Raw genomic sequence first — 72,089 nt, 5'->3', positions numbered from 1 at the left:
ACTTGTTTTTAGTATATCCGGCATGACGGTCCTCGTCACGCATTGGGGCGCGCCCCCGTGATCTGTAGATCGATCTTGACTGTCCTGCTTTGTTTTCCAATACGTCTCGCAGGTCTTGTGTGTAGCCCTAGGCCTTAGTGTTTTTGTTTGATTGTAGACGGGGTGCGGCTGGTGTTCGGTCTGATATGCCGCTTTGTCTCGACCACGAGGTGGCCTATCAGCCGCATCGTGCGCTAGTAGTGTGGGCTTTAATGCCTCCTCCTCGAGTTGAGGTAGCCACCTGTGCTTTGGGTAACTTTTGGTTGGGCGCTTGAGTCCATATTCCTCAGCTGCCAGGACCTCAGTCCATCTATTAGTTAGCAGATCTTGATCATCTTGCAGCCGCTGTTGCTTCTTCTTCAGGCTTTTTGCAGTGGCTATAAGCCAGCGCTTGAAGCGCTCCTGCTCGACAGGATCCTCAGGCACGATGAATTCTTCGTCGCCAAGGCTCACTTCGTCTTCGGAGAGGGGCATGTAATTGTCATCTTCTGATTCTCCATCTATCGCCTGTTCCTTAGGGCTAGCTTGCCCATCCTCCCGCTCGGTCTGCTTGAAGCCTGGCTGTGCGGGATTGTTTTCATCTTCGGCACCATCCGAATTGCTATCATCTCTTGTACCGGTATCGCTATTTTTGCTATGGCGGGGCTTTGAGCGGAGCATATGACGCCGGTGCTTAGATTGCTTCTCAAGGGGATTATCCTCCGTTCCCTCATCGCCATTGCCTTCTTTTGGCATGTCCACCATATATATATATATCATATGATGAGGTGGCAGTCCAGCGCCTTGTGGGCGGTGGTTCCTGTTCTTCTCCCGCATCGTCATCCATACCGTCGATGTCTTCGGAGTCGAAGTCAAGAATGTCGGTTAAGTCATCGACAGTGGCTATTAAGTGGGTGGTGGGTGGGGAACGAATTTCTTTGTTGTCCGCTTCCCACTCAAGCCGGACATAGTTCAACCAAGAGTCTCCTGATAAGGAGAGGGATTTCAGTGAATTTAGCATGTCGCCCAAGGGTGAGTGCTGAAAGATATCAGCGGAGGTAAACTCCATGATCGGTGCCCAATCGGATTCGATAGGCATGGACATGCGTGGTTCGGACCCTATGGCCGGAGACGAGTCCGAGAGTCCGATGACACAGGCCTCATTGGAGGCGAAATCTATGTTCGGCACTATCACTGATATGTGTGCGGCCTCCGTGGCGGGGTCCATCCACCCGTCCTCGGATGGCACGATCTGCTCCGGATTAAGAGCCGGGGCAACCACAGGTGCGATCTCCCGAACACCGTCCGATGGCAGATCTAGGTCATGCTCGTTGTGACAGTTCGGCGCACCTAACACGGGCTCGAATCCGTCGAAGATCAAGTCTCCCAGATGTCGGTAGTGTAGTTCAAGCTTCCAAACCTGACCTGATGGCCAGGGGCGTAGCTATCGATCTGCTCAGATGGCCAAGCGAGTTGGCCCGCAGTACAAGTCGCCGAATACGAAGATCTGTCCGGGGAGGAAAGCCTCACCTGGATCGCATCGTTGCGGATGATTGAAGGAGCCATCAAGCCTTACCGTGACGGCACAGTGGAACTCTCAATGAAAGCACCAATGTTGGTGTCAAAACCGGCGGATCTTGGGTAGGGGGTCCCGAACTGTGCGTCTAAGGCTAATGGTAACAGGGGGCGGGGGACACAATGTTTACCCAGGTTCGGGCCCTCTCGATGGAGGTAATACCCTACTTCCTGCTTGATTGATCTTGATGATATGAGTATTACAAGAGTTGATCTACCACGAGATTGTAGAGGCTAAACCCTAGAGGCTAGCCTATTATTATGATTGTTGTTGTCCTACGGACTAAACCCTCCGGTTTATATAGACACCGGAGGGGGTTAGGGTTACACAGAGTCGGTTACAGAGAAGGAGATCTACATATCCTAATTGCCAAGCTTGCCTTTCATGCAAAGGAGAGTCCCACCCGGACACGGGACGAAGTCTTCAATCTTGTATCTTCATAGTCCAACAGTCCGGCCAAAGTATATAGTCCGACTGTCCGAGGACCCCCTAATCCAGGACTCCATCACCCCTCTCTTCCTCACACAATGGTCTCTCAAATCTCTCTCATTTGCTTGAGATTTGTCTGGTTGATCTGGAGCACTTTCATCACCCAAGGTACCTCACTCCCCCTCATTTTTGTTGGATGGAATCATGTATTTTGGTTGCATTGCTCATGTTGTTTCAAACCCTAGTTCATGATTTTGTTGTGGTGAAATCAATGTATATGATGTATTTAGGGTGCTTTGACTATGTATTGTGTGTCTAGCATTGTTGGGGGTAGCTACATCTAGTGCTAGGTTTGTAGGGGAACGCAGCAGAAGACAAAAAAATTCCAACCTACGCACCAGCCCAGGACCACTATGGAGACTGCATACATGGTTTGATCTTTTTCGTTACCGACTCATAGCGCAGCGGGAAGTAGAGTCGATGACGGTCGGCGGTGCAGATCCCCGTAGCTAGGATTTACAACCTCCCAACCGCGAGGATGTACTCCCTCATCTTCCCCACGGACAGCCCTCCTGGAAGCGGTCGGACAGTCCCTCGGACGGTGTCGCGGACAGCCCTTCGGGAGGGACTCTCAAAGCTCGGACGGTCACTCGGACAGCCCTTCGGGAGGACTCATAGAACTCGGACTGTCACTTGGACAGCCCTTCGGGAGGCTCACTCGGACAGCCCTTCGGGAGGACTCACAGAACTCGGACCGTCACTTGGACAGCCCTTCGGGAGGCACTCTCAAAACAGCCCCTCGGGCACAAAGATTGAAACTACGACCTCTCTACGGGGTTGCACACATACGGTGTCATCCATCCGGCAGGGCTTTGCCGTCCAGAACTAGTTCCTGCAGGAACCCAGACAGCCTTTCGGCTCTACGAAACTATTTCACTGGGAGGGAGAGAAGAAGCCAGATCATTGCAATGGCATGTGTATGTGAGAATGGAATCAGAGTGGAGAGCACCACTCCACCTCTATTTATAGGGAAAGCCCATGGGGACAAATACCCAAAAAAAAACATCACATGGATCCTTCATAAGGGTAAAATGGGAAGGCAAGTGGAGCTCCATGGAGCTCCACATGTGTGGCTAGCCACCCTTCATGGGCCCCCCCAAAAGCGGTTCCTTAGTCCCCAAGTTCTTCTAGAAGCCTTTTGGGAAAAGCCCCAAAAGGTGGCTTTCCATAAATATCCCAAAAAACACTTTCACTATTCACGATGACATTTTTCAGCGTTCGTTTGAACTGAAAATATTTATGTGGGCTTAGAACATTTCTAGTACCCACCAAAATGGCTTTCAATGTGTTCTGAAACAATTCCGGTTTAGTGATTTTCATCTGCGAAAAGCATCTGAAGTGGTTCCGGCAGCTCCGAAGCATATCCGGTTATTATCCCGGAAAAATCCAGAAAGCTTCTAGAATGATTCTGGCACCCTCCAAGAATTATCAGGCATGTGCCGAAACCAATTTTACTTAATGGTATCCCCTGAAACAAGTTTTTAGTTTCACCGAAACTCATCCGATGACCTCTCTCTGCAGAACCTTTTTCGCTGTCCGAAACTTTTCCGGTGTCCGAAACTTTTTCGGTGATTTTCTCTCAAACTCCTTGTCTAGTATTCAACAGATAGATGACCCTTAAGCGTGTGACCCTATAGGTTCGGTGAAGTATAGACATGACCGGAACCCTTTCCGATCAATGATCAACATCGGAGCTGTGGACACCCATATTGACCCCTATACCCACACGAATGAATATTCAAGTGAACCTCTAGTTGTCGTGTGCTATTCATGTTGCTTCACGATATGTTACAAATACCCGAGGTGAGACATGTTGGCATTCCCGTGGATCAACAACTTGTCCTCTATGCTAGTTACCTCGTTACCCGTATTGTTCTCTTTTCTCGTTACCGTGTTCCGGCATCCCCGTGATCAAATCACAAAGTGTCTGGCTAGACGATGATGGATACCGTAACATCGAGAGGGCCCAGAGATATCTCTCCATCGTCGTAGGAGAAAATCCCAATCTTGAGCTATTAAGTTACTTGACATACTTTTCCATGAACCCATAAGCCACCGTAATAGCCACCCATTTACGGATGACATTTAACAAACCCCAAAGTTCATGAAGCAAGCATGAAGAAACTCGATACTTTCATGGTCTAAGGAATCATGCAAACGTTAACCATCTTTGTGTTATTTACCATTAACTTCTGACGAATGAATCTCATAACATAACATCAATTCGGGTCGATTCAACACAAATGTTCCTCTAACATTGTGCCCTCAAAATTGCTGGCATAGACATGCCCATGATCAGGAAAACAGAACCATCATGCAACACTTGAGCTAGTCTTAGAGGCCAGACTAGGAATACATTTTATCGTTATTATTCCACATGTGCATATGAGTCTTCCTCCGGGCCTCGTTTTATTTGCAGACTCGAGAACCATAGCAGTTATAGCATGGAACATAAACCTAATTATGAACAGGGAGATAATCAATAACATTTATTATTGCCTCAAGGGCATATCTCCTACAGACTCCCACATGCACTAGAGTCAATAATCTAGTTTAATGCTAATGCACTTCACACCTGTGGTATACTGGTGCAGAAAATTCTTCGCTTGTGGTATAGCCTGATGTCCAAACGGATCTGACAACTTGAGCTCTCTGTGTATCTTTGCATATCCTCACGTTTTCACACTTTCACAAAATTCATATTTTGTGTGGACTTGGATTTTATGTATGTGAATCACAGGTCGAACCTGGATTCCTCAGATTGAGTTATGGAGAAACTACCTGCAGTAGTGTCTGAGGGAGTCCTAGATTAGGGGGTATCCGGACAGCCGGACTATATACATCGTCCGGACTATCGAAGCGTGAAGATACAAGACTCAAGACTTCGGCCCGTGTCCGGATGGGACTCTCCTTTGCGTGGAAGACAAGCTTGGCGATCCAGATATTGTGTTTCCTTCCTTGTAACCGACTCCATGTAAACCCTAGCCCTCTCCGGTGTCTATATAAACCGGAGAGGATGGTCCTTAGAAGACCGATCACAATTACAATCATACCATCATAGGCTAGCTCTTAGGGTTTAGCCTCTACGATCTCGTGGTAGATCTACTCTTTTACTACTCATATCTTCAATATTAATCAAGCAGGAAGTAGGGTTTTACCTCCATCGAGAGGGCCGGAACCTGGGTAAACATTGTGTCCCTTGCTTCCTGTTACCATCAGCCTAAGACGCACAGATCGGGACCCCTACCCGAGATCCGCCGGTTTTGACACCGACATTGGTGCTTTCATTGAGAGTTCCTCTGTGTCGTCGCTTCAAGGCTTGATGGCGTCCTCAATCGTCAACAACACGGTCCAGGGTGAGACTTTTCTCCTGGGACAAATCTTTGTGTTCGACGGCTTCGCACTGCGGGCCAATTCGCTTGGCCATCTGAAGCACATTGATAGCTACGCCCCTGGCCACCAGATCAGGTTTGGAAACTTGAACTACACGACGGATATTCGCGGAGACTTGATCTTCGATGGATTCGGCCCTGTGCCGTGAGCGCCGGACAGTCACGACAGGCACGGCCTAGACCTGCTATCGGACAATGCTCGGAAGTCATCCCTGCAATAGCCCTGGATCTAAATCCGGAACAAGTTGCGTTGCCCAAGGACGAAGGGGTAGACCCTGCCCCACAGGCCGCATACCCATCGGTGTTGGAGCCAAACACAGGTCTCACCTCTATGGAGACCTGTAACCCCGGACCCCCGGACTCGTATCCGGTCGTTGGTTCCGGTCCACGCACCCTCGAGCCAGCCGAGCCAGGTTGGGCTCCGGTGATGGAGTTTACCGCTGCGGACGTCTTTCAACACTCGCCCTTTGGTGATATGCTGAACTCATTAAAGTCTGTCTCTCTATCAGGAGACTCTGGGCCGAACTATGTCCGGCTTGAGTGGGAAGCAGGCGACGAAGGAATTCGCTGCCCACCCACCACCCACTTGATTGCCATGATCGATGATTTAACCGACGTGCTGGACTTCGACTTCGAAGACATCAATGGCATGGACGACGATGACTGGAGACGTACAGGAGCCACCGCTCACAGGGCGGTGGACAACCACCTCTTCATACGATATATACATGGTGGACACTCCAAAAGAAACAAATGGCGATGAGGCAATGGAGGATAACCCCTCCAAGAAGAAAGCAAAGCATGGGCGTAGCCCGCGCCGCTCCAAGCCCCGCCAAGATAATACCGGCACTAGAGACGAAAACGAACCAGACGGTGCCGATGATGAATACAACCCTGAACAGCCCGCCTTTGAGCAGGCCAAACAGGAAGACGGGCACGACAACCCAGATGAACAGGCGACTGACGGGTATCCGGAGGAGTACAACTACATGCCCCCCTCTGAAGATGAGATTAGCCTCGGCTACGACGAGTTCGGCGTGCCCGAGGACCCCGTGGAGCAGGAGCGCTTCAAGCGCCGGCTTATTGCCACTGCGAGAAGCCTGAAGAAGAAGCAGTTGCAGGTCCAAGCTGATCAAGACCTGCTCACAGATAGATGGACAGAAGTCCTGGCAGCCGAGGAATATGGACTTGAACGCCACATGGCTGACCGGCCGCCTCGAGGCCGGGATAAAACGGCATATCAGGCCGAATACCAACCCGCACCCCCGCGCCAGTTTACTACGGCCTAGGGCAATACTCAGGACCTGCGTGATAAACTTGATAACGCTGCAGGACAACCAAGATCGATCTACGGATCACGAGGGCGCGCCGCAACACATGACGATGACCATCATACCGGATACACTAGCAAATCCGGCCGGCCGAATATATCCAGTCAGACGCAGCCGGACTGCATCGAGACATAGCCCGACACAGAGGCGCCGCACACCCCCTCTGCTTCACCAACGAAGTAATGGATCATGAATTCCCAGAAGGGTTCAAACTAGTAAACATCAAATCATACGATGGCACAACAGACCCCGCAGTATGGACCGAAGATTTCCTTCTCCACATTCACATGGCCCGCGGAGACGGTCTACATGCCGTCAAGTATCTTCCCCTTACTCTCAAAGGATCCGCTAGGCATTGGCTTAACAGCCTGCCCGCAAATTCCATTGGCAGTTGGGAAAACCTGGAAGACGCATTCCTTGACAACTTCCAAGGCACTTATGTGCGACCTCCGGACGCCGATGACTTGAGCCACATTACTCAACAGCCCGAAGAATCAGCCAGGAAATTCTGGACTCGGTTCCTAACTAACAAGAACCAAATAGTCGACTGTCCAGACGCTGAAGCCCTGGCGGCCTTCAAGCGTAATATCTGTGACGAGTGGCTCGCCATACACCTCGACCAGGAGAAACCCAAGTCTATGGCAGCTCTCACGACACTAATGCCCCACTTTTGCGCGGGTGAGGACAGTTGGCTGGCTTGCAGCAGCACTACGCCACATTCTGGCACGTCCAATGTCCGTGACAATAACGGCAAGCTACGGCGAAACAAACACAAGCAACGGAACAACGGCGACAGCATCGAAGACACGGCGGTCAATGCCGGATTCAGCGGATCCAAATCCGGTCAGCGGAAGAAGCCATTCAAGAGAAATAATCAGGGACCGTCTAGTCTAGACCGTATACTGGAGCGCTCGTGCCAAATTCATGGCACCCCAGACAAGCCAGCCAACCACACCAATAGAGACTGCTGGGTATTTAAACAAGCCGGCAAGATAAATGCCAAAAACAAGGACAAGGGGCTACATAGCAACGATGACGAGGAGCCCCGGCGTCCGAACATGGGGGGACAGAAGAAATCCCCCCCCCCCAGGTGAAAATGGTCAACATGATCTACGCCACCCACATCCCCAAGCGGGAACAGAAGCGAGCACTACGGGACATCTATGCGATGGAGCCAGTCGTCCCCAAATTCAACCCATGGTCAGCTTGTCCGATCACCTTTGATCGTAGGGATCATCCTACTAGCATCCGTCATGGCGGCTCGGCCGCATTGGTCTTAGACCCAATCATCGACGGATTCCACCTCACGCGAGTCCTTATGGACGGCGGCAGCAGCCTGAACCTGCTTTACCAGGACACAGTGTGAAAAATGGGCATTGATCCTTCAAGGATTAAGCCCACCAAAACCACCTTTAAAGGTGTAATTCCTGGAGTAGAGGCCCATTGTACGGGCTCTATAACATTGGAAGTGGTCTTCGGATCTACGGATAACTTCCGAAGCGAAGAGCTAATCTTCGATATCATCCCCTTCCGCAGTGGTTATCACGCACTGATCGGACGAACCACATTCGCTAGATTCAATGCGGTACCACACTATGCATACCTCAAGCTCAAGATGCCAGGCCCACGCGGGGTCATAACAGTCAACGGAAATAGGGACCGCTCTCTCTGTATAGAAGAGCACACTGTAGCCCTTGCAACAGAAGTACAATGCGGCCTCCTCCAGCAAACCACCAAAACAGCGACGACAACCTCAAGCTCCGTCAAGCGAGGGCGGAACACCCCGCAACAGGGTTAGCAGACACGCCAAAAGCATGACTAGCAGTACGGCCTCCGCTCAAATCCCATCAAAGCAGCATTCGTGCCACGCGTACACAATTACGCACTCAAAATACCATGGGCACAGGCGGAGGCGTACCAGTGGCTCAGTCAGCAGTACGGAATTGCTTCGTAACCTTTCCATTTACCTTTAAGGACATTGCTTTAGCGCAGCTTCTCCAGAAGAGCCGGATTGTCGGACTTACATAAGAGACAGAACCAAGGAGGCAACAGGCTTTGCACACAGAAGGAAATACCCAGGTGGTATCTATTTGCGATCGTTATACCTGCTTCATATATCTATACGTAGCCTGCCTCTGGATATGATATGTCAAATTATCCGCTTAATGCATTCATTGTAAACATACGCCTAAACGTATTATTCATCAATGGGAGATCATATACAGCGTCAGCTTATTATTTTTCTTTGAGCATTTTTTACAAATGTCTATTTACTATTGCATCGGTACACTTTGGTACGTGGAGTTTGCCAGTGGCTTCTTATGGCGCCCCATAATACGGCATGACAAGTCCGAACACTTTCAACAGTGCGACACCCCGAACTTATAGCATTATATGCATCAGCTCCGAATCATGTTTTGGGTCTATAGTTGGGATAGCCCGGCTCCCTTGTTTTGGTGCCTTACGTTCCGTTATATCGGCTAAGGTAGCGCAAGGAGAACTACTGCGATTGTGCCCCGGTTCTGCCGGACGAGCACCTCAGTAGAGAAAGCCGAAAACTGACCGACATGATGTGGCGAGAGCTGATCGCTGTTCGAGAGGTCTTAAAATCCTTAAAGATTTTTCCGCTTTAGGCAATAAATCGGATTCGTCCGATCTAGGCGTGTGTAGCGCCCCAATCCGGCCTTCCGGATTCTAGGGGCTTCGCCGAAATTTAAAATTGTAGACTTCTATGGCTAAGTGAAGGTTATAAAGCCGCATAGTACGATTGCCTTGTTCACTATGCTGGACACCTCCTTAAGGGACCAAACATTTGGATAAAGAGTGTCCGGGTTATCCACGAACACCCCAGTACTAGTTACATGGGGGCGGAAGCCGACGACTGGCCTACTTCCAGAATTTGATAAACAGCCGCAGAGAAGGTAATATTTTAAATAACAAAAGCGCTACTTAGCGCAAGTAACTTTGTCTTTAAATTACAAACATGACAGAAGTGAATTCATTCAAAAATTATGTCCTTGGTACATTCTTCGGCCACGAGACGAGCACCCTTCAAAACGCCATCATAATACTTCTTGGGAACGCGATGCGGCTTGCCCTCTGGCGGCCCGTCCTTCACCAGCTTCTCCGCATCCAGCTTGCCCCAATGCACCTTTGCACGGGCAAGAGCCCGGCGGGCACCCTCAATGCAAACGGATCGCTTGATGACTTCCAGGCGCGGACAGGCATTCACCATCCGCTTGATCAGGCCGAAGTAGCTGGTGGGCAGGGACTCACCAGGCCACATCCGGACTATGAAATCCTTCATAGCCACTTCGGCCGCCCTGTGGAGTTCGACCAACTGCTTCAGTTGGTCACTCAGAGACGTTGGATGTTCAGCCCCAGCATACTGGGACCAGAACAACTTCTCCATTCAGCTCCCCTCCTGAGCACGGTAGAACTCCGCGGCGTCTGATACGCTGCGTGGCAGATCTGCGAATGCCCCTGGAGAGCTCCGTATTCGTGTAAGTAAAATAAACGCCTCCTCCACATGTTTGCTTTGCATAAAGAATTTCTTACCTGTCGCTATCTTTTTGGCCTCCTGGATTTCCCGCAGTGCCCTCTCGGCTTCGGCCTTGGCGTCTTTTATACTTGTATGGGCCTTCACAAGCTCGGCCTCTTTTGCTTTAAGCTCATGCTTCACGGACTCGAACTTTTTGCCGAGCCCCTGGAGCTCTTCTTGTACTTCGCCCACTCGGGCCTCTTGCTTTCTGCGCTCCTCGCGTTCCAATGCCGCCTTGTGTTCGGCCTCGGACAGCGCTTTCTTAAGAGACGCCACTTCAGTAGTGGCCTCTGTAACCAAATCACGATGCCTCGTCGTTAGAATAATCAATTTTATTTGCACTTTACTATAGGAGAGAGGGGAATTATTCACCTTTGCTCTCCTCGAGCTGCCTCCTCGTGAGGCCGAGCTCTCCCTGTGCCCGCTCCAAGTCCTACTTCAGGCCGGCGATTTTGGCCGTACGGACAGCAGCGGCCAGCAGCACAACCTGTTTATTCACATTCAAACTTACTGTTAGACTCCTGCGGAATGTAATTGACCCTCCGATTGGTTTTTCCTTCCGAACACCAAACAGAGTATCAGGAGCTACTACCTATCGGGTGGTAATTTCACACATTTTTATTTACCTCAAAACCTGTCAGGAGGCTGGTGCAGGCTTCGATTAGTCAGCTCTTGGCGGACGAAACCTTCTGAATCACCGCACTCATAAGAGTACGGTGTTCTTCATCTAGGGAAGCGCCGCGAAGCACTTCCAGCAGACGATCCGGTGCCTCGGGTGCAACGGAAGTCCTCGATACAGATGACCCTCCCTCTCTAACGAGGGGCTGATCGCCTGAGTCTGGAACCACTGAAGGCTCCGGAATAGTGTTTGGCTGAGAGCCTGACCTTGAACCCCGAGAGTCCAACATCTGGAATGCCGCCTTGAGGCGCCTCCAGGGCCATCTCCCCCATCTCTGGGAACCTTTGGGACAACACCTCCGTGTCATCCATAGGCCGAGGAGAAGTGGCCCTCGGGAGTGAGTTCATTGCTGACTCACTCAAGGAACCGTCCGAAGACGATACCTCGGGTTGGGCCCTGGCCGGACTGCATGTAAGTTTGGCATTATAACAAAGTTATGGAGCAAAATTACGATGGAGTGCGGATACTTACGATCGCACTGAAGGCTTCTTCCGGGGCGGCCACCCTTCCTCGCTATCCGCGGTGGTGGCGGAGTAGTCCGGAAGGGACACTTTTACCTTCTTGGACGTCCCAGTTTCCCCCACCAGGGCGGCCTTCCTCTTTCTCTCCCCCCCAGTACGGGGAGGTGGAGTTTCTTCTTGTTTTCCCCCACTTCCGCGGGAGGAATCTGCCTCGTCGTCATCGGACGACAAGGGTATGACGGCCTTGCGTCGGGGGCCTCTCCTAGTTCCCTGGTCCGCCCTCTCAAGCCCCTCGTCCTCTCCGGATGGGGCGGACTCCTCCTCCTCTTCTTCTTCTTCCCCTTCATGGGAAGAGTGCGCCTCGTCGTCTTCGGACAAGGCTTGCGGAACCTTACGCCGGAGACCCTTTCGGGTCCCTGGGGCCTTCTTATCAGCCTTCTTCTCCGGCCCCTTATAGGGCACCGGGACCAGCATCTTCGTGAGAAGATCATTAGTTGGGCTTTCTGGTAACAGAGCCGGACAGTCAATCCGCTCTGCTGTCTCCACATAATCCTGCATAAATATACACAATTACTTAAGGCTCCCGCATGAATGTATTGGGAAAAACCGAATCCGGTGGCGGCCTGAGAACTCACCTGAATAGGACGCCGTGCGGCGTGGAGCCCATGATCCTCGGATATGGGAGGAGGTACTTCAGAGGCCTTGAACAACGCCTTCCACGCGTTTTTGTGCTTCATGTCATAGAGCCTCTGAAGCGTCTGGTGTTCGGCCGGGACGAACTCCCACAGATTGAATGCCCGCCTTTGGCACGGCAGAATCCGCGAAGGAGCATGACTTGGATCATGTTGACAAGATTGATGTTCTTGTCCTTCATGCCCTTGATGCAGGTGGTGAGTCTAGTCAGCTCTGTAGATTCGCCCCATAGGAGGCCCTTCTGTTCCTAGGAGGTGAGCCGCATAGGGGTTCCAGATCGGAACTCGAGGACCGCCACCCAGTTGGCGTCGCGCGGCTCGGTGATGTAGAACCACCCCGATTGCCACCCCTTCACGGTTTCCACAAAGGAGCCGTCAAGCCAGGTGACGTTAGGCATTTTACCCACCATGGCCCCTCCGCACTCTGCTTGCTGGCCGCTTACGATCTTCGGCTTCACGCAGAAGGTTTGTAGCCACAAGCCGAAATGAGGCTTGATGCGGAGGAAAGCCTCGCATACGATGATGAACGCCGAGATGTTGAGGAGGAAGTTCGGGGCTAGATCATGGAAATCAAGCCCGTAGTAGAACATGAGCCCGCGGACGAAGGGGTGGAGTGGAAACCCCCAGTCCACGAACGAAGTGGCCAAGAAACACGACCCTCTCGTGGGGTCCTGGAGTTGGAATGACCTGCCCGTCATCTGGTAGCCGGTGCGCTATGTCCGTGGCCAAGTATCCGGCCGCCCGAAGACTTGCGATGTTCTTCTCCTTCATGGTGGAAGCCACCCATTTGCCTCCTGCTCCGGACATGTTAGGCTGTGCGGAGAAGACTTGGACTAGGGCGCTGGAGCTCGGGGAGGCAAGAGTGGGCAGAGGAGGAAGAAGGCGTGAGTAAGAATGGGGAACTCTTATCCCTTTATAGAGGCGACGAAAGCGGTGCACCTCCCCACTAGCCTATTGAGAATCGCTTACTTCCCAAGTGCCATGATTGATGGCACGGGGGGATTACCCATACCCGTATTGATGAAAATCCCGTGATAAGGGGACATGATCTCTGCTTTGACAAGACGTGTCAAAGAAACCGCCTCACAATACACGTTGTGGCTGGTTGTGGAAAAATGGTTCGAATAATAACCTGGCTGTAATTCCATATCACGTCGTCTAAAAAGTTGTCAGCTGAAGTATCATTCTCTCTACGGTGGTATGTGAAGATCATTTTGCGGATCCGGACACGGTCTACGTGTTCGATAATAACCTTGGAGTATTCGGAGAAGGAACCCGCCTTGCAATGCCGAAGATAAGACTGCGCGCCGGACTCATCGTCATTGAAGCATGGTTCAGGAGCTACTGAGAGAGTCCTGGATTAGGGGGTATCCGGACAGCCGGACTATATACATCGTCCGGACTATCGAAGCGTGAAGATACAAGACTCAAGACTTCGGCCCGTGTCCGGATGGGACTCTCCTTTGCGTGGAAGACAAGCTTGGCGGTCCAGATATTGTGTTTCCTTCCTTGTAACCGACTCCATGTAAACCCTAGCCCTCTCCGGTGTCTATATAAACCGGAGAGGATGGTCCTTAGAAGACCGATCACAATTACAATCATACCATCATAGGCTAGCTCTTAGGGTTTAGCCTCTACGATCTCGTGGTAGATCTACTCTTGTACTACTCATATCTTCAATATTAATCAAGCGGGAAGTAGGGTTTTACCTCCATCGAGAGGGCCCGAACCTGGGTAAACATTGTGTCCCTTGCTTCCTGTTACCATCAGCCTAAGACGCACAGATCGGGACCCCCTACCCGAGATCCGCCGGTTTTGACACCGACAGTGTCCCATTGACAAAAGCCATCTTGGAACCATACTAAGTTCATGAATGAACTATATGATTCAACATCTTGTTTTTGCTTCTAAACCGTCAACATACATAGTCATTTGTTATAGAATTCGCCACAGTATCCTGTTGGGAAGTATTTCCAACTACCGTGCCACCATATTGTGTATTACACAAAATCCTTAACTTAAATCGAATATCGCATGGAGAAAAGATGAAGACTGTATCGATGTAACATTTTAAAATGAACGCTTCATGATCTCCGCTTGCGAGAAAACATATGATCAGTACTTACTCTAGTGCTCAATGACATCTTTCACTGTTGTCCCACGATCAGTACTTTGATCACTTTAGTATCCATACTCGCAACACCTTGGGAGTATCGGACATATCTGGTTGTTTTACATACCATGGAATACATGATTAATCCAAACACAAAAGTGTGTGGAATATGCATCATGTATTTTGCTCATTAGTGTTTTGGGACATCGAGTCTTGCAAAAAACTCTTCCATGTGACTCCTGCAAGAATCACTCCTTGGCGGGTTTAAATGCTAAAAGGTTTTAGCACATTGTCAATATGTATTCATTGGTTAGCCCTATTAGGTAAATCTATCTCCATAGATCATTATGCCTAATATTGAGGCTATTTAGCCTAAGCACTTCATCAAAAAACTATTTTGAAAAGAAGTCATAATTCGTGTCAAGAATTTATTTCCAATTAACAATGTGTCAAGCACACAAGGTTTTTAGAAATATTATTACGCTCCCACTTACTTTCTTGAATTACAAGCATCTTCGTTACCCATTGATGAAGTTAAACCTCTTTGACCATTTCATCAAAGCACGAAGATTCGAACTCCATTTTGCTCTCTTCTGTCCATCGCTGGAACTCTGAAGTTTGCACCCTTACTAGCATCCTATGGATAGACAAAATGCCTTGGACTGTAACACATGCAAGTCCTTGGTTTCATTTCCATCAGATGGAAATCCTATTGTCATCCATGTTTCATATCTCATGATTGAAATATGTATTAATTGCTAGTTCAACCCGAACCGACTTTAAGCATTGCTATGATGAAAACAACCTCATCGTAGTCAACTCTTGAACTTGTTATTTCAACAAGTCGAGCTTTATGGATAAAACATTTTTATCCATATCAGTTTTAAGTTCCATAAATATTTGTTAGACTCTAAGTCTTCCGAAAGGTGTATCAAGGTTTTAATCTTGAATCACTTATATGGAAACTAACTCGGGTTGTATTGACATTTAGCCAATTTAGGAGTCAGGGCCCATCAACGCTTCCTTGTGTATCGTAGGTATAATGTTGTCTAACAACAATATCTCGTTTGCACACCTGAGAGGTTTGCACGAGCCTTGCCTACGTGGTTCAGCTGCAAGTTTGACCGAAGTTCATACATTTTATTGTAGAGACTTTTGTATCAGTCGCAGTAGGAAACTCTGGAATTACTTCCAAGGTCTCTTTCCTTTGATCTGATGACGAAGATACTGTTTATCTCGTTGAGTTGCACTATTCTACCACTCACCTTTTTGAAAGAACCATTCTCTGTAAAAGCACACCGTTTTGCGGCAAAACTATTTGCCTCGGTATAGTGAGGGAGGAATACCCAACATTTTTGTATAACCTACAAAGTAGCACTTGTCTGATTTGGAATAGGTTTGTAACCTTTTACACAAGCCCATATTCCAAATGTTTAAGAAAAGATATAACATGGTTGGGCGTACCATACCATGGCTTCATTTCACCAGACCCGATGTAGCTCTTTTTAGTGTAAAAGCCGCAGTCTCTAAAGCATCACTTTAAAAGGGATAATGGCAAATTTATTTATGTCATCTTTGGCCTTACCATGTCATGAATGGTTAGATTACATCTCCACGGACTTTCCACTTGCAGTGGTGTTCCGGGAGGTGCAAGTTATGAAACCCCTTTCACAACTCATCAGACATTCGCTAAACATGTAACTCAAATATTCCTTTATGCAATCAAGTTGCAGAAACATAATTTTCTTGTTACAGTAACTTCTACTTCATTTTTGAAAACCTTTCGAATGATTTCAAAAGATCCAGACTTACGTCTCATCAAGTAAATATCGATATATCTACTTGAGTCATTTCTGAAGATAAATAAATCCACCACTTGCAACAACATTTATTGAACTACACACATCAAAATGTATGATCATCAATAAGTTTGTTGCTCGTTCCTTATGGCCTGTGAACGGTATTTCAGTCACTTCACTTTTCGGAGGAAATTTGCAAGTGTCAGATGATTCAAAATCAAACGGCTTCAAAATCCATCATAATGGAATTTTCCATGCGGGTTTGTCCAATGTGACCAAATGCAGTGCCACACATGTGTGGTATTCTCATAGTCTCGCGACATTTAGCGTGAGCGTTATGGATGTATCATATTACCATCAATATTCATAACATACATCCCATCTTGGATGGAAGCATGGCCCTTCGTGTTATTCATAATACTTAACAACAATTGTTGGTTTTATGAACAACTCTTTTGCAACAACATTGTGCAATGGGCTAGAGTGTATGAAACTCTAAAATGAATTATGAAAGTAAACCCAGAGGTATTGTATTATTATCAATATTCATAACATACATCTCATTCATAATGAAAGTATGGCCCTTGTGTTATTCATAACATCGAACATAAAAGGTTCTCTTATGAACAACCTTCTTGCAAGATACCTTATGCAATGGGATAGAGTTTGTAAAACTCTAAATGGATTATGAAAATAAATATAGATGGCAATACACCGATGGAAGGTATAGTAACATTTACTATGTTCCCTGTGTATACCTTAACCTCATTTCTGGCTAGTCTTTTTAGGCCATAGTAGCTCTTACATTGATTCGCAACAGAATGCAATCGATCGGGTATCTTTGTGATTAACTCACAATACCCAAGAATTAGTGATTAACATGTTTAACCATAATTCCCAAGAACTATATCTTTGACCAGCCTACTTATACATCAAAAACTTGTATGACATTCATACATGAGCTGGATATTCCAGTCATCTTTCTTTCTGCCTTTATACTTCTAACAGTTTAACTTTTAGTATTTCTCCTACTCGCAAAAGAAGCACCCAACTTAAGAGTGGCGTTAGCCCCGGACTTCCTAGGCGTGTAAGTCATACTAACACCCTTTGGACACTTCCTTTCTCTTTAAGTTGTTGTTTTATTCACCTTTCATTATATGACAGGCGTTCTTCTGGATCCCTTTCCCAAAAGTCAAATGCATAGTAAACACTTTTACTAATACTTGTAAACAAACATTGCTTTGTTTGTATCTGAAAATAATTTCCAGTTCCATGAATATCATATAACTATCTCAACTTTCGAAGTTTGGGTTTCATGGAAGCAAACATATTCCACTTGACCGTAACATAATTCCAGCTTTTGGATCGAAGGACGAGAGTCACATGATCCATAGCATTAGCGGGAGGATAGGGAAAGCATGCGATAGGACAAAGTCCTTCTCGGCACTTTTGAGGACAATCCTCACATTACGTTACCAATCATAAAGTTTTAACCAGATATTTAACAACTATTCAATTTTAACAGGGAAGGTGGAAACACGAGCCATTATTCTACAACTATTTTGCAAGAAACACTTAGACAATGTTCATAATTAATTGCACTGAGAATTAAACATGTTAATTCAATAGTGCGCTCCCACTCAAATCAATTCTCTCATAATTAATTTTGAGTGATACAAGATCCAAACTTCAATTCATCACCATAGAATCATCATCCCATAACGGGAATTTTAATCGGTAGGCCAACTTGCCGATCACATCTCTATGTGAATCTTGCTCATCTTTCGATGCGTGTGTTCCGAGCTCAGGATGATCCTGCCATGAATATCAAGACAACCAAGTGATCTTGCAGCGAGGTCTGACCTCACCCGCCTCACACTTCTCTAATCGTTCGTACCCATGCATCCATGGCGCACCCCAAAAAGATAGGTGCCATGATGGTGCTACACTTGGGAGAACACTAACAACTTGATATTTTAGTGAGAGATCACCCTAATAAAAAGCAACTACCGCGCAATAAAGAAGGGTGCATCATAAGGGATAAACATCTCAGGCAATTCATAATAGCATGATATGGTATAGCCCTTTCCGAGGAGGAGTCTTTCATTTCTCCGTCTTCGGCATTCACGTCGGTGTTCACCTTCGTGAAGATTGCCACCACCTTGTCGATGCACCAGATAATATCGCTATATCCATAGCGGATAAAATAAATGCATTACTTAAGGTTGACACGCAGGTCATTAAAGTGCAATCATATGGCTCCAGCCATCATGCCGAATCATGACACGCATGTCATGTTAATTACATCATAATAGTCATCTCATACATAATCAAATTGAATATGAGCATTGCTATACCACATGCACATGCACATGCAAACCCTCCTGCAAAACCAAGTTAGACGTTTCTAATCGGTTCATGCAAAAACTTGTTTTTCGTGGCTTCTAAGGTTTTGACTTAAACCGCAGCTACCAACGTTTTATTATCAAGTATGATTATTCAAGTTGCTAGATTAACATCTCGAGGTGTATGAAACACGAGATAATTAAATCTCGAGCCCCATACTAAACATCGTCATACGCATGACCCCCGTGTAGATCATATCTGCAATGCCCTTTCATCTGCGAATTTCATCTTTGTTTTGACTATGGCAAAACCCAAAGAACTGATAGCACCTCCATGATCAATCAGGATCACAGATTGCCAGAACTTTGTCAAATTCCACCATGTTGTGTCGAGATTGAGAAAACGCAAATTCTAGGGAAGTAACAAGAACGCCAGGTAACAGATTTCATCTGTCACCCGCATAAATAATTTTCAACAATAGATCTCATCTACTCCAAAATTATATTATGCAATACCCATACATCTCCATGTATTCTAGATCGTAACCTGCATCTATACATAGCACGGATCTTGATGCCACTGTAGGGGAACGCAGCAGAAAACAAAAAAAATTCAACCTACACACCAGCCCAGGACCACTATGGAGACTGCATACATGGTCTGATCTTTTTCGCTACCGACTCGCAGCGCAGCGGGAAGTAGAGTCGATGACTGATAACCCACAAGTGTAGGGGATTGCAATAGCTTTCGAGGGTAAAGTATTCAACCCAAATTTATTGATTCGACACAAGGGGAGCCAAAGAATATTCTTGAGTATTAGCAGTTGAGTTGTCAATTCAACCACACCTGGATAACTTAGTATCTACAGCAGAGTATTTAGTAGCAAAGTAATATGATAATAAAGGTAACGGTAGCAAAAGTAATGTTTTTGGGTTTTGTAGTGATTGTAACAATAGCAACGAAAAAGTAAATAAATGAAGCACAAGATGTGAAAAGCTCGTAGGAAATGGATCAGTGATGGATAATTATGTCGGATGTGATTCCTCATTTAATAGCTATAACATAGGGTGACACAGAACTAGCTCCAATTCATCAATGTAATGTAGGCATGTATTCCGTAAATAGTCATACGTGCTTATGGAAAAGAACTTGCATGACATCTTTTGTCCTACCCTCCCGTGGCAGCGGGGTCCTAGCGGAAACTAAGGGATATTAAGGCCTCCTTTTAATAGAGAACCGGACCAAAGCATTAGCACATAGTGAATACATGAACTCCTCAAATGATGGTCATCACCGAGAAGTATCCCGATTATTGTCACTTCGGGGTTGTCGGATCATAACACATAATAGGTGACTATAGACTTGCAAGATAGGATCAAGAACACACATATATTCATAAAAACATAATAGGTTCAGATCTGAAATCATGGCACTCGGGCCCTAGTGACAAGCATTAAGCATAGCAAAGTCATAGCAACATCAATCTCAGAACATAGTGGATACTAGGGATCAAACCCTAACAAAACTAACTTGATTACATGGTAAATATCATCCAACCCATCACCGTCCAGCAAGCCTACGATGGAATTACTCATGCAGGGCGGTGAGCATCATGAAATTGGTGATGGAGGATGGTTGACGATGATGACGGCGACGAATCCCCCTCTCCAGAGCCCCGAACGGACTCCAGATCAGCCCTCCCAAGAGAGATTAGGGCTTGGCGGGGGCTCCGTATCGTAAAACGCGATGAAACTTTCTCTCTGATTTTTTTCTCCGCGAGACAGAATATATGGAGTTGAAGTTGAGGTCGGCGGAGCCACAGGGGGCCCACGAGATAGGGGGCATGCCCAGGGGGAGGGCGCGCCCCTACCCTCGTGGACGGGGTGTGGGCCCCCTGGTCTTGATTCTTTCTCCAGTATTTTTTATATTTTCCAAAAAGTGCCTCCGAGGATTTTCAGGACATTCCGAGAACTTTTGTTTTCTACACATAAAACAACATCATGGTAGTTCTGCTGAAAACAGCATCAGTCCGGGTTAGTTTCATTCAAATCATGCAAATTAGAGTCCAAAACAAGGGCAAAAGTGTTTGGAAAAGTAGATATGTTTGAGACGTATCAACTCCCCCAAGCTTAAACCTTTGCTTGTCCTCAAGCAATTAAGTTGATAAACTGAAAGTGATAAAGAAAAACTTTTACAAACTCTGTTTGCTCTTGTTGTTGTAAACATGCAAAGCCAGCATTCAGGTTTCAACAAATATTATGAACTAACCATACTCACAATAACACCTCGGTCTCACATTTACTCATATCAAATGGCATAATCAGCTAGCAAGCCAAAATAATAAAACTCAGATGACAACACTTTCTCAAAACAGTCATAACATGATATAACAAAATGGTATCTCGTTAGCCCTTTCTAAGACCGCAAAACATAAATGCAGAGCACCTTTAAAGATCAAGGACTGACTAAACATTGTAATTCATGATAAAAGAGATCCAGTCAAGTCATACTGAAAGTGCAACTATCCCTAGGTGGTTTTGGTAATTCATTACAACATATAGCTCATTGAGCTAATGCTATTCCAAGACAAATATTACAGGAAAGCTCAATGAATGGCATGGCATGGATGATGAAAGTGGATCCCTCAAAATATTAAGGACAAAGGATTGGCTCAAGCTCAAAAGCTCAAGACTCTACATTTTACATTTTAGTGATCCAAGATCACATTGAGTCTATAGGAAAAGCAAATACTATCAAGGAGGGATGAGGTGTTGCTTAATGAGCCTCTTGCTTCAAGTGCTTAGTGATATGCTCCAAAAACCCTCAACTACTTTCTCACATCCACATATGACCTAACCCTAAAGTCAAAATCGGTCCCACCGATTCTTTCTATCTGGCGCCACCGAGTTCAAATGTCATAGCCACTGCCACAAACCCTAGGCAAATCGGTCTCACCGATTGGGATCTCGGTCTCACCGAGATGGGATTGTAATCTCTCTGTTTCCCTTCGTAACGTTTCGGTCTAACCGAAGTGAGGGATTGGTCCCACCGAGATTGCAATGTAAACTCTCTGTTTCCCTTTCGTAACATTTCGATCTCACCGAAAAGAGCGAATTGGTCCCACCGACTTTACCTGACCAACTCTCTGGTTAGCTAATTACCAGAATCGGTCTCACCGAGATTACATTATGCCCTAACCCTAACCATATCGGTCCTACCGAGTTGCATGTCGGTCCCACCGAAATCACTAATGGTCACTAGGTTTACTGAATCGGTCCGACCGAGTTTGTTGATTCGGTCCCACCGAGTTTGGTAAATTGTGTGTAACGGTTAGATTTTGTGTGGAGGCTATATATACCCCTCCACCTCCTCTTCATTCATGGAGAGAGCCATCAGAACAAACCTACACTTCCAACTTACCAGTTCTAAGAGAGAACCACCTACTCATGTGTTGAGGCCAAGATATTCCATTCCTACCATATGAATCTTGATCTCTAGACTTCCCCAAGTTGCTTTCCACTCAAATCTTCTTTCCACCAAATCCAAATCCTGTGAGAGAGAGTTGAGTGTTGGGGAGACTATCATTTGAAGCACAAGAGCAAGGAGTTCATCATCAACGCACCATTTGTTAATTCTTGGAGAGTGGTGTCTCTTAGATTGGCTAGGTGTCACTTGGGAGCCTCCGACAAGATTGTGGAGTTGAACCAAGGAGTTTGTAAGGGGAAGGAGATCGCCTACTTCGTGAAGATCTACCGCTAGTGAGGCAAGTCCTTCGTGGGCGACGGCCATGGTGGGATATAAAAGGTTGCTTCTTCGTGGACCCTTCATGGGTGGAGCCCTCCGTGGACTCACGCAACCGTTACCCTTCGTGGGTTGAAGTCTCCATCAACGTGGATGTACGATAGCACCACCTATCGGAACCACGACAAAAACATCCGTGTCTCCAATTGCGTTTGAATCCTCCAAACCCTTCCTTTTACATTCTTGCAAGTTGCATGCCTTAATTTTCGCTGCTCATATACTCTTTGCATGCTTGCTTGAATTGTGTGAAGATTGCTTGACTTGTGCAAAGATAGCTAAAATCTGCCAAAGTCTAAAATTGGGAAAAGGTTAAGTTTTTAATTGGTCAAGTAGTCTAATCACCCCCCCCCCTCTAGACATACTTCATGGTCCTACAAGTGGTATCAGAGCTTTGGTCTCCATTTGCTTTGATTTCCATAGCTTTTGGTGGTCATAGCCTTGGTTTCACAACCTAGGAGAGTATGGCGTCTAGCAAGGGAAATTATCACCGTAGAGGTCCTTACTTTGATGGCGCTAATTTTGCTAGTTGGAAGCATAAGATGAAAATGCATATTCTCGGACATAACCCTGCCGTTTGGGAGAGAGCCGAACCGTGAAGCAAGTGCGGATGAATTGAAGATGCTGCAATACAACGCTCAAGCTTGTGATATCCTCTTCAATGGCTTGTGCCTCGAAGAATTCAACAAAATCAGCCGTCTTGAGAATGCAAAGGAAATTTGGGATACTTTGATTGACATGCATGAAGGTACCGACTCCGTCAAGGAATCCAAGTTGGATGTGCTCCAAAGTCAGCTTGACAAGTTCAAAATGAAGGATGGTGAAGGTGTCGCTGAAATGTACTCTAGGCTTGCTCTTATCACAAATGAGATTGCTGGCTTAGGAAGTGAAGAGATGACCGACAGATTCATCATAAAGAAGATCCTAAGAGCATTGGATGGAAAATATGATACAGTGTGCACATTGATCCAAATGATGCCAAATTGCAAAGATCTCAAGCCAACGGAAGTCATTGGAAGAATTGTTGCTCATGAGATGTCACTCAAGGATAAGGAGGAACTTCACAACAAGTCAAGTGGAGCTTACAAAGCCTCATTTGAAGCCCCCACATCATCAAGTGAGAAACAAACCTTCAATGAAGAATTGAGATTAATGGTGAAGAACTTCAACAAATTCTACAAGAGTAGAAGCAAAGAAAGAAGCTCTAAGTCAAGGTCCTACAATGACAAAAGATCTTCCAGTCGAGAGCGCAATTGCTACAATTGTGGGAGACCCGGACACTATTCTAATGAGTGTACGACACCCTACAAAAGAAGAGAAGATTCTCCAAAAAGAAGAAGTAGAAGAGAAGAATCACCACCAAGAGAGAGAAGGAGTAGAGATGATTGTTATGAACGAAGACCCTCACGGAGAAGCAAGGATTCGGAAAGGAAGGATAAGTCATCAAGGAGCTACACAAAACAAAGACATCAAGCTCATGTTGGTGAATGGGTATCCGGTTCCAACTCTGAACATCACTCCGAGAGAAGCTATCACTCTGACTCTGAACATACTCAAGATGAAGGTGTTGCCGGTCTAGCACTTGTGTCAACCAACTCCTACGACATATTTGATTCACCAAATGAAGGAATTGGAAGATGCTTCATGGCCAAAGGTCCTAAGGTAACACACCCCAAGTATGTTGATTTTAATAGTGATGAACATGACTTGTTAGGTGATGATGATTTACTTATTGACAACTCTAGTAATGAATACTATGATGAAACGTCAATTAATCATGCTAATCAAGATAAAACGAATGACAATGATAAGGAGAAGATTGAGTGTCTAACTAAAGAACTAAACACTCTTAAGTTAGCTCATGAAACTATCTTTGAAGATCATCGAGAACTTTTAAGGGCTCATGAGAAGTTACGCTTTGAAAAGCTCAATCTTGAGCAAGAGCATGAGTTCTTAAAGGCAATCAATGATGATCTCCGTAAGAAAAGTTCTTCTTACATTGCCAAGTGTTTACTCTTATCTACTTACATGCCTCAAGTCAAGTCTAATAACAAGAACAAGAAAGATTCTTCCTCTAGTAGTTACAATAATAATGCTAAATCCAATATTGTTGCTTCTAGTAGTTCTCTTGATTCCACTAATGATTCTCTTAGCCAAGTTACACTTGAGCAAGAAAATAGCTTATTGAAGGGAATTATAGAGAATGGTGTATACAAGAGCCTTGCCGGGAGAAAGCAATTCGAGGAAATTGTACACAAGCAAGGAAGGCACCGGAAGAATCAAGGTGTTGGTTTTGAACGAAAGTTCAATGCCAATGGAGTTGGGAAGAAGATCAATACCCCAAGACGAAGTTTGTTCCTCAACAAGAGAAGTATGATCCTACTTCCTTCAAGGGAACACAAGCACAAGATGATCTTCCACCACAAGACCACAAGAATAAAGGCAAGGACAAGCTTCAGGAGGAGATTGATGCATTTTAAGAAGCACCCAAGGCCTTGGTCAAGTGGGTTCCCAAGACTACGTCAATTTCTACTTCATCAAGTACAACTACAACTCCAAGGATTCCCATCAAGATGATGTGGATCCCGAAGAAGAAGAACTAGAGTGTTCTTGAGGGTGACTCCGCCAACATTCTTCACTCATATCATTATGGCAAGGACAAGTGCAATCAACTTCCATATCTTGCACTAGTTCAAGGAGTCACAAACCCTCATGTTGGTAAGGCAAGGGACAAGGTAACCTAATGTTTTGATGGACATCATCTTGCGTGTGCATCCTCTATGTCTATGGATATTCTTGTTTGTTCCTTGTGGGACTAACCCATGTAGGTATTGAAAGTGCAACTCACTCCAAAGGATTGCTCCAAATGATCTACATCAACATTGAGCATCCACATCTTCAACACCTACATGAAGTCATCATCGACAAAACCCAAGGTTAGTTCATCCCTCTAAGGGGAGGATCTCACATCTAGGGGGAGCTTAACTCTAAGAACTGAGTCAAAGCAACTCTAATGATGTGAACACATCAATGCATTATGTAAAAGTGGTAACCCCACTTGAGCTTAAACGATGAGTATGACCTATGATCAAATGTTCTCATTTGACTCCTAAGTCAATATACTCATATATAGATGACCTAGTCATCGCCAATTGTTTGATAGATACTAGAATTGGTTATGCATGCTTTGCCACATATTTCATTTGCCATTTTATTGTGTGAGCATGTTGGTTGCATATTTTACTCATTCGAGAACATCCACTTGTAGATTCGATTGATTGGTTTCTTTTTTCCTTGGCCAAGTGGATGGACAAGAATGCCTAGGAACCTTCTCTAGCTATCTATGCTTTTCTCATCTCAAACTTTATTCATGCTACATCACAAAATTTGATCAAGTCGGATTCGAACCACTCTGTGTGAGGAGCACTCGGAGTCCCCGATTCGTCATAGACTTAAACTTCCAAAACTTCTTTGTGATTTTCGGTCTGACCGATTCTTCCATTTTGGTCATACCGAGATCACTAAGTCGATCCAGGTTTTCATTGTCGGTGCAACCGATTTGAACTTTTCGGTCCCATCGAGTTGCTGTAACTGTCAACAGTTATGCATCTCGGTGCCACCGAGTTGTTCCACTCGGTCACACCGACAGTGTCGGGCTATATATACTCACGGACAAAAATTTGGAAACTTTCTCCAAACCTCTTCGCCCGCGCATAGCTCGCTCTGCCTTCTAGGTCTCTGGATCGTCGACTTCATCGCCAGCTTCCTCCTATCGCTGGTCTCCGCCGCCGTCAATGGATTTCATCTCCACAGTTGCCGCCGTAGCGAGCTCATCGCCGAACTAGGGTATGAACTCGATCACAGTGCTATCCTCGTCTAATTCTCTAGCACATTGTGTTCATTATGATTCTTGCCACGATTGAAACACCTCTATCCAGTCAAAACAATCCTTAGAATATATGCGATTTGAAAATTTAGGGTTAGGTTTCTGCCGAAACCATCTCGGACCCACCGAGTTGAAAAACTCGGTCCAACCGATTCAGCTAACGCCATTGCACTAGTAACTCTCGGTCCGACTGAGAATTGCTAATCGGTGTGACCGATTTTGGAACTTTGTGAAACCCTAGCAGTCTCGGTGCCACCGAACTGTGACTCGGTCTGACTGAGATCACATGTTTAGGTTCGAAAAGCTGCTTCGGTATCATCGAGTTTGAAAATCGGTTGATCCGAGATGCTTTCTGTGGAAAACTGAAACTAAGTTTTTTGAATCATTCTTTTGCAAAAATCTCTGCATTTTGTGATGCTCATCCACTCTATCTCATCTATAACTATTCACAGGGTCAGCAGTCAGTGTTTTCAGCATGTCAGACCAAAGTGATAGTCAGAACAAGTCTGAAGAGCAGATTCACATGAGTGAGGGCACTAGTCCCTCTAGCACTTCAGATGAGGGCAGCAGAAGCACTCCTAGCAATTTGCCCAAAGCAGCCACAAGAGCCAGAAGGAAGAGAACCTCAGACTCTGAGGATGAGGACTATGTGGCAGCTAAAGACGAGGCTACTTCCAAGAAGGTAGTGCTCAAAAAGGAGTATGGCTCAGCAAAGACCACAAAGCCTGGACTTAATAGGAAGGTCCCTGCCAAGAGGACACCCATGTTGAAGGTCAGAGGATCAACACAAGTACCTGCAAAACCTGATCCCATAGAGCCAGCTGGAGAAGGAAAGAAGAGGAAGGAAAGGGTCAGAAAGACCATGGCCAGAGTTGTTGGACAACCTTCCATGATGGAAGAGGAGGAAGAAGAAGAGGTTGCTGCACCAGCACCCAAGGCACATAAGCTGATGGGTGATGCTATAAGGTCAGGGGCTGCAACATCAAAGCCCAAAGAAGCACCCAAAGCTGCCTCCAAGGCCAAGAATGCACCAAAGAGAAATACCAGGAGTATACCAGCTGCTGAGAAGAACAAGGCCCCAGTGCCTGAAGTTGCTGCTAAGGAGGATGATGAAGGACAAGTCCTAAGGAAGCTCAAACCCAAGATTCCAGACCACAGTGATGCTCATCCTGTGGCTGAGGACATGAATATCAGGAGAGACTCAGGGTTGAGGCTATGGAGAGAGTCAGATCCATATGCCACCAGGAGAAGGACTGTTGTTGATTACAGGTTCCACACAAAGGAACGACAGGATTTCTATGAGACAATCTTGTTGGACAAGAAGCCTATAGTGTGTGATATGAGGTGGGTCGACTGGACCTACATAAAGGGGAATGAAGAACATTATCCTGGAGTGTATGACAGTTTCAGTGCATGTGGAGTTGCAGACTTTGTTGGGTAGAAGCTCACCAACTGGAATGATGAGCTCATTATGCAATTCTACTCCACAGCACATTTCTATCCAGATGGCAGGATAGTTTGGATGTCATAAGGTACGAGATACCAATCAACCATTGAGGAGTGGGCCAATCTGATCAATGCCCCAAAGGAGAGTGAAGATGACTTGCACGTTTATGCCAAGAAAAAGATGGGACACAATTCTATGTCACATATGTACAAGGAGATCCCAGACAAAGCTCTTGATACTTACAAGTTTGGGTCAGTCCATTTTCTTCTATCAGGGCTATCAATGATCAACTGGATCCTAAGGCACACCCTTTTGCCCAAGTCAGGTGACCACAACATGATCAGAGGGCATGCAATCAACTTGCTACACATATTTGATGTGCCACAGAAATTCAAGGTCATGAGCCTCATGGTTGAGACTATCAAGAGGATTGCAGCAGACCAAAAGAGGAGTTGTGGATATGCCCCACAAATTTAGGAGTTGATAAACTCAAAGATGGGCACAGGAAAATATCTGTTGGATAAGGAACACTTTGCACTCTATTCAGACTTTGAGGACAATCAAGTTGTGATGAATGAGAATGAACCATCATCAGTACAAGCTCAAGAGAAGAAGGAGAAAGCAAAGAGAGAGAAGGCTGCCAAGATGCCAACTCAAGAGGAGGCATCTGAGTACTTTTTGAAGAACAAGCAGGACCAGCTTGGTTACTTGATAGCATCAACACTGCGGATTGAGAAGGGGTTGGCCACCCTAACTCAAAACCAGGAGAGCCTGGAAAGAATCATGGAACAAAAATTCTATGATTTAGATGTCAAAGTAACTGAGATTCAGTCAGTTGTGGAGCAGCTACAGGAAGACATGCAGGAGAGGAAGGGCAGAACAACTACTGATGCATTTGCCAGAGTGCCTCGAGCTCAGAGATCAGCTGCAATGCCAGTGACAGACACCAGAGCCACTTCATCTGCACCAGCTACAGCTCCAGTGCAACTAGCTCCAGCACCAACTCCTCCAGCTCCATCCACATCAACTGAAGTCTTCGTCCAAGGAGCCATCTCTACACCACCAACTGAAGACCAAGCCTGAGAGATGATATAGTACTATGCATTTTCTAGGAACTTTTTGGTAACTTGTTGCCAAAGGGGGAGAAAAATGTATAGATCATAGGCTTCGAGAGAGAGAGTTTGCTTTTGTTCTCTCTTGTCTTCTTGGTTGAACTTTGTTTGCTTTTGATTGCTTGAGATACTATGCTATTATCTGTGAGACATTGATGATCATGTGTTTGATCATAAGCTACACTTATGCTTATTAGATGATATTATCTTACTTACCCTTATATGATCATTCACTTTGCTTGGTGATGAGTGCATGTATTCAATCTTTATTATTTTGAGCGCTCCATCAATTGTTTTGAGCGCTCCATCAAGCCAACGATGGAATTACTCACGCACGACGGTGAGCATCATGAAATTGGTGATGGAGGATGGTTGATGATGACAATGGCGACGAATCCCCCTCTCCGGAGCCCTGAACGAACTCCAGATCAGCCCTCCCGAGAGAGATTAGGGCTTGGCGGCGGCTCCATATCGTAAAACACGATGAAACTTTCTCTTTGATTTTTTTCTCTGCGAGACAGAATATATGGAGTTGGAGTTGAGGTCGGTGGAGCCTCAGGGGGCCCACGAGACAGGGGGTGCGCCCCCACCCTCGTGGACAGGGTGTGGGCCCCCTGGTCTTGATTCTTTCTCTAGTATTTTTAATATTTTCCAAAAAGTGCCTCCGAGGATTTTCAGGACATTCCGAGAACTTTTGTTTTCTACACATAAAACAACATCATGGCAGTTCTGCTGAAAACAACGTCAGTCCGGGTTAGTTTCATTCAAATCATGCAAATTAGAGTCCAAAACAAGGGAAAAGTGTTTGGAAAAGTAGATACGTTGGAGACGTATCAATGACGATCGGCGATGCAGATCCCCGCAGCTAGGATTTACAACCTACCAACCGCGAGGATGTACTCCCTCATCTGCCCCACGGACAACCCTCCCGAAAGCGGTCGGACAGTCCCTCGGACGGTGTCGCGGACAGCCCTTCGGGAGGGACTCTCAAAGCTTGAACGGTCACTCAGACAGCCCTTCGGGAGGACTCACAGAACTCGGGCCGTCACTTGGAGAGCCCTTCGGAAGGCACTCTGAAAACAGCCCCTCGGGCACAAAGATCAAAACTACGACCTCTCTACGGGGTTGCACACATACGGTGTCATCTATCCGGCAAGGCTTCGCCGTCTAGAACTAGTTCCTGCCGGAACCCAGACAACCTTTCGGCTCTATGAAACTATTTCGCTGGGAGGGAGAGAAGAAGCGAGATCATTGCAATGGCATGTGTATGTGAGAATTGGAATGAGGGTGGAGAGCACCACTCCACCTCTATTTATAGGAAAAGCCCATGGGGACAAATACCCAAAAACCCATCACATGGATCCTTCATAAGGGTAAAATGGGAAGGCAAGTGGAGCTCCATGGAGCTCCACATGTGTGGCCGGCCACCCTTCATGGGGGCCCCCCAAAAGGGGTTCCTTAGTTCCCAAATTCATGTAGAAGCCTTTTGGGAAAAGCCCCAAAAGGTGGCTTTCCATAAATATCCCAAAAAGCACTTTCACTATTCACGACGACATTTTTCAGCGTCCGTTCAAACTGAAAATATTTATGTGGGCTTAGAACATTTCCAGTACCCACCAAAATGATTTTAAACGCGTTCCGAAACAATTCCGGTTTAGAGATTTTCATCTGCGAAAAGCATCTGAAGTGGTTCCAGCAGCTCCGGAGCATATCCAGTTATTATCCCGAAATATTCCAGAATGATTCTCGCACCCTCCAAGAATTATCAGGCATGTGTCGAAACCAATTTGACTTAATTGTATCCCCTGAAACAACTTTTTAGTTTCATCGAAACTCATCCGATGACCTCTCTCAGCGGAACCTTTTCCGGTGTCCAAAACTTTTTCGGTGATTTTCTCTCAGACTCCTTGTCTAGCATTCAACAGATAGATGACCCTTAACCGTGTGACCCTATAGGTTCGGTGAAGTATAGACATGACCGAAACCCTTTTCGATCAATGATCAACATCGGAGCTGTGGACAACCATATTGACCCCTATACCCACACGAATGAATATTTGAGTGAACCTCCAGTTGCCGTGTGCTATTCCTGTTGCTTCGCGATATGTTACAAATACCCGAGGTGAGACATGTTGGCATTCCCGTGGATCAACAACTTGTCCACTATGCCAGTTACCTCGTTACCGCTATTGTTCTCTTTTCTCGTTACCGTGTTCCGGCATCCCCGTGATCAAATCACAAAGTGTCTGGCCAGACGATGATGGATACTGTAACACTGAGAGGGCCCAGAGATATCTCTCCATCGTCAGAGGAGCAAATCCCAATCTTGAGCTATTAAGTTACTTGACATACTTTTCCATGAACCCGTAAGCCGCCGTAATAGCCACCCATTTACGGATGATGTTTAACAAACCCCAAAGTTCATGAAGCAAGCATGAAGAAACTCAATACTCTCATGGTCTAAGGAATCATGCAAACCTTAACCATCTCTGTGTTATTTACCATTAACTTCTGACGAATGAATCTCATAGCATAACATCAATTCGGGTCGATTCAACACAAATGTTCCTCTAACATTGTGCCCTCAAAATTGCTGGCATAGACATGCCCATGATCAGGAAAAAAGAACCATCATGCAACACTTGAGCTAGTCTTAGAGGACAAACTAGGAATACATTTTATCGTTATTATTCCACACGTGCATATGAGTCTTCCTCTGAGCCTCATTTTATTTGCAGACTCGAGAACCATAACAGTTATAGCATGGAACATAAACCTAATTATGAACAGGGAGATAATCAATAACATTTATTATTGCCTCTAGGGCATATCGCCTACAAGGTTAGTGGTTATGTAGGGGTTAGTGTTAGTCATAGGGTTAGGGTTAAAGTTAAGGTTATGGCTATAATGACTGTTATAGTTACTCCTCGAATTATAAAATGACACCGGTCGTCTTCTTTGAGACTTCTGCTGAGGTGGCGACGAAGCATGAACGCCAAGTCATTGAGGAAAAGATGAAGCCGTGGGTCGACATCATTGATGTATTGAATGCAGCTTCGAGGGACTTTTCAAAGTACTATTTCTCCAAGTGTGATGAAAAGGTGTCCAGGGATAAAGAAAAAGAGATAAGCAAGCTCAAGAAGAACCAAAAACTTCACAGACGTGATCTTTCAAGGAAAATTATATTGTGCGTGACAAGGGAAGAATTGGGTCAGCTGGACATAAAATATTCTAGACAGATCATTGACTGGGTATATTGGTGAAAGATAATGAAGAGTCACACAACAGTGCAACAAGAAGTGTCCTAGTATGACAACTACACAACAACAATGAACCAGGCATCATTTTTTGATGTTGAATCTTAATTTAGTGTTGTATGAGACCCAAATGAGATGACAGTAGCCCCAACTCTGCCATCACATGTTTGGTGAAACTTACTGGCAAATTGATTTGTCTATTCCTCCATTTTGAGTCTATGCATGCTATCACTTTTGAGAGAAATAGGAGTCATAGCAATAACGATTTACTCACTACATGTTCCAAACAATAGTGTGAATCTCGCATCGAGGAGCATGACATGTCCATCAAAATATGTGACTTAAGTAGTACTTTTAGCCTGTCCTCTAATTCTCATTGGTATTTTGCACCAGCAATCGAAGCCCACATTTCAAGTTTAATTAGCTCCTAAAAACAAAAGTAAACATCACTCATAAGATCCTCGTGATATAAACATAGTCAATGCTTATGGAGCATCTCCTTGCACTATATCCTCTAAAAAATCCTAAATAAGAACGTTAACATGGCAACAAAAACTACTTCCATACTCATAACCAGCATGCAAAACATACAGTTTTCCTACTTTGCAGCTATAGCCATTTCTCCCACAACACGTGATTCTAGTACGCAACCTTCTTCTTGTAGACTCGTGTTGGGCCTCCAAGCGCAGAGTTTTGTAGAACAATAGCAATTTTTCCTCAAGTGGATGACCTAAAGTTTATCAATCCGTGGGAGGCGTAGGATGAAGATGGTTTCTCTCAAACAACCCTGCAACCAAAAACCAAAGAGTCACTTGTGTACCCAACACACCCAATACAATGGTAAATTGTATAGGTGCACTAGTTCGGTGAAGAAATGGTGATACAAGTGTAATATGGATAGTAGATATAGGTTTTTGTAATCTGAAAATATAAAAACAGCAAGGTAACTAGTAACAAAAGTGAGCAAAAACGGTGTTGCAATGCTTGAAAACAAGGCCTAGGGTTCATACTTTCACTAGTGCAAAGTCTCTCAACAATGATAATATAATTAAATCATATGGCAATCCCTCAACGTGCGACAAAGGATCACTCCAAAATTTCTATCAGAGAACGTAGGACGAAAACATGCATCAACCCCTATGCATAGATTACCCCCAATGTCACCTCAGGAATCCGCGAGTTGAGTACCAAAACATACATCAAGTGAATCAATAGAATATCCCATTGTCACCACAAATATCCCATCGCAAGACATACATCAAGTGTTCTCAAATCCAATACTCAATCCAACCAAATAAAACCTCAAAGAGTAAGCTCAATTCATCACAAGAAGGTAGAGGGGGAGAAACACCATATGATCCAACTATAGTAACAAAGCTCGCAGTACATCAAGATTGTGCCAAATCAAGAACACGAGAGAGAGAGAGAGAGAGAGAGAGATCAAACACATAGCTATTGGTACATACCCTCAACTCCAAGGGTGAACTACCCCCCCCCCCTCATCATGATGGCTGCCGGGATGATGAAGATGGCCTCCGGTAATGATTTCCCCCTCCGGCAGGGTGCCGGAACGGGCTCCCGGTTGGTTTTTCGTGGCTACAAAGGCTTACGACGGCGGAACTTCCGATCTAGGGTTCTTTTCAGAGGTTTATATATATATATAAGAGTATTTGGCATTGGAAACAAGTCAGAGGGTGCCCGAGGGGCCCACAAGCCCTAGGGGAGCGCCCTGGGGGTGGGCGCGCCCCCCCCCCCCCTGGCCTGTGGTCTCTTCGGTCACCTCCTGGCACAGCTCCGGTGCTCCGTGGGTCTCTTCTGGTCCATAAATGATCACTGTAAATTTTCAGCCCATTCCGAGAACTTTTATTTCTGCACACAAAAATGACACCACGGTAGTTCTGCTGAAAACAACATCAGTTCGGGTTAGTTCTAATCAAATTATACCAAAATCATATAAAATTGTTGCAAACATGGCATGAATACTTCATAAATTATAGATACATTGACGACGTATCAACACGTTCCCTAATCAAAACACGATTATTCTCTATTCTCCAAGACAAATCTAAATTCACCTACAAACTGAGCTAGGAAAAATCGAAAGAACGAAGAACCTGTAACTTGAAGAGTCAGTCTACGATGTGCACCTCCGATCGTCGGCTTGTACTTTGTTGAACTTGTTGATGTACCTGCATACAAACCACCTAATCTATAAACTTTGAGACTGGGATAGCTAATCTCGAATTATGAAAACGCCATACCCTAAGACCTAAATGCGTGTCTTTCAGAAAAAATGACAATATAAGCCAATATGGCGGAATGGCCTTAAGTTGTGCCAAGAACAAAAACAGACGAAGATACAAAAAGTTCCAGAAAAGAATCTCTAGGGGAGTGACCAATATATAGATACACAAGTCGATTTATTAACTCGAGTATTGCACTGGACCAACTTACACAAGGTTCACGGTTCATCAATTGATGATATGGAAAACTTCTCTCTCGAGGGTTTTCATTGCAGAGTATAGACAAAATTAGAATTATCACTTTGTAGAATGGCAAGGTAACTTATTTAGGTAAATTTGAACTAGCCAAATATGTTTGATATATCAAGTAGTATGAATATGAAAGATATACTAATATCATGGTTTAAAGTAGCGGATAGCGGGCTGGTAGCGAACTGGGGTCTGTGCAGCAGAATGCAGATAGCGGGCGATATTGCGGGCATTATGTCCGCATAGCAGATTTGTAAAAACACTATATTGTCGTGTCTATTTCTAGATCCTTAACAAAAAGTAATGACATTCAATTTGAACAATAGTGGACCCTATTGCAGTAGCACTATTGCAGATGCAATAGCGGATGCTATCTCCGCTATTTGAAACTTTGACTATTTTAGAAAAGCTTACAAGGAAAGAGTGTTGAAATGATGATGTGTTGAAGTTAAGTACCATATATGCATACAATTTAAATGTTGGAAGGATGACAAACAACAACTAAATCACAAAAATGAGCACAATATGCAACGCAGAATATATAGTTTTCTCCAAACATTGGAAAGAAATACTACTACTTTCTGGCCTGACTGAATTACATTGACTATAATAAAAAAAAGTAGAAACTACTTTTATCCAGAAGACAATATGTGCAAACGGATTGCTATGTTTTGCTTACAAATTGATGAATATGCTTATTATAATTGAAGGAATATAGTTTATACAGACCCCACTAGTATAACAAATGATATTAGTACAATTGTGTTCAGCCCAATTCGCTACCAGCCCGCTGTCCGCTATTTTAAACCATGATAGCGGGCTGGTAGCGAATTGGAAAGAAAATGACACATCATGTGCTTCCACGAGAAGCACAATTGTGTTTCAAATAAAAAACACAGTTGTGCTTTCCCCCAAAAAGGTGAAAAACACACATATGTGCTTCCAAGTTTCGGTTTTTCCTAGTTTTTTGTTTTTTCCTGGTTTCTTCTTTTAACATTTTTGGTTTTTTCGGTGTCCTTTTTTCGATTCCAGGTATTTTTTGTTTTTTATGAAAAAGTTTGTCAAAACCTATTAACATGTGATCTAGTTTAAAAAAAATCTTCACACAAGACATCCAATGGTAAAAACGGTATTGTGATTTGTATGCATGGTTCAAGAGATAATTTTTTTTGAAAAATGAATATGTGAAAAAAAGAAAAAAAAATCAAGTCACGACAAGTGACGCACATGCAATGAGTCACTTGTCAGCACCAGAGAACGTTGGGAGCAACTTTTGCAAGGGGTGCCCCTTAATTAATGATTTCGATGTGTCCCACATATCGAGCGCTATGCACGAATCACTGGAAGTGGGCGGATCCAACAACGCTCGCTACAACGGTTTTTCTGTTCTGGATGGCCATTTTTTGATCATTTGGTTTTCTAGTTTCTTTCCCTTTTTGTTTGTTCCATTTATTTTCTATCCACCCCTATTTTATCTTCTTTTCTTTACTAAAATTCATGAACATTTCTAAATCGGATTTATTTTTTATCCCTGAACATTTTAAATTTTTTTGAAGCATTTTCAAATTTATGATCATTTTTAAAATTCATGAAACTTCTATGCAAACATTTATGAATTTGTGAACATCTTTTTGAAGTTGTTAACATTTTTTGAAATCATTAAATTTTTCCAAATCCATGAACATCTTTTGAACTCATAATCTTTGTTCAAATCCACGAACGTTTTTTCACATGTGCCAACATTTAAAATTAAAATAGAACTGATCAAGATATATCATTGTGGTAATAAAACCGACTGACATAAAAAAACAAGTGAAAAAATTGAAAAGAAAAAGAGAGCGTGCGCTCTTGAAGACGGGCTTCTCATCGTGCGCTTGGGCCTGTCCCGTTCACATCGTCGTATGAGCGATTGGGGATGGAACAAAAACAATCGCTACAAGCGATATTACCTTCGGTTGGCCTGTAAAAGTAACTACTTTAACGTTCTTCTCAACAAAAAAACTACTTTAATGTATGTGACTTGTGTTTGTTTCATTAATTTAAAACAGTATGTGGCTTTTGCCTTTCTTTAAGCAAACAGGAGATATCGGAAGAATATCATACGGAAACCAACATTCAGTGGAAACCGGTGAAAACCATGAAAAAAAGATGTTTCAAAGTTTCATAAAAATCTGAAAACAATACAAGATGTTAGAGGATGATGTTTTATTGTCATGCAAAATTTCAAGTGGAAACACATTACGAGACGTGAGCTATCAAAAAGACAAAATCAATGTTAAATAGTGCCAAAGAGTAATGTCATTATTCATGGCTGAATTTGTCTTTTTCATAGCTCACATCTCATAATGTCTTTCAATTTGAAATTTTGCGTGGCAATAACACACACCCTTTTGACATCTCATATTTTTTCCAGATTTTTTTAAAACTTTAAAGTATGGTTTTCATTAAATATTGGTTTCCATATGATATTCTCAGGAGAATATCATACGGAAACCAATATTTAACGAAAACTTCATGAAAATCATACTTAATGAAAACTCCCCAAGCAAAATAAACGTTCTTGGACAGTGGTCCTGTGGTAATTCACATGCCTTCATACTCCCGCCATTTTTATACTCTGCATATTAGGTTTGTCTAAAATCAAAATTCACATACTTCAACAAGTTTATAAAAAATATATTAACGTATACACCACTAAATTAATACCATTGTATTCATCATTGTATATATTTTTACATCATGTAAATTTGTTACTTTGAATGTTCATATTATTTTTTATAAATTTAGTCAAATTTTATAAAGTTTGACTTCAGTTAAAGCTAATATACGGAGTAAATAAAAATAGAAAGAGTGTATCACTACCACATACGTCTTTATAGTCAATGGGGTCGCCTTCTCTCACTGAACGCATATCACCGGCAGAGCTAAAATAAATTCAGGAAAATGCGACCACCATACCAAGTCTAAGACTTCAACAGTTGACTCCAGCACAAGGAGCTTAATCATCTAAGTTACGCTTAGTTTGCCTTGTGTTTCGGGTTACTTAAAGGGAAATTCTCTATATCAATAATCCGATTCCACACTAGCATCAAACCTCTCCACAACCACCAGAATTTGAGGTTTGCTTTAGTGGCTTAGAGATGGGCTATATAAGCTATATAGAGCCTGTTTGGGATTACTCCGCTTCATGAAAATCGGTTTCGTTCCACTAAATTCACTTTGGAGTAGTTTCATCCAGAAGTTGTACAAGAAAATGTTTGGCTTCCATCTAGCTCGAGCTTCAAGAATGGGAAATTTGGTGGAAATGATCTATTTGATTGGTTGAGGGGGGGGGGGGGGGAAGGAATGAAGGGGTATCCACTTACTGGTGGCAGTGGTGGGTAATTTCCACCCAACTCCAACTTCTAGAGTTTTTTGGAGCACTCCCTGAAGAGCTTCATAAAAAACTGAGAGTTATACCCCAGATTATAGTTTTTTTTTGCGGAGCGGCATATCGTGGCGCTATCCCGTTTGGCTTATGTTTTCTGGAGCGGAGTTGAATTTTAAGGAGCAGAGCAATCCCAAAACAGGCTCATAATCCCTCACATCCACACCCGAGCAGCCATGACCTAGCTAGGGCTACCGTTGTGGCAACCGGTCCAACACATGCATGCTAATCCAATCTTGGGTGTCTCCACCGTCGACGTCCTCGTCTCTCTTCGACGGGCTCATCATATGTCGTCTTCGCCTCTAGCAATCCGTTGAGAATAATCAAACACACAAACACAAGCACGACACCAAGATTTGTTAAGAAGTTCATCAACATGGCTTCATCCATATTCATGGACATGTCTACAAGCGTTCCTCCTCGATCACGTACTAAATCAACATACTATAACCTCAATGGGTCCGCAGAGGCCGTCACAATATGCTTTGGCCACTGCGCCATGGCCGGTTTGACCACCCCTGCTACACGCACCTGGGCCATGTCTCTCGTGATCTCTATCTAGCCTACTATCTCATGTTTAGTCTATTTGGCTGCCCCTCACCGCCTTTAGATAATAATAGGCCCGCCTTACATGTGTGTGACTCAAACAACCAACCCTCCGCTAATTACAAATCCAATAAAGTTGAATTCAAACACATACTAATATTCAACGTATATTTCAACAAACTCATCGTTTTTCGAGGTTCTTCTAAAAAAAATGCCTCATGTCTCCTGTCATGGCCTCTTTTGGCAACCACAACAAACGAAGCCCGCAAAAAAAAAAAAAACGAAGTCATTCTTGCATTCTGTCATGATCTTCATCATTCTTGCCCGATGATGACGACAGGTGGCCCGTAGTCTGCGATGCCACACCGCCAACCACTCCTCCCGCGCCCGCGGCCACCGTCCCCGCCACCCTTTCCATCTCTTGTTCTTTTCCGGGAGTAACTATATCCAGGACTGGTCACACGGTGGACACCTCGTATTTGCCCGGCCGGCCGGCCTCTGCCAGCGACGCAACACAAAATGACACTTGCACGCCTACCCGAGCTGCCCGATGATTGAGGCCTAAACACTAAATATGAATCGATCACTCCACCTGTGGTCTGTGGCGGAGCATGGCTGACTGTCCGTCAGCAGGTGGGCTCGCACATGATTTTTCCCTCTCACATACATAACCAACTCAGACTCGCCACACAGAAATTGGATCAAGCTCATCTCACCATCCTGGCGTGACACCTGTGATATTTCTCACCTGTCTATGTAAATCAAAGGATGGCACATGATCCTGCCCCGTCATGCCCGTGATCCCGTCCGCCGCAGCACGCAACCCATCGCCGCGCGCGGCGCCACCATTATTTTTATTCCCTTCCTCTATAAGCATCTACTCTGAGAAATCCCAGAGATTAGATTAGCGAACTCGGGGGCCGTAAGCACACTCCCGCTCCCGCACTTCTCTCTGTGCCCGCGACTGGGCCCCGTCGACTCTTCCCGCTCGCCAAACCACCCGCGATCGATCCGAGAACGGCGCGCGCCATGGCGGACAACAGGTCGGCGGCGGCGGCGGCGGTGGGGCCGCTGCTGCTGCCGCGGAAGAAGTCGTCGTCGGCGGCGCAGTACACCCGCAGCGCGTCGCACGCGGGGGACGAGCTGCGCAGCTTCCGGGCCTGCCTCCGCTGGATGTGCATCGACCACACCGACGGGCCGCGCTCCGCGGGCTCCTGGGCGGTCTTCTTCCTGCTCGCCGTCGCCGCGCCCGCGGCGGTCACCCTGGCCCTCCCGGCCTCGGCCCCGCCGCGGCCCCTGGACGGGCAGGTGCAGGTCTCGCTCACCCTGGCCGCCACGCTCGCCTTCCTCTCCCTCTGCTCGCTGCTCCGGGTCGGCCTCCGCCGCCTGCTCTGCATCGACCGCCTCCGCCACGACTCGGACGAGGTGCGCGCGGGATACACCGCGCAGCTCAACCGCTCCTTCCGCGTCCTCGCCTGCTTCCTCGCGCCCTGCTCCCTCGCCGACGCCGCCTACAAGGTCTACTGGTACTGGATCGCCGCGCCCTTCCGCTCGCCCTGGTGGAACGCGGCCGCCTGCGCGCTCGAGACCGCCTCCTGGGTCTACCGCACCGCCGTCTTCTTCATGATCTGCGTCCTCTTCCGGGTCATCTGCTACCTGCAGGTGCTGCGCATGGTGGGCTTCGCGCGGGAGTTCGGCAGGTTCGCCGACGTCGCCGTCGTGCTGGAGCACCACCGCCGGATCAGGGACCAGCTCCGCAGGATCAGCCACAGGTACCGCCGGTTCATAATATTCTGCCTCGTGCTCGTCACCGCCAGCCAGTTCTCCGCCCTGCTCGCCACCACCAGGCCACATGCGCGGATCAATATCGCCACCGCCGGCGAGCTCGCGGTGAGTAGTACTAACTATATATGTATATTGCATTGTAGACAGAGTATTTACTAGTAGTATTTTTAAAGATCCATGATGAAATTTCGCCACGTAATTCATCAATTTCAGTAGAGAAAATTTTCAAATCGAGTCAGATAAAATAAAAAATGTCTCAAGTTCGGATAACAATTATGTGGTGCTCGAAATGAATAAACTCGTGGTTGTAGCTACCGTATCATGTTCATGTCACAGACAAGATTCTGCCATCAAAAGCAAGCAGTATCCCGCCGAGTATCCGTCAAACATAAATATGCTGGCTGGTAGATATCCAAAGAGTATTTCGCTTCGCTTTATATATAAACAAACGATCATTTATAACCCGAAACAAACTCACGTCACCATGACACCCGCACAGACCTGGCAGAATAAATAGACGCTGAACGCAGCAACACCACCCCTGACACTACAACAGCAACCGGGGTCCTCAACCGGAAACACACTAGCGTGAAGAGATGAAGCCGTATACAACGAACCGTGTGCTCCAAGACGGTCTCTTCAAGAAGATTGCGACACCAGAGCGCCGCCACCATCCGATCCGAGGATCAGAGTTTCCGCTTGAGCAACACGACAAGACATGAGAGCCGTGACGACGCCTTCAAGAAGGGAACGAGTTTCGCCGCCGCCTATGCGTCCGAAAATGGAATATGTTTTCACCCCGGCCAACACTCACCGCCACTGAAGGCCACACCCCAGCGACCACGTCGCCCACATGGCCATGGCCATCGGGTAGCACCGAGCCACGGGCTCTACCCATGAGCACCATGGTACCACCACCAACGCAACTGCCTCAGCATCCAAGACCTTGACACCACCTCACCCGAGACCCGTCGTTACCCCAACCAAAGATACGAGTAGAAAGGACCCTCCTTTCACACCCCTGCGCGCCCCCAGCACCGAGACCCAGTAGGCCGGCCAAAACTAGCCTCCATCGACCCGTCCTGGGTACCGAGCGCAAGACGAGCTCGGTCCTGCTGCCGGGCGCGAGATGAGCGATGGATCGCAGCTAGGGGAGGACCAACCCTTCGACGAAGGTAGCGTCTGGAAGACAAGGGATCGAAGGTCGAAACGGGCCACCTACAAACGAGCCGAGGCCGGAAAGCCTGCCCCGACGCTGCCAGCCCACCGAGCTATCGTGATGCCGGCTCGACAAATGGAAGCCTCCACACCCAGAGGCCCGAGCCACCTCATCGCCGCTGCCCACAGCCGGAGCAGCAGCCATGCCAGGCCGACGCCCCAACCCGCGCCGCCCGCCGAAAAAACAACGTCAGATCGGCCCGGCACGCTTCGCCACCACCGCCACCATGCCACCGCTGCCCCTGCCCTACAGCAAAGGGAAGAGCACGCCATGGACCATGCCACCCGCAGTCCTCGCGACATGACAGATCGCTGCCGCCAGGTCCGCCAGATCTGGCCGTGGCCATCCCATGTGCCACCACCCAATGGAACAGCATCTCCGCAGCTGCCGCATGCCGCCGGAGCCCCAGGGATGCGCCCCACCGCCGACCGATAGAGCCACCGTCGCCCGGCGCTCCTGACATCGCGCCACCAGGCCCCGCGGCAGCGCAGCGCCTTCGCGCGGCTCGCTATTCCGCGCCAGCTGAAGTCCAAGCAAAGAGGAAGGAGAGCCCCGCCGCCACCTACGCCGGCCCGACTTTGCCCGGCGGTGCCTCGTGGCGGCGGTGGGGGAGGGAGGCCGTGAGGGGAGGAGGGAGTGGCGGCACCTAGTGTTGCCCCCGAGGTCGCTCGCGGGAGCGAGTCAGGGTGGGGGAGTGGGGGGTGGGGGAGGTAGGTGTTGTATCGTTGGCTGGCTGGTAGATGTGGATAGGATATACTCACTCGGGAGGTAGGTGTTGTATCATTGGCTGGCTGGTAGATATGGATAGGATATACTCACTCTAGTCTAAACAAGTTTCAGATTCACAATCTCAAATCAATATTATTAGGTTCATTATCAAATGTAGTTTTGTAGTTGATATATATGGTGTTGTGGATGTTGATATTTTGTAATTATATATATACGGTCTATTCTGCTAATATTAGCAGAATAACTATTCTGCACATCACTTTGGCACTGCACGCTCAACAGAAGCGCACTGCATCATTTTGACGACGAGCACTGCAATAGAGACTAGTGAACTTCGTGTCGAAAAAAATTGCACGTGGTGTTTTTTCGGTACTGTTTTTGCTCTAATTTTTTAACCATTTATCGGAATGAGGCCTGTAATATACCATTGAAAAGCTATGAATTAGGCGCAACTTCGACATGTTGAACACTTTTCGAGATTCCACACGGTTTAAGAGCAGTTTTGAAAATAGTGCGGCGGATGACGAGTGGCAGTGAGCGTTTTTTCGCGTTTTTTTCTAAACCGCTTGTCGGAATGAAGCAAATGATACGCCATTGGATAGATATCGCCGATAAATCTTTCTCTAATTCATTACGGTTTGAGAGCAGTCTCAAATTTACTAAATCGCGCAATTTTTTCATATATAAATCTTTCTCTAATTCATTACTGTTTTCGCTCTAGTTTTTGAACCGTTTGTCGAAACGAGGCGTGTAATATGTCGTTGGAAAGCTATGGATAAGGCGCAACTATCATATGTAGGAATGGTTTTGAGATTGCTTACGGTTTTAAGTTAATTTTGAAAATCGTGCGGCGGAGGACGAGTGGCAGCGGCCGTTTTTCTTGAAATTTTTACAAACCGGTTGTCGAAATGATTCAAATGATATGCCGTTGGAAAGATATCGACGAGACGCAACTTTTTCATGTAGAACACACTCTCTAATTTTTTACAATTTAAGAGCAGTTTTAAAATTAGCAAAAAGCGGACACTCTATTTTTCGCGACACCCAAATCGACGTGGGTACTTCATCCGACTGAAAACCGCACTGCATCAGACGAAAAAACCACACTGCATCAGACAGGTAAGAGAACTGCAGGGTTTCTTTTTTGTGGGACGTAAATTTTTGAAAAGACGAGGAAGAAAACCACACTGCTTTTAGACTGAAAACCACACTGTATCAGACGGTTAAGTGAACTTCATGATTACTTTTGTTGAACGTAAATTTTTCTAAGACGAGTTTTTGTTATCTTTTCTTTCAATTTTTTTGTGAACGAGAGTGGACCGCAGAGAGGAGGCAAGTGAACCGCGGCATATATCGAAGTGAACCTCATTACTATCTTCTTTGTTGCGCTACATTTTCACACTTTCATGTTGGGCGCAAGTGAACGGCATCACTCTCAAAAGTAAACCACATCCGAGGACGAAATGCACTGCAATTTGTTTGCTGTAGTCGACTGAAATTTGAGACACATGAAACAAATTGCACTTCATACAGTAGGGGTAATGAGCTGCTACACAAATGGAGTGAACTCAACGGCCAAGCGCACTGCAGTGGCCGATGAAGTTGACTGATTAGAAACACACAACTACCTCCACACGAGCTGAATCTGACAGGAGGAGCTGCATCCGTCGGCCAAGCGTACTGCAGTTGCCGATGAAGTTGACTGATCCCGAAACACCCAATGCCTCATGGGATAAGTGCACTGCACACCTCGTGGGATGAGTGCAATGCACATCAGGAGGGAAAGTGAATGAATTACTGATGCTAGTGTACCGCGTTATAATATTACACGTCGAAATGGACTTCATCTAAAGAACTAAATGTTAAATTTATGTTTTCTTGTTTACAAATACTTCCAAGCTGAGCTGAATTTTGCCAAGGATGATGAACTCCATAACCTTTTTTCTCTAACCATCCTACAAACAAAACAAACTGCAGTGAACTTCTTTGTTAATCTCTAGGGGCTGCTGGAACGAAGACGAGTTAAGCCGAATGGTCGTTGATAGTTTAGGCTGCCCGACCCAAGCTAGCGAGCTGCCTTTCCCAAACTTTTCACATTAGAACTTCATACACCTATGCATCACACTTCACAACCAAACTATACAGCAAATAAAACATCCATCCACCCGCCAATCGAACTGCTTGCCCTGCACATGATCATCAGCGGAAATCCGGCCACTGAAGTTCTGTAAAAAGTCAAAAACTAAAAGTTCAGGAGAGGCCAAGCTAGAGCAGGAAGGGATCGATATGATTTTAAACCTCAAGTTGAAACAACTCAAGGATTAGTATGAGCAGTTAGCAAGCCGTGGGAGCACCGGGGAAATAGCAGAAAAATCCTGCAAACAAACCGGACAACACGCATGTCGCAGGGGACTGCACCGATGTGCGGGCACTGCATGCTCTAGCCGGACGGACTGCAGGGACGCCGACGGACTGCAAGGACGCCCGCAGATTGCACCAACGCGCCTGCCGTCCTGCACGCGCACATGACAAAAAATGCTTGGGAGGGCTTCACCTTGTGAATGGCAGAGGGGCCGGTGAAGGAGCTCCTCGTCGTCTTCTCCCCTGCGAATGGATGGTGCGGGGCAAGGTGAGCAGCCAGGGCGAACTTCACGGCGGCATGGATCCCAGCGGATCTGGTGGTTGTCGGGGTAGAGGACAGTGTCGCCCTCGGGAAGCCGGCGAAGCAGGGACTGGACGGTGGAGGCCACCTCCACCTGAACCGGGCGACGACGGGGAGCTGCTGGCACGCCGGAGTTCCAGATCCAGGCCGTGGTGGCCGGATCTGGTGGTTGATGCCCGGTGGCGACGGATCTCGCCATTACCGAGAGCGGCACGGGAGAAAGAGGGGGAGGGCGGGAGGCGTTGGTCGTTGGCCAGGGCGGGAGGTGGGCCGCGCTCGGTGGTGGCCGGGGCGGGGGCCGGGCGGCGTCGGGTGGTGGCCGGGGTGGGCGGCAAGCGGCGCCAGGTGGTGGTCGGGGCGGGGGCCGGGCGGCGTCGGGTGGTGGCCGGGGTGGGCGGCAAGCGGCGCCAGGTGGTGGTCGGGGCGGGGGGCGGGCCGTGCTAGTTGGTGGCCGGGGCGGGGGGCAGGCGTCGGCAGGTGGCGTCGGGGGTGGGTGGTGGTGGGTGGGGAAGAGTGGATGTGTTGGGCGGGGTGGGTGGGGGTGAGCTTTTGTTTTTTCTGAACGTGGACGTAGGGGTGTTAGCAGAATAAAAAAGCGGTGTGCATAATAAGGTCTTAAGGGGTGTTATCATAATAGACCCACCCTATATATATATATATATATATATATATATATATATATATATATATATATATATATCGCATATATATATCGCATAAAAAATGGGGATAATTAGAATCTGTCTAATTATAGTCTGATTTGATTAGCATCGGTCGAGTTTCATTTGTTGGATATATTTGTGGAGTGTCATCCCTTAACCCAACAGCAAATCCATGCATTGGCCACGATGCCAGCAGAGCACTGACCAAGATCACCATTGTTGTGTGCATGCAGCTCTGCTCAGTGAGCCTGGTGGCGGGGCTGCTGGTCTGTCTGCACAGCGCGGCCAAGATCACGCACAAGACGCAGGCAATCACGAGCGTCGCGGCGGCGTGGCACGCGGACGCCACCATCCACGCCTTCGACAATGACCTGGAGGACCCCGACCCCGCCCTGCCCACCGCCACCGGCTACCTGGCGCCGGCCAACGCCTACCGGGTGGCCCCCGGCGAGGAGTCCGACGGCTACGGGGACGACGACGACGACGACACCAGGAGCGAGGACTCCATCGACGAATCCAAGCTTGTGCCCTTCCAGGTCAACAACATGTGCTTCCAGAAGAGGCAGGCACTGGGTAAGCGCAAGCCCACACGCAGGAACCCAGATCGACTGGCTTAGCTTTTTGTTGGTTGCTAATGGCGGCCGGTGTTTTCTTTTTCAGTGAACTACCTGGAGAACAACCGGGCGGGCATCACGGTGTACGGCTTCGTGGTCGACCGGACATGGCTGCACGCGCTCTTCATGATCGAGTTCTCTCTCGTCATGTGGCTGCTGGGGAAGACGGTCGGCATATCTTGAAGGCGCTGCGCTGCCCTTTGATGCTGTCGCCGATTTTCCCGACGTCTGATGCAGGGGCTCACCTCGGATGTACAAATTGAGCGCACATAGTTGAGTACTTCAGTATTTCGCCACGCATAAAACACACACATCGTTCATTTTTGTCCTCCTAAGTATTAGTTGTGCAGTGTTTTTTTATTTTTTGTGAAAATTAGTTGTGCAGTGTTAAAAAAAGTGTTAGCCGTGCACGTTGATTTGATGAAAAGAATACATATGTGGCAAAATTAGATGCCAAGGGTTTGATTGGATGAAATGATGTCGAGTAATATTAGTCCTGAACTTCTGCAGGTCCATCTATGAAAAGTATTTGATTGTGGCCTGGGATTGTCGGTTCTTCATACGGCAAATTGCCGCCCCATGTTCTAGATTTTGTTGCCAACGGTTGTGTCTAAGGGCCTCTTTGGTTTGAGAGATGGACGCTCGCTGGCACGTTCGCTACGCGGCGGATCTGACGACCGCCCGCACCGTCCGCCTTCGCGACGGCGAGCTCCTCCTACGTGGTGACGCTCTCCGTCTCGTGCTCTTCGACAACGAGGGCATTGTCCTCGACGCCAAGGCGCTCCGGGAGCACGAGTCGGTCGACATAGGTGATATCGTGGCGTTTCCGTGTTTTTTGCGAGGGTGGTTTACAGGATTTCGGCGCCGGCTCGACCGATTCCCCGGCGCGATGGCGTCAATCCGACCAGGCCAGCTGCGGTGGTACACGATTTCGAACCTGTGGTACACGGCACGGGCGGGACTCGACGCGTCATCTCCGACCCGCTGCGCGAGGGACCCAGCAGGGGGAGCGGCCACCAATGGCGGATTGTACCCACGTGGACGGTGATCCAGGGCATCACATACATCGCACGGGCTCGAGGGGGAGTATAAAATCTCCATCCCACGCCCCCCTCGACCTAGACGCCGCACTCGCTCATCTGTGGGCGGCGCCGCGAAACCCTAAACCTAGATCTGACTCCCCTCCGTCCTTCACCTGGTGGCGGGGGAAAATCGGCGGTGACCACAGATCCTTTGCGGAGGTCACTGCAAGCCCTCCTCGCCCACCGGATCCGATGGACAAGGCGGGGAACAGCTTTCGCGGCGACCGCAGCGAGGGATTCGGAGCTGGGCGTGCGGACCGCGGTGCGGGTCGACGGACGCGGTGGCGGCCGTTTCGGCCGCGGCGCGGGCAGATTCGACCGCGGCGGCGGCCGATTCTCGTGGCGGAGGGACGACATCAACAACGGCATCGACAAATCAGGCACATCCGATGCATCTGAGACCCAGCGCTGGGATGCCGCGGCGGCGGCGACGGAGCGTCAAAGCTCCAGCTCGGGAGGCGTTTGGGTGGAGAGGGGCAAGACCTCGGCGGGCTCTGGCGGGGGAAGCAGTGATCGCCATGGCTCAGATCCAGCCCCAGCCGCGGCTGCTCCTTCTGCATCAAGGGCTGCGGCCAAAAATCAGGTGCCCCCTTCCAACGCCAGTGACCTCTGTCCCATCTGCAGCATTGTTGGTCATATTCCTGCGCGTTGCCCACTTGCTTTCTGTGAGAGATGCAGCAAGCTGGGTCACCTGGCCTCTGTTTGTGTGGAGTTCTTACCTTGGGAATGTATTGCTCCGATGTGTGCTTTTCAAGCTAGGGGCCAGGGTTTTTTCTATATTCATGACTACTGCTCCGCTGATCAGGCTATAGAGAGATCCTGTAATGTCATGATTACGGTCCTTAAGGGAAATCCCACTGTTAAACAGATGAACGATGCGTTCTTCCTATATCTAGGCAAGACCTGGAGATGCTCATGCAAGTTGATTGAGCCTGGGGTGTTCTTCTTGAGATTTCCTAATATTAGAGAGGTAGAGAAGGCCTGGTACAGCGACCGCATGACCATGAAACCCTGCGGGACCGTTGTCATAGTTACTAGATGGGAGCAAGACGATGGGGCTAAGGGGATTCTTGAGAAAGCATGGGTTAAGGTGGGAGGAATTCCTACTGACAAGAGATGTGAGAGGAATGTAGCGTTTGTAGCTTCTCTTGCTGGAGTGCCGCTTGAGATCGACCTGGCCACTTTACATCGCCCTGATTCTGTGAGAATTAAGCTGGGTTATCGTAATGTGGATGAGATTATTCCAGTGGCTGAGTCAGTCTTGGGAGATCGCTTCTATGACTTCACTTTTGAGGTTGAGAGGGTGCTGGTGAGAAACCTTGACAGGGAGGTCATTTATTCCAAGATCCCTACTGGACAGGGGGGACCCTCACCTAAGAAACAGAAGAGAGAGGGCGGGAACGAGAACATGAGGGGCAATTCTTCTGGCAGAATGCAAGATGTGGGGGAGAGAAAATCGGTGGGGAAACAATGTACCAATGGGGTGGATTCGCCTGCTTCAGTGAACTCTAACAGTTCCAACCATGATACTCTTCTGATCCACACTATGGAGCAAGAGGCCTTAGGCTGCCCAGGAGACTTCAAAAGCCCTTTCCCTGTCTTATGACATGCATAAACAGGCTGTTGCTTTTGAGGGTGATGAGCAAAACACTAAAAAAACTTATGCTGAGAGTGTCGAGAGTTCTATCAGGGTGACCGAGCTGGAGGGCCCGTTCGGTGCTGTGGAAGATGATGTAGTTGAGTACAATGTTCAGTCACCTGAATCTGCTCATGATTGTGGTGATGAGGTGATTCCTACACCTCCTCTCTTACATGAGAAGGGCCAGAACCATGTAGACCAACTTGGGGAAGGTGGAGGACAGAGCCAAAGCAGCCAGCAAGAAGAGAGATCTGGAAGGTACTAAAAATTCCACTAATTCTTTTGAAGTTTTATCCAATCCTGAGTTGATGCTTAGGGCTAGGAGTATGGGTGTCATGATTCCTGATTTTGATTTCTCTAAAATTGATATTCTTAGGGAATTAGAACATATTAGAAATTGTGCTACAAATAAGCCTACACCTCCTGATGAGGTAATGCTTATTACCAATGGGAAGGGTGAGGACATCCCCATCAACCTGAGTTGGGGGAATGAACAAGAGTATGATAGTTCAGACTTTACTATGGTGGGGTCTAGAAAGAAGAAGGGGAGTTCGAGGAGAGTTCAAGTTTCTATTTCTAGGCCTAGAACCAGGAGCCAGAAGGCAGTGGAGCCCACTGCCAATTCTGATAATAATGTTAGACCCCCTAGCAAATCGACTAGGGGGAGGGGGAGGGGAAAATCCAAATGAATGGCATATTCTGGAATTGCAGAGGAGCAGGGAAAAAAGGAATGATTACCTGCTTCTCTGACCTGATCAAAGATCATTCCCTAGATTTCTTGTGTCTCCAAGAGACCATGAAAAGAAAATTCTCCCCCAGTTTCTTTAGGAAAGTTGATCCCTACAGTACCTTTGACTGGAACTGGATCCCCTCTATTGGCAAGGCTGGAGGCTTACTTTGTGGGATCAAGAAAGAGAAGTTGGAGATTGTCTCTTGGTCCCTAGGTAAATATATCCTCCAGGTCATTGTGTTTGATGTGGATAAAATATGTGTTTGGGCCCTCCTAAATGTTTATGGCGTGGCTCATGATGAGCAGAAGGAAGAATTTCTTGCGGAGTTGGCTAATTTCTATAGCCATCTAGCCATTCCTTACATTGTGGGTGGTGATTTCAATGTCTTAAGACATTATGGAGAGAAAAACAAAAAAATGATGACCTCCCAGTATGTTGACATATTTAATGCCATTATTAATACTATGTGCCTCCGAGAAATTTTTGTGGAAGGGGGTATGTTCACTTGGTCCAATAATCAAGCTCATCCCACTTTGGAAAAGTTGGACAGGATCCTTATGAGCTATGACTGGGAAGATTTATTCCCCTTAGTTACTGCCAGGAAACTGGTTAGAGATGTCTCAGACCATAATCCCCTCCTCATGTCCACTAATAGCAGTAAAACCCAACCCATTAAACCTAGAGAGTTTAGGTTCGAGATGAGCTAGATGGCAAATGAGGAGTTCCTCCCTCTAGTTAATAAAATTTGGCAGAGACCAGTTAAATCCTCAGATCCCATTGACGTTCTCAATATCAAACTTAAGCGTTTCAAAAACTTTTTTAAGGGTTGGGGTTCGGATAAGTTCGGACATGTTAAGAAAAGAAAGAGGGAGATCAAGGATGAACTTGCTTGCATAGAGTCTATGGAAGAACAAGGCCCTCTCGACCCTGACATCCTAGATAATAGAGCTTCTCTTTGTGGGGAACTTCAACAACTCATGATTAATGAGGAGTTGTACTGGCTTCAACAATCTCACGAGACATGGTTGTTGAAAGGAGACCAGAACACTGCTTTTTACCATAGGATTGCCAATGGGAAAAAGCGTAAGAATACCATTCACTCTTTCTCTTGTGGTGATACCACTATTGAGGGAACGAACAATTTGCTCAAACATGCCACGGACTTTTATAAAGAGCTTTTTGGCCCGGCCCCAGGAAACTTATTTCATCTAGACCCTGATAACTGGGGGGAGAATGAAAAACTTACAGCAGAGGACAATGAGTTTCTGGTCAGGACATTTAGTGAGGAAGAAGTTAAGAAGGCCCTTTTTGATATGGATAGCAATAGAGCCCCTGGACCTGATAACATACCAACAGAATTTTATAGATTCTGTTGGGACATTGTTAAAGAGGATATTATGAATTTGTTTAAGGCCTTTCATGAGGGGACCCTGGATGTGGAAAGGTTGAATTATGGGACTATTACCCTAATTCCTAAAGTCAACGGGGCCAAGAAAATTCAGGAGTTCCGACCTATCTGTCTTTTGAGATGCCCTTACAAACTTATCACAAAAGTCTTGGACAATAGGGTTGCGGTGTTTGCTGACAAGCTTTTTACTCGCCACCAGAATGCCTTCATAAAAAAACGGAACATTATGGATGGAATCTTGACATTGCATGAAATTCTCCACCACACTCATGTCAAGAAAAAAACGGGGATTGTTTTGAAACTTGATTTTGAAAAGGCATATGGTAAGGTTAACTGGGAGTTTTTGCTAGAATGTCATAAAATGAGGGGATTCAGTCCGCAATGGTGTGAGTGGGTGGAGAAAATCCTCCACAAAGGCACTGTTAGTGTTAAAATTAATAATGCCACATGGCCTTATTTTCAGAGCCACAAAGGGGTTCGACAGGGAGATCCAATGTCCCCCTTCCTTTTCAATATTGCTGCTGAGTGTCTGACTAAGATGATTTTGAATGCCCAGAAAAGCAATCTTTTTAAAGCGCTGGCATCTGATTTGGTTCCTAATGGGGTGGCAGTGCTACAGTACACAGATGATACAGTCATCTATATTGAAGATGATATTGACAAAGCTGTCAATCTTAAACTTCTTCTCTACCTTTTCGAATTGATGTCTGGTCTTAAAATCAATTTTCTTAAAAGTGAGGTGCTGTGTGTGTGTGTGGGGGGGGGGGGGATGACTCGATCCTCCAGAAGTATGTTGATCTCTTTGGCTGCCAGATCGGTCATTTCCGATGAAGTACTTAGGAGTACCTGTCAGCTATTATTCTTTAAGAAACTCAGACTGGGAGTTTATTGCTATTCGGTTTCTTAAATGCTGTGATTCTTGGATCGGCAATGCCGCCTCTTCCGGAGGACGATTGACCATGCTAAACTCTTCTCTCTCTAGCATTGCCTACTATTACATGTCTATGTTCCTCCTCAATAAAACTTTCATCGAGAGATTAGACAAATATCGTCGCAAGTTTTTTTTGGTGTGGAGGTATGGGAAAGAAATGTTACCACCTGGTCAAATGGACTAGAGTGTGCAGATCTAGAAATAAAGTGGGTTTGGGCATCAAGGATCTCCACAAACAAAATGTTTCCCTTCTGGTGAAGTGGTGGTGGAGACTGGATACGGGGAAAGGACTTTGGCAAGATGTTGTGAGGGCTAAGTACCTCAAGAATAGCTCGGTGGCCACTATTAAGACCAAGGTCAATGATTCCCCTGTCTGGAAATCTCTCCTGAAAATCAAGGATGTATATATGGCCGGGAGGAAAGTGATTATTAATTCTGGCAATATTGCTCGTCTATGGCATGATCCTATTGGATCTCATCCCCCACTCTATGATCTATATCCAGACCTCTTTAGCATCGCTAATTACCAGGATGATACTATTGCCCAACATAAATTGAGGGTTGGTAAGGGCTTGTTCAGGCGAAGACTGAACGCTGACCTGACTGGCCAGTTTGAGGGATTACAAAGGGTTGTTGATACTGTCAACACCTCTGACGATTGTGACAGTTTTGAATGGGGCTTTGGACCTAAAGGTAGATATACCACCAAGTCAGTTTACTCTTTCTTGGAAAGGGGCCTCGCTGGGTGCGATTTTAAATGGATCTGGAAGGCTAAGCTGCCTGTTAAGATCCAGATCTTTTTGTGGCAGCTTTTTCAAGATGCTGTTCTTACCAGGGATGTGATGAAACGCCGAAACTGGGCTGGTAACCCAAGGTGTTCTTTTTGCGAGTGTAGGGAGACTTATTTGCATTTGTTCTTCACTTGCCCTGTTGCGAGGGTAGTTTGGTGCACAGTGGGTGCGATGCTTGGTACTGATCTGTGCCCTAACAATTTATGTCAATTTTACTCTTGGTGCTATGCTTTTCTTCCTCATGGTGAGAGACACTTCACTATGGGGCTGGCGGCTGCTTGCTGGGCCATTTGGAACCGCAGAAATCAGGCTACTTTCGAGTTTAAGAAGTTGTCATCTCCTTTTGAGATTGTCTTCACAACCTGCACACATCTATCTTACTGGGCAGGGCTGTTGAAGGACGAGGGACGAGCGGAGCTGGAGCATGGCGCGGCGCTTCTGAAGAAGAATGCTAAGGAGCTGATGAGCCTTTGCACAACTGCATACATGAGGTCCACCCTGGGGTGATCAAGGCGTGTCTCCCCCCTCTCGGAGCCGCTTCTTCTGGAGCTGATCGTGCTTTTGCGCGGACCTCGTTAGCGTTTTGGCGCTAGTTTTTTTTATTCTGCTATTCCGCCTCTGCGTAGGCTTTGATGTTGATGTTAGACTTCTTTGTATCTTGGTGTCGAGAGACCTTGGTGCTCCAGGGTTTTCGCCCCACAGTAGGTGTTTCGATTGCAAGCGTTTACAGTGGGTTTCCCTGGAGTGCTTGAACTCGCTTTTTTCCCTTTCCCTTTTCACATACTCCTGAACTTGGTTGTATTTCCGTTATGCTTTATAATGGAAAGGGGATTAGCCCGGTTCAAAAAAAATCTATGAAAAGTATTTTTTGAACCAACAGGGTACACGGATCATGTCTTGTGGCGTAATTTCTTTACATGAAAAATATAACCTTTATTACTTCCGATTCACCATTACATCATCCACCGGATTTACTAGAGTGAGGTTGTGCGCTGTTGCTGTTGTTGGGTTTCTTCAAAAAAATTACTCACTCTGTTTCAAAATATAAGGTGTATTATTTAAAAAAACAATTTTAAGTTTGATCAAATCTGTAGAGAAATATATCAAGCCATAATATCAAATCGGTATGATTAGATTCATCATGGAATGAATTTCCATACTTTTTTTAATCTGGCGGATGTCGATATCTTTTGCTCTCTGAACTTTGTCAAAGTTAAAGAAATTTGATTTTTTTCTAAACTAATGCCCCTTATATTTTGAAGCTGATGGAATATTTAGTTTGGTCGGTGGGGTAGATGATGGAGTGTGTTTTATTTTTATTTATAGTGCATGATTTGACGACCTTTCTCGAAACAGGCTTTCGCTCCGCTTTATAGATAAAGCAAACGCCCGTACAACCACTTCCCAACCAGAGTCATAAAAGAAAATTGTCGGGGCCATAGCACAAACAAGCCCAAATGAAAGAATAAGAAACATAAAAGGCCACCAGGGGAACTGTCAGAGAGCCTTCGCGCGGAAGCCAGCAGAGCATCCAGATAGAGCTGAAGCCGGTCACGGTCTCTCGGCCTAGCGAGCGGATGCCAGTGCTGCAAGAAGGCAAGAAACTTGCAGAACGAGTCAGAAGCACGCCACGGGAACACCCGCCCAATCACCATCTTATTCCGAGTAGTCCAAAGGGTCCACATCATAGCCGCAAAGATGAGCCAGAACAGTCGGCGCTTACGGCCAACCTGAGTGGCCCTTACCTGCAAAAACTCTGCAAGGTCATGGGCCTCCCACTCCGGTTCCAGAGCCTCACGAACAAAGCACCAAAGTGTCTGCGCTGCTATGCATGAGAACAAAATGTGTGTTCCCGTTTCCGGGACGAGGCAAAGGGGGCAAAGGCCATTGCCCGGACTCTGGCATTTCAGCACCTCGGTCCCCGAAGGTAAACAACCTCTGAGAAGATGTCATACGAAAATCTTGATCTTCAGGGGCATCGGCGCCTTCCACAATGGGGATAACCACTGGAGAACCGACAATTGGCAAAGCGCCTGATAAGCCAAACTAACAAAGAATTCTCCCAAAGGAGAAAGACTCCAAGAAACAGTGTCAGGGTCCTGGGACAGAGGAAGAGGGACTACTTCCCTCAAGTTTGTCCATTCATGTACCTCGGCTGGTCCAAATGAGTGGCGGAACGTAATATTCCATCCCTCATCCAAAGCAGACGCACATACAACAACAGCTGGTTCGTCACAAATCACAAAGAGCCTCGGAAACCACATGCGGAGAGGCTCTCCATCAAGCCAGGGGTCCAACCAAAACTGGGTCCCAGACCCATTGCCAACCAAGAACCGCAAACCCATCCTAATCTCATCCTTGATGGCATGGATAGATTTCCAAAACTGGGACCAGCCGAGTGCGAGCAAGCCAAGAGGGGCTGGCCCTGCAAGTACTTGGACTCAATCAGCTGCAGCCACAAACCACCATCACCCAGCAAGATCCGCCAAACTCAACGAAGCATGAGCGCAATGTTCATACGGTGAAATGCAGGGATGCCCAACCCCCCTCGGTCCTTCGGCAAGCAGATGTCAGCCCATTTTACCATATGGTACTTAGGCCGACCATCCCCTGCTTGCCAGAAGAACCTAGCCAACTCCTTTTCAAAGGAACTATGCACACCCTCAGGCAAGATGTACATCCCCATCATACACATGGGGAGGGTTAGAGCTAATGAGGACAGCTTTGCTTCCTTTAGAAGTGAACCTACCGCACCAGGGCTCCGCACGGGACGCTACTCGTCCCACAAGCGAATCATACCCACTCACCAAAATCCTAGACTCAGCAGGGGCATCCCCAAGTAAGATATGGGGAATGAAGCCAACCTACAACTGAGGTTATCCGCGATCCTGTGCTGCTCAGCCTCCGAGTAGCCAAGGACCACAACCTCGCCCTTATCAAAGTTAATCTTAAGTCCATACATTTCCTCAAACCAGAGCAAAAGGAACTTAAGATTAACAATGTCTGACTCCGAGCCTTCTGCCATAATCATGGTGTCATCCGCATACTACAAGTGGGTAACCCCCCATCCGGAATGAGGTGACTAACCACACCCTTAAGGTGGCCGGCTAGCTTGGCCTTATCTAGGATGCCTGCAAGGGTACCAACTACAAGATTGAAAAGCAAGGGGGAGACAGGATCCCCTTGCTTTACCCCTGGAGGCCTAGAAGAAGGGTCCCACTTTGCCATTGATGTTGATTGCCGTGTTTCTAGATCAAACCAATTGCATGATCCAGGAACACCACCGCTCGTCAAATCCTCGTCGCTGCATCACCGACCTAAAAAAGGACCAGTCCAGACGGTCATACGCCTTCTGGAAGTCCAATTTGAGGACGACCCCCTTAATCTCCTTCGACGCCACCTCATGGACAATCTCGTGAAGGGCAAGAATCCCGTCATGGATCTGTCGGCCCTTCAAGAATGCGGACTGAAGGGGGTGGGCAATCCTTTCCGCCACGGGGGATAAACGGGTCGCGCAAACCTTCGCAAAGATTCGCTCCAACACGTTGATCACCGTGATGGGATAAAATTGCCGAATATTTGTTGCCCCAACTACTTTTGTGATTAGAGATATGACACCATAGTTAATCCTAGCCATGTCCAGAGTTCCGATATAAAACTCATGGAACATGGGCATAATGACCGGACACAGGATCTCCCAGAATTTCTGGAAGAAAATTACCGGAAAGCCATCTGGCCCCGGAGCTGAGCAAGCTTTCATAGAAGCAATCGCCCATCCCACCTCCTCGGGAGAGAAAGGAAGAGTAAGCTCCACATTCTCCGCATCGGAGACCCGATCGGCCAGCGGCCAAAAGTCAGCATAGAGGGATACACCTCCACGCGGCTCAGCCGAAAACAAGTCCTTATAGAAGGAGTAACTATGGGTGGAGATGTCATCTGGGCTCTCCAGAAGAACATTCCCATCCCAGAGGAAAGGGATGGCACATTTCCGCCTGCGGCCATTGGCAATCACCTGGAAGTAGGCAGTGTTCGGATCCCCCTTAAGGAGACAGTTCTGGCCCCCTCGATGCTACCAAAATAGCTCCTCGCTCTTGTAAATGTCCATGAGCGAGGCCTCAAGGGAATATCTCCTAGTCCAGTCGTCAGGAGACAGGCCCGACCCATCTGCAAGTCCATCTAGCACCTTAATCTGATCTAGCAGGGCCCCTTTATGGGCCCGAAGATCAGCATCAAGGTTCGCCCCCAGCCCTTCATGGCCTGACAGGCCATTTTAGCACAATGATGACAGACATCCACAACACAAAACACACGAGGCGGGGGCGCGACAGCCTCTAGCCAATGATCACGAACCAACTCAAAGAAACCCGGTTGCTCCAACCAAAACGCCTCAAAGCAAAAGCGACGGGTTCTAGGAGGGCATCATCCCCCGAAGAGAAAAGCAAGGGGGTATGGTTGAAGCCAATCCGAGTGACCGCCTTGAGGGAGCACAATGGGAACATCACTTCCCACTGACCCCACACAAATACCCGATCCAAAACACTCCGGATGGGGTCCGCCTGCTTATTCGTCCATGTGAACCTAGCCCCTATGCGGGCTATCTCTCATGAAGCGCAAGGTCCGCAATGCAGTCATTGAATAGACGCATGCGGACCCGATAAACATTAGGAGAGCTTTTATCTGAAGCCCACCTAATGAGGTTGAAGTCCCCAGCCACCACCATCGGAGTGGTGCACCTCTCCACCTTATTTTTTAGCTCGGCAAGGAAGTTGGCAGAGCGCCCATGATCCACAGGACCATAGACAAAAATCACCTCCCAGCTGAGATGAAATCATCGGTCGGTGACGGACATGCTCAAGAAGAACTCCCCTTGGTCCATATCCTCAACCGAGAAAGCATCCTCCCTGACTCCGAGCAAGATGCCTCCAGATTAACCCGTAGCGGGCAACCACTACTAGGCAAACTAGTGGCGGGAGAGCCCATGGAGCTCATGCCTACTAAAGTCCTGGCGAATTGTCTCCTGAAGTCCCACAATGTCAATCTCTTCTTGTCGCAAATACTCGATGAGCTGCCGCCGCCGGCCAGTGAGGCCGAAGCCCCTAATGTTCCAACAAAGGAGCTTCATTTAATAACCTCAGTGGAATCCCTAGGCCCCGCAAGAGGGGCAGAGCTAGCCCGCCCGTCAATCGCGGGTCGGGAGGATGCTTTCACCGAACGTCCACGTCGCCCCCCGCGTAGGGGGGCAATGGAGGCCTCCAGTTCAAGGGAAGCAGACCTAGAACTAGACCCACACACCTCTATCCAGTGTTCAATGGGGTTGAGACGAGTCGGGGGATGCCCTCGCAGAGCCCTCAATGGGGGGAGGGGACTGCAAGGGGCGTCTCCGCCACAGTCTTTACAGTGGGCGCCGCACCAGCCCTGGTCTCCCTATGACCAGGGTCAGTGTGCGCCGGGGTGCTGGGTTCACCACACGCAACACAAGCACGGGCTTCAGCCAACACCCCATCGAGCCTCTCCTTGGTGCAAATAGCAGAAATCTGCTCAAGGATGGGCCCATTCACGCCACAAAACACAATGCCACTATCGGTGGCCACCTCAGCCAGATGAGACAACAGAGCGGAACCAAGCACAGAAAACCGAGAACCAGAATTAGAAGGATCTGAGGGGAAGGTAGGGGTACCTGAGGACAAGTCGCAAGCAGCTGCCCGCATGGCGGCCTTCTCCGGGATCATCGGGACACGGCCATCTAGGAGGACCCGAGACTGGCTGAGCCTCGCACTCTGACAGGAAGCCACCAGCGGAGAGGACCTGCCCAGAAGCCTGGAGCCGACCATGGTAGGAGTTGCCGCTGCCAGGTCCAAGGGTGGAGGCGGCTCCAAGTCCGGGGACCCCAAGGCTGGGGAAGGGGGGACCCCGGCAAACGCGAGTAGCAGACCACCCGGCGAAGACGAGGGGTGCACCTCCATCCCCACACTCACAACGTCCTCCTCCACGACCTCCAGGTCAGCCTCCTGGATCACCATATGGGGAAGGGAGGCCACGTCCACAGTCCCACCCCCTAACGCCACCAAAGAAGCTGTCCTAGCAGGATAGGAAGACCCACCATCAGTAGAAACCGGGAAACCCCACCCATCTGACGGAGCCGGAGGAACCACATCATCATTGTCCTCCTCACTAGAGGAGCCCCCCTCGGATGAGCCCCCATCCCCACCCTACCCATCATCCGAGCGAGGCCGAGTGACTATGGAGGCCGACCCACGCAGATCCTCAGGAACCGGTGACTCGAGCTCGAAGGTCAGGCGCTTCCCCTTAGCGCCGAACTAGAAAATCAGGGACAGACCGCCAATCTCTGCTGGAGCGGGGCAGAGAATCTCAATGCGGGCGGGGCCATCATCCTCGAATGATGCCAGGTCAGCAGTCACCAGCTTGACCACTGATGTCTACTACACAACCTTCTTCTTGTAGACGTTGTTGGGCCTGCAAGTGCACAGGTTTGTAGGACAGTAGCAAATTTCCCTCAAGTGGATGACCTAAGGTTTATCAATCCGTAGAAGGCGTAGGATTAAGATGGTCTCTCTCAAACAACCCTGCAACCAAATAACAAAGAGTCTCTTATGTCCCCAACACACCCAATACAATGGTAAATTGTATAGGTGCACTAGTTCGGCGAAGAGATAGTGATACAAGTGCAAAATAGATAGTAGATAAAGGTTTTATTAATCTGAAATAATAAAAACAGCAAGGTAACAAGTGGTAAAAGTGAGCGTAAACGGTGTTGCAATGATAGGAAACAAGGCCTAGGGTTCATACTTTCACTAGTGCAAGTTCTCTCAACAATAATAACGTAGATAGATCATATAACAAGCCCTCAACATGCAACAAAGAGTCACTCCAAATCCACTAATAGCGGAGAACAAACGAAGAGATTATGGTAGGGTACGGAACCACCTCAAAGTTATCCTTTCTGTTCTATCTATTCAAGAGTTCGTAGTAAAATAACATAAAGCTATTCTTTCCGCTCAATCCATCATAGAGTTCATACTAGAATAACACCTTAAGACACAAATCAACCAAAACCCTAATGTCACCTAGATACTCCATTGTCACCTCAAGTATCCGTGGGCATGATTATACGATATGCGTCGCACAATCTCAGATTCATCCAACCAACATAAAAGTACTTCAAAGAGTGCCCCAAAGCTACTACCGGAGAGTCAAGAACGTGTGCTGACCCCTATGCATAGGTTCCTGATGTCATGGAACCCGCAAGTTGATCACCAAAACATACATCAAGTGGATCGCAAGACATACATCGAGTGTTCTCATAAAAGACTCAATCCGATAAGATAACTTCAAAGGGGAAACTCAATTCATCACAAGAGAGTAGAGGGGGAGAAACATCATAAGATCCAACTACAATGGCAAAGCTCGGGATAAATCAAGATCGTGCCATAGAGGGAACACGAGAGAGAACACGAGAGAGAGAGAGAGATCAAACACATAGCTACTGGTACATACCCTCAGCCCCGAGGGTGAACTACTCCCTCCTCGTCATGGATAGTGCCGGGATGATGAAGATGGCCTCCGGTGATGGGATCCCCCTCCGGCAGGGTGCCGGAACAGGGTCCCTATTGGTTTTTGGTGGCTACAGAGGATTGCGGTGGCGGAACTCCCGATCTAGGTTCTGTTCTGGAAGTTTTAGGGTACGTAGGTATATATGGGTGCAGGGGGTACGTCAGTGGAGCTACGGGGGTCCCACGAGGCAGGGGGGTGCGCCCAGGGGGGGTGGGCGCGCCCCCCACCCTCATGAGCACCTCCCGTATCTTCTGACGTGGAGTCCAAGTCCATCAGGTGGGTTTCCTTCCAAAAATAACTTCTCCAGTTGATTTCGTTCCGTTTTGACTCCGTCTGATATTCCTTTTCCTCGAACACTGAAATAGGCATAAAACAGCAAATCTGGGTTGGGCCTCCGGTTAATAGGTTAGTCCCAAAAATAATATAAAAGTGGATAATAAAGCCCAATATTGCCTAAAACAATAGATAAAGTAGCATGGAGCAATCAAAAATTATAGATACGTTGGAGACGTATCAAGCATCCCCAAGCTTAATTCCTGCTCGTCCTCGAGTAGGTAAATGATAAAAAAGAGTTTTTGATGCGGAGTGATACTTTGGCATAATTTCAATGTAATTCTTCTTACTTTTGATATGAATATTCAGATCCGAAAGATTCAAGACAAAAGTTCATATTGACATAAAAATAATAATACTTCAAGCATACTAGCAAAGCAATCATGTCTTCTCAAAATAGCATGGCAAAAGAACGTTCGTCCCTACAAAATCATATAGTTAGGCTATGCTTCATTTTCGTCACACAAAGATGTTCCCAACTTCTATACCCCCGATGACAAGCCAAGCAATTGTTTCATACTTAAATAATCTCAAACTTTTTCAACCTTCACGCAATACATGAGCGTGAGCCATGGATATAGCACTATGGGTGGAATAGAATATGGGGATTGTGTGGAGAAGACAAAAAGGAGAAAGTATCATATTGACGAGGATAATCAACGGGCTATGGAGATGCCCATCAATTGATGTCAACATGAGGAGTAGGGATTGCCATGCAACGGATGCACTAGAGCTATGGATGCTCAACAAAATAAAACTAGTGGGTGTGCATCCAACTTGCTTGCTCATGAAGACCTAGGGCATTTGAGGAAGCCCATCGTAGGAATATACAAGCCAAGTTCTATAATGAAAAATTCCCACTAGTATAAAAAGGACAACTTATGAGACTTACTACATGAAGAACAAGGTGCTACTTTGAAGCACAATATATGAGACTCACTACATGAAGAACAAGGTGCTACTTTGAAGCACAATATATGAGACTCACTACATGAAGAACAAGGTGCTACTTTGAAGCACAAGTGTGGAAAAAGAGATAGTAGCATTGCCCTTTTTGTTTTTTTGTTTTTTTGGCCTTTCTTTTTTTGGCCTTTCTCTTTTTTTTTGGGCAATGCTCTAATAATGATGATCATCACACTTCTATTGATTACAACACAAGGATTACAACTCGAAACTTAGAACAAGATATGACTCTATATGAATGCCTCCGGCGGTGTACCGGGATGGTGCAATGAATCAAGAGTGACATGTATGAAAAATAATGCATGGTGGCTTTGCCACAAATACGATGTCAACTACATGATCATGCAATGGCAATATGACAAAAGTAATGTATGTCATGATGATGATGATGGAAGTTGCATGGCAATATATCTCGGAATGGCTATGGAAATGCCATAATAGGTAGGTATGGTGGCTGTTTTGAGGAAGATATAAGGAGGTTTATGTGTGATAGAGCGTATCGTATCACGGGGTTTGGATGCACCGGCGAAGGTTGCACCAACTCTCAAGGTGAGAAAGGGCAATGCACGGTACCGAAGAGGCTAGCAATGGCGGAAAGGTAAAAGTGCGTATAATCCATGGACTCAACATTAGTCAAAAGAACTCATATACTTATTGCAAAAATTTAGAAGTCATCAAAAATCAAGTACTACACGCATGCTCCTAGGGGGATAGATTTGTAGGAGAAGACCATCGCTCGTCCCGGACCGCCACTCATAAGGATGCACAAGCCAGGTACACTTCATGTTTCAAATTTGTTACACAACTCTAACCATACGTGCATGCTACGGGACTTGCAAACTTCAACACAAGCATTCTTTGAATTCATAATCACCCAACTAGCACGACTTTGATATTATCACCTCCATATCTCAAAACAATTATCAAGCATCAAACTTATCTTAGTATTCAATTCACTCAAAAGAAAGTTTCACATATCTTGAATACCAAGTATATTAACATTAAGCAAATTACCATGCTATTAACGACTCTCAAAATAATCTAAGTGAAGCATGAGATATCAATAGTTTCTTTAAAACAAATCCACCACCGTGCTCTAAAAGATCTAAGTGAAGTACTAGAGCAAAAACTATCAAGCTCAAAAGATATAAGTGAAGCACATAGAGTATTCTAGAAAATTCCAATTGGTGCAAGGCTCTCTCTCATTAAAGAATTTCATATCTTGGTACTTTATTCAAACAGCAAGCAAAGCTAAATAAAACTACATTGCAAAGATAGCACAACTCATGTGAAGAAGCAAAAACTTAGGCTCAACCGATACTAACCGATGATTGTTGAAGAAAAAAGGTGGGATGCCTACCGGGGCATCCCCAAGCTTAGATGCTTGAGACTTCTTGAAATATTATCTTGGGGTGCCTTGGGCATCCCCAATCTTGAGCTTTTATGTCTCCTTAATTCCTCCCATATCATGGTTTCTCTTTTTATCAAAAGCTTCATTCACAACAAACTCAACAAGAACTCGTGAGATAGGTTAGTATAAACCAATGCAAAACCTTATCATATTATACTGTAAAAAATCACTAACATTATTATTCAACATTGAATACTAAATGTCTCTGCATATTTAATACTCCTATCCTCAAATAGAATCATTAAACAAGCAAACAGATGCAAACAATGCAAACATAACAGCAATCTGCCAAAACAGTACAGTCTGTAAAGAATGCAAGAGTATCAATACTTCCCTGACTCCAAAAATTATGAACTAAAATTCCCACTGTAATAAATTTATCAGAGATTAATATGCAAAAATATTCAACGTTATACCATTCTCTGACTTTTCTAGGGAATTTTTGCAACAGTGGTAAACTTTCTGTTTTCAAACAGCAACATGTATACTAGCAAAATAACCGTGGCAAAGGCTATCCTTGACTTTTTTTTATTGAAACTAAAGATGCAAAACATTATTCTAACTAACAGCAAGCAAAAACTAACAAAAGAAAATGATGCTCCAAGCAAAACACATATCATGTGGCGAATAAAAATATAGCTCCAAGTAAAGTTACCGATGAACGAAGACGAAAGAGGGGATGCCTTCCGGGGCATCCCCAAGCTTAGTTGCTTGGTTGTCCTTGAATATTACCTTGGGGTGCCTTGGGCATCCCCAAGCTTAGGCTCTTGCCACTCCTTATTCCGTAGTCCATCGAATCCTTACCCAAAACTTGAAAACTTTTACCACACAAAACTCAACACAAAACTTGTAAGCTCCGTTAGTATAAGAAAATAAAACCACCACTTAGGTACTGTAATGAACTCATTATAAATTCATATTGGTGTAATATCTACTGTATTCTAACTTCTCTATGGTTCATACCACTTAATACTAGCCATAGATGCATCAAAATAAGCAAACAACACCATGAAAACAGAATCTGTCAAAAACAGAACAGTGTGTAGTAATATGTATCAAACGTATACTTCTGGAACCCAAAAAATTATGAAATAAATTTCTGTACCTGAGAAATTTGTCTATTAATCATCTGCAAAAATAATCAACCTAAAATCACTCTCCAGTAAAAAATGGCAGCCATTCTCGTGAGCGCAAAAGTTTCTGTTTTTCACAGCAAGATCATATAAACTTCACCCAAGTCTTCCCAAAGGTTCTACTTGGCAATTTATTCAAACAAAAGCTATAAAACATGATTAATACAGTAGCATAATCATGTGGACACACAAAAACAGTAAGGGTAAATATTGGGTTGTCTCCCAACAAGAGCTTTTCTTTAATGCCTTTTTAGCTAGGCATGATGATGATAATGATGCTCACATAAAAGATAAGAATTGAAACATAACGGGAGCATCATGAAGCATATGACTAGCACATTTAAGCCTAACCCTCTTCCTATGCATAGGGATTTTGTGAGCAAACAACTTATGGGAACAATAATCAACTAGCATAGGAAGGTAACACAAGCATAGCTTCAAGATTTTAAGCACATAGAGAGGAAACTTGACATTATTGCAATTCCTACAAGCATATGTTCCTCCCTCATAATAATTTTCAGTAGCATCATGAATGAATTCAACAATATAATCAGCACCTAAAGCATTCTTTTCATGATCTATAAGCATAGAATTTTTAATACTCTCCACATAAGCAAAATTCTTCTCATTCGGAATAGTAGGAGTATCATAAGAGACTTGAACACTAAAAATTGTTTCCACATTAAAAGAGTAATGTTCAGAAAAGGGGTAATCATAATCATGACAAGATTTGTAAATATAATCATCACTACTTTTTATAGCATAAGTTTCATCACAATAATCATCATAAGTAGCAACTTCGTTCTCATCATAATCGATTGAAATCTCTCCCAAGATAGTGGAATCACTAAATAAAGTTGACACTCTTCCAAATCCACTTTAATATTCATCAAAATAAGATTCAACATACTCAAAAATAGTGGGATCACTACTTCCTAAATTTGACTCTCTTCCGAACCCACTTTCATCAATATAATCATCATAGGTAGGAGGCATGCTATCATCATAACAACTTTGCATATCAAAACTTGGGATGCTAAAAATATCATATTCATTAAACATAGCATCCCCAAGCTTGGGACAATCATTAATTTCAGAAAATATATTGTCAAATATTTCGTCCTCATCAAACATAGCTTCCCAACATTGCAATCATGGATATTCAAAGAATTCGTGCTAACAACATTACAATCATGCTCATCGTTCACATATTTTATGCCAAGTATTCTATGTAATTCTTCTTCTAGTACTTGAGCACAATTTTCCTTTCCATCATACTCACGAAAGATATTAAAAAGGTGAAGCGTATGAGACAAACTTAACTCCATTTTTTTGTAGTTTTCTTTTATAAACTAGACTAGTGCTAAAACAAGAAACAAAAAGATTCGATTGCAAGATCTAAAGATATACCTTCAAGCACTCACCTCGCCAGAAAAGAACTTAGTGACGGAGTGTGAGTACCCTTTACCTAGCCTCCCCGGCAACGGCGCCAAAAAAGAACTTGATGTCTACTACACAACCTTCTTCTTGTAGACGTTGTTGGGCCTGCAAGTGCACAGGTTTGTAGGACAGTAGCAAATTTTCCTCAAGTGGATGACCTAAGGTTTATCAATCCGTAGGAGGCGTAGGATGAAGATGGTCTCTCTCAAACAACCCTGCAACCAAATAACAAAGAGTCTCTTGTGTCCCCAACACACCCAATACAATGGTAAATTGTATAGGTGCACTAGTTCGGCGAAGAGATAGTGATACAAGTGCAAAATAGATAGTAGATAAAGGTTTTTGTAATCTGAAATAATAAAAACAGCAAGGTAACAAGTGGTAAAAGTGAGCGTAAATGGTATTGCAATGATAGGAAACAAGGCCTAGGGTTCATACTTTCACTAGTGCAAGTTCTCTCAACAATAATAACGTAGATAGATCATATAACAAGCCCTCAACATGCAACAAAGAGTCACTCCAAAGCCACTAATAGAGGAGAACAAACGAAGAGATTATGGTAGGGTACGAAACCACCTCAAAGTTATCCTTTCTGTTCTATCTATTCAAGAGTTCGTAGTAAAATAACATAAAGCTATTCTTTTCACTCAATCCATCATAGAGTTCATACTAGAATAACACCTTAAGGCACAAATCAACCAAAACCCTAATGTCACCTAGATACTCCATTTTCACCTCAAGTATCCGTGGGCATGATTATACGATATGCGTCACACAATCTCAGATTCATCCAACCAACATAAAAGTACTTCAAAGAGTGCCCCAAAGCTACTACCGGAGAGTCAAGAACGTGTGCCAACCCCTATGCATAGGTTCCCAATGTCACGAAACCCGCAAGTTGATCACCAAAACATACATCAAGTGGATCGCAAGACATACATCAAGTTTTCTCATAAAAGACTCAGTCCGATATGATAATTTCAAAGGGGATGTTGGAGACGTATCACCCACCGGCTTAGAAATCGCCTTGAGGATGTGCGCAAGCTTGCCACCTCGCGGTGCTGACCTGCCGCCTCGAGGCAAGCCATAGACAAGGACCCACACCCTTGCCAGAGGGGGCACAGGGTCAGGCTCCACGGCAGCAGCACGAACGGAGATCATGAACATGTTGATGGGGCAACGGGTGACATCATGGGAACACATACGGAGCAGCTCTACAGAGGGGAAGGGGATCGAGAAGGTGAGGGGAGCCGTCTCGGTCACCTCCCAAGTGAAGTCGGAGTCACGGAAGTTGTCGATGTAGGCGGCGAGCTCGGCCTGGATGAGGTTGGCCGAGATCATCACCCCAGATGGCAAGTCCTGCCCGGGGGCAAGAGTGACCATTGCCAAGTGCGGCTGAACCACCTCCTCCTCAATCTTAGCATCCACATAATAGAAGCCACCCCCTCAGTCCCGTACCCGAGATAGGCAAGGGTCGTGGGGCATCGAGGAGGGGCTTCACACTCTGAGTGAAAGTGTCCCGCGCATCCACAGTTGATGCACATCGTCTCCTCATGGGTCCTGGGATGGCCGACACGGGAGGGAGGCTCCGGAGCCACCTGGTCAGGAGCCCCGGTCGTAGCTGGACAGATGGCCATCCCAGGGTCCACCCTGCCCGCCTTCTTATTCTTATGCTTCTTCTTCTTCTTGGCATGGATCGTTGCACCCGGAGCCTCGACCGACCGGCACCCACGGGAGTTCTGCCTGGGCCGTGGGTCATCCCGACGCCATGCCGGGTCATCCGCCTGAGACGAACGACGATCATCCCGACGGGCATCCTCACGAGACAGCCGCCGGTCCTCATCACGCACAGGAGCAGGAGCACTCGTGCCACGCCGTCGCCAGTTACCGTCCGAGGCGCACGGGGTAGCACTCTGAGAGCCAGCCAGTCGGGGAGGACTGACCATCGCGGTCCCGAGCAGCCGGAGGCGGCCGTGACGCAAGCTCAGCCCGAAGCTCATCCTCCTACACCAGATCCTCGCTCCTACGGCGCTCCGCCTCACAACGTCGGGCATCCCCCGAAGAGCCCGAGAGAGGCAGACGAGGGTCTCTGGCTGGGTCACGGGGATGGGGAGGTTGTCGGAGAGAGGTGCCGACGTAGGTGGCTAATGTCTACTACACAACCTTCTTCTTGTAGACGTTGTTGGGCCTGCAAGTGCACAGGTTTGTAGGACAGTAGCAAATTTCCCTCAAGTGGATGACCTAAGGTTTATCAATCCGTGGGAGGCGTAGGATGAAGATGGTCTCTCTCAAACAACCCTGCAACCAAATAACAAAGAGTCCCTTGTGTCCCCAACACACCCAATACAATGGTAAATTGTATAGGTGCACTAGTTCGGCGAAGAGATGGTGATACAAGTGCAATATAGATAGTAGATAAAGGTCTTTGTAATCTAAAATTGTAAAAACAGCAAGGTAGCAAGCGATAAAAGTGAGCATAAACGGTATTGCAATGGTAGGAAACAAGGCCTAAGGTTCATACTTTCACTAGTGCAAGTTCTCTCAACAATATTAACATAGATAGATCATATAACAATCCCTCAATATGCAACAAAGAGTCACTCCGAAGCCACTAATAGCGGAGAACAAACGAAGAGATTATGGTAGGGTACGAAACCACCTCAAAGTTATCCTTTCTATTCTATCTATTCAAGAGTTCGTAGTAAAATAACATGAAGCTATTCTTTCCGCTCAATCTATCATAGAGTTCATACTAGAATAACACCTTAAGACACAAATCAACCAAAACCCTAATGTCACCTAGATACTCCATTGCCACCTCAAGTATCCGTGGGCATGATTATACGATAAGCATCACACAATCTCAGATTCATCTATTCAACCAACACAAAGTACTTCAAAGAGTGCCCCAAAATTTCTACCAGAGAGTCAAGACGAAAAAGTGTGTCAACCCCTATGCATAGGTTCATGGGCAGAACCCGCAAGTTGATCACCAAAACATACATCAAGTGGCACATGATATCCCATTGTCACCACAGATAAACACGGCAAGACATACATCAAGTGTTCTCAAATCATTAAAGACTCAATCCGATAAGATAACTTCAAGAGAAAAACTCAATTCATCACAAGAGAGTAGAGGGGGAGAAACATCATAAGATCCAACTATAATAGCAAAGCTCGGGATACATCAAGATCGTGCCATAGAGGGAACACGAGAGAGAACACGAGAGAGAGAGATCAAACACATAGCTACTCGTACATACCCTCAGCCCCGAGGGTGAACTACTCCCTCCTCGTCATGGAGAGCGCCGGGATGATGAAGATGGCCACTAGTGAGGGATCCCCCCTCCGGCAGGGTGCAAGAATAGGGTCCCGATTGGTTTTTGGTGGCTACAGAGGCTTGCGGCGGCGGAACTCCCGATCTATCTTCTCACTGGATGTTTTAGGGTACGTGGGACTATATAGGCGAAAGAAGTCGGTCGGGAGGTGCTCGAGGGGCCCACGAGATAGGGGGTGCGCCCAGGAGGGGTGGGCGCGCCCTCCTATCTCCTGGCCTCCTCGAGGATCTTCTGACATGAACTCCAAGTCTCCAGGATCATATTCTTCCAAAAAATCACGTTGCCGAAGGTTTCATTCCGTTTGGACTCCGTTTGATATTCCTTTTCTTCGAAATACTGAAACAGGCAATAAAACAGCAATATGGGTCGGGCCTCCGGTTAGTAGGTTAGTCCCAGAAATGATACAAAAGTGTAAAGTAAAGCCCATAAACATCCAAAAATAGGTAATATAGTAGCATGGAACAATCAAAAATTATAGATACGTTGGAGACGTATCAAGCATCCCCAAGCTTAATTCCTGCTCATCCTCGAGTAGGTGAATGATAAAAACAGAATTTTTTATGTGGAATGCTACCTAGCATAATTCTCAATGTAATTTTCTTTATTGTGGCATGATTGTTCAGATCCAAATGATTCAAGATAAAAGCTTATAAAACATAAAAATAATAATACTTCGAAGGATACTAACAAATAATCATGTCCTATCAAAATAGCATAGCCAAAGAAAGCTTATCCCTACAAAATCATATAGTTAGGCCATGCCATTTTCATTACACAAAATACTCCCATCATGCACAACCCCGATGACGAGTCGAGCAATTGTTTCATACTTTTTAACGCGCTTCAGCTTTTTTCAACTCTTACGCAATACATGAGCGTAAGCCATGGACATAGCACTAAGGTGGTAAAAGATGGTGGTTGTGAGGACAAAAAGAGGGATAAGATAGTCTCGCATCAACTAGGCGTATCAACGGGCTATGGAGATGCCCATCAATAGATATCAATGTGAGTGAGTAGGGATTGCCATGCAACAGATGCACTAGAGCTGTAAATATATGAAAGCTCAACAAAAAGAACTGAGTGGGTGTGCATCCAACTCGCTTGCTCACGAAGACCTAGGGCATTTTGAGGAATCCCATCATTGGAATATACAAGCCAAGTTCTATAATGAAAAATTCCCACTTAGTATATGAAAGTGACAACATAGGAGACTCTCTATCATGAAGATCATGGTGCTACTTTGAAGCACAAGTGTGGAAAAGGAGATAGTAGCATTGTCCCTTCTCTCTTTTTCTCTCTTTTTCTTTTTTTTCTTTTTTCATTTTTTTCTTCCCTTTTTTTCTTTTCCTTTTTTTTCTTTGGCCTTTCTCTTTGTTTTCCTTTTTTCTTTTTGTAAAGGCCGAAGTCTCATCCAGACTTGTGGGGGAATCATAGTCTTCATCATCCTTTCCTCACTGAGACAATGCTCTAATAATGAAGATCATCACACTTTTATGGATTTACAACTCAAGAATTACAACTCAAAGCTAGAACAATATATGACTCTATATGAATGCCTCCGGCGGTGTACCGGGATATGCAATGAATCAAGAGCGACATGTATGAAAATTATGAAGGTGGCCTTGCCACAAATACGATGTTAACTACATGATCATGCAAAGAGCAATATGACAATGATGAAACGTGTCATAATAAACGGAACGGTGGAAAGTTGCATGGCAATATATCTCGGAATGGCTATGGAAATGCCATAATAGGTAGGTATGGTGGCTGTTTTGAGGAAGGTAAATAATGGGTTCATGATACCGGCGAAAGTTGCGCGGCATAATAAAGGCTAGCAAAGTGGAAGGATGAGTGTGCGTATATCCATGGACTCACATTAGTCATAAAGAACTCATATACTTATTGCAAAAGTTTACTTAGCCCTCGAAGCAAAGTACTACTACGCATGCCCCTAGAGAGATAGATTGGTAGGAAAAGACCATCGTTCGTCCCCGACTGCCACTCATAAGGAAGACAATCAAAAGAGCACCTCATGCAACAAATTTGTCACACAACTTTTACCATACGTGCATGCTATGGGACTTGCCAACTTCAACACAAGTATTTCTCAATTTCATAATTACCCACTAGCATGACTCTAGCATTACTACCTTTATATCTCAAAACAATTATCAAGCATCAAATTGATCCTAGTGTTTAATGCACTTTCTATGATAGTTTTTATTATACCCAACTTGGATGCTCATCATTCTAGGACCAAATTCATAACCATAGAAAATACCATGATGTTCTAAGAGACTCTCAAAATAATATAAGTGAAGCATGAGAGACTAACAATTTCTCCAAAATTAATCCACCGCTGTGCTCTAAAAGATATAAGTGAAGCACTAGAGCAAATGACAAACTACTCTGAAAGATATAAGTGAAGATCAATGAGTAGCTAAATAATTATGCAACTATGCGAAGACTCTATAACATTTAAGAATTTCAGATCTTGGTATTTTATTCAAACAGCAAGCAAAGCAAAATAAAATGACATTGCAAGGATAGCACAACTCATGTGAAGAAGCAAAAACTTAGGCTCAACCGATACTAACCGATAATTGTTGAAGAAGAAAGGTGGGATGCCTACCGGGCCATCCCCAAGCTTAGATGCTTGATACTTCTTGAAATATTATCTTGGGATGCCTTGGGAATCCCCAAGCTTGAACTTTTGTGTCTCTTTAATTCCTCTCATATCATGGTTTCTCTTTTTATCAAAAGCTTCAACCACACCAAACTCAACAAGAACTCGTGAGATAGGTTAGTATAAACCAATGCAAAACCTTATCATTTTCTACTGTAAAAAATCACTAACATTATTATTCAGCATTGAATACTAGATGTCTCTGCATATTTAATAATCCTATCCTCAAATAGAATCATTAAACAAGCAAGCATATGCAAACAATGCAAACATAACAGCAATCTGCCAAAACAGTATAGTCTGTAAAGAATGCAAGATTCATAAAACTTCCCTAACTACAAAAATTATAAGGAAAATACTAAGCTGTAAAAGATTTATCATATCTCATTATGTAAAAAGATTCAACATTATATCACTCTCTTACTTTTCTAGGGAATTTTTGCAACAGCGGTAAACTTTCTGTTTTCAAACAGCAACATGTATACTAGCAAAATAAGCATGGCAAAGGCTATCCTTGACATTTTTATTGAAACTAGAGATGCAAAACATTAT

General features: G+C 45.9%; 1 protein-coding gene across 1 annotated transcript; it reads left to right on the top strand.

Moving 5' to 3' along the window:
* Positions 1 to 39,090: 39,090 nt before the first annotated feature.
* LOC123111343 (uncharacterized) lies at positions 39,091 to 46,574 on the top strand. The gene is made up of 3 exons (XM_044532121.1): positions 39,091 to 40,292; positions 45,693 to 46,032; positions 46,120 to 46,574. The coding sequence occupies exons 1-3, from the start codon at positions 39,432 to 39,434 to the stop codon at positions 46,254 to 46,256; spliced, it is 1,338 nt and encodes a 445-aa protein (XP_044388056.1). The 5' UTR covers positions 39,091 to 39,431; the 3' UTR covers positions 46,257 to 46,574.
* Positions 46,575 to 72,089: the final 25,515 nt, after the last annotated feature.

Source organism: Triticum aestivum, chromosome 1B, assembly GCF_018294505.1.
Source record: "Triticum aestivum cultivar Chinese Spring chromosome 1B, IWGSC CS RefSeq v2.1, whole genome shotgun sequence".
In the NCBI taxonomy this organism is placed as follows: Eukaryota; Viridiplantae; Streptophyta; class Magnoliopsida; order Poales; family Poaceae; genus Triticum; species Triticum aestivum.
The sequence above is the reverse complement of the archived record's forward strand: the minus strand, read 5'-3'. Positions and strand labels throughout refer to the sequence as shown.

Excerpts from the sequence above, each read along its gene's own strand:
- LOC123111343 (XM_044532121.1), top strand. The coding sequence starts at position 39,432 with ATGGCGGACAACAGGTCGGCGGCGGCGGCGGCGGTGGGGCCGCTGCTG. Across the intron at positions 40,293-45,692 it reads CCACCGCCGGCGAGCTCGCG|CTCTGCTCAGTGAGCCTGGT; the intron begins GTGAGTAGTACT and ends GTGTGCATGCAG. Across the intron at positions 46,033-46,119 it reads CCAGAAGAGGCAGGCACTGG|TGAACTACCTGGAGAACAAC; the intron begins GTAAGCGCAAGC and ends TTTCTTTTTCAG.